Source organism: Benincasa hispida, chromosome 12 (assembly GCF_009727055.1).
Source record: "Benincasa hispida cultivar B227 chromosome 12, ASM972705v1, whole genome shotgun sequence".
Lineage (NCBI taxonomy): Eukaryota > Viridiplantae > Streptophyta > Magnoliopsida > Cucurbitales > Cucurbitaceae > Benincasa > Benincasa hispida.
Genome location: NC_052360.1, coordinates 32,834,251 through 32,904,033, shown reverse-complemented (window position 1 = coordinate 32,904,033; position 69,783 = coordinate 32,834,251). Strand labels below are relative to the sequence as shown.

Below are 69,783 nucleotides of genomic sequence, written 5' to 3'. Positions count from 1 at the left end.
GGCGGGGATCTGGCAGATTCGTACTAAGACTTACCTTTTGGCCTTGTCTCTTCTCTTCCCGGATTTCTTCCGATCAGTACTCAGCTCAACCTCTCTCTAAATAATCCAGCATTAATTAGCCCTCGTATAAGATCTCCGTATCAAGTATATCTTCTCTCAATTCTATGGGGGTATTTGTAGGTGAAAATCTTTGACTCTTGGCTTGTGGACCCCACTTCTTGTTATGAAAATTTCGAAGATGAAGGAATAAATATTCCTTCTGTTATGCAATCAGACCATTAAATCTGCACAACGGTTAGTTGTACACGTGTCACAATCCTCCGTGTTTGCGTTGCTTAGCTGCATCTTTCGATCGGTTGCTCATATACGGTATTGTTTTTATTACCACATGCGGTTGAAATTCAGCTCTGAATCGATTGTCGCATTGTGCCGTCATTACATTAATCGTCTCTTTGTTGTTAATTGACGAGCGCAATGTGACAGAGATGTGTTGTTCAGTTTCTCGTTGAGTCTCGATCGCAAGTGGTGACTTGGTTTCCTGCAAAACAGAGTAAAAATATCCTCTTCTACCATCTTGACGATGTTAGTGGATGTAATTGTGATAATTTATAATTATTGTATTTCTGAGCTCATTTTTCATACAATCAACACATATTCTTTCTCTTTGGCCACAATATCTAGATAAGGCAGCATAAATAACTTATATATCTACAAGTTATCACACCCCCAAATTTAGATATATGCTCCTCAAGCATATCTTCTATTAAGGCAATAAAGTTAAATTTCTCACTATATTTTTGTGTCGATTGGCTACTTCGAATGTTACACTTAAGCACATTTCTTAACAACACAATTTTCTTCTATCCTTGCTAATTCTTAACAAAGCCCTACTTTATTCTTTTATATAACAAAATTATGCTCAAAGATGCCTTTCTAGTTTTTAAAATAGAATGTTTATCTCTTCTTTGTCAAAACAACTTGATATATCTACATACGGTAGTTAAACTTTGCGTTATTTATTAGAGGCTGTTGGTCATGGTTACACTCTTCGTTTTGGTTTGTTCCTACAGGTGTCATGCGAACATCCAACTATAGTTGTGTGTCAACTTCAACTTTAACTCATGATATTCAGAGGAGTTGTCTCTTATACTCTTTTATTTTTTTTTTTTACATATTGCGTTGTTCTTGGAAACTCACCTTCGTTTTGGCTTGCTCCTACGAGTGTCATATGAACATCCAACTACGAGTAGGCTCCTTTCAAGACTAAACTCTTATCAGGTTGGGACATTTTTGAAGTTTTCCCTTGCACTGACATTGAAGTTTGGCAATTGATTTTTTTTTTTTTTTTGTAATATGAAAATGAACACATTTTCTTGAAGATCGCATATTCTTGATCTTATCTGCTCAGACCTTCACCATCCCCAAATTTAAAGATAAGCAAAGTTCTCATTGCATTGTCTGGATAGACTATACAAACACTTAGAATAAAAATTTCAAAAAGAAGGTTTGAGTAGAACTTTGAAAGATAAAAGGTAAAGTACTGCTAAACTAAGAATTAACTAAGTCTTAGTCAGAATTTACAAAGTATAGGAAATGTTTCTAAGTATAAACATATATTACATCATGGCAGCACAATGAATAATGCAAAAGTAAAAGATCAAAACATCGCAAATATTGACAAAGGACGATAAAGAAAAAGGCACAGGCGAAAAGGAGTGAATATGTACTCATTTGTATTGAATATTAACAAAGTATACAAATAATTAAAAATTAACACAATACAAAAATTGTTGCCTGTACAAAGAATCAAAGAATTTCATTGTTATCTTTTTAAATTTGATTCAGATGGGTGCACGCTAAAAATTAAAATCACGCTTCTAATAACGCAAATACATTTTTTCTGAGGACGGACAACAACACATGCACCCCCGCAACACAGCCCTTAACTAATACATTTCTGGAGGATACCTCAACATAGTGCATTTAGCTAAGGACGGCAAAGGACATATACGCGTGCAACACACCCCTCAACGCAATGTATTTGGGTGTAATGGATGCAAGGTGTCTCTTGTTAACTCACAATGCACCCACCATCGTATTACATACCAATTTTTCTTCTTTTTACGTCATAAAAAATGCAAGTCGAAAAGACTTTGCGGTGCCTCATGTTTCATCCAATCATTCACAGAAATTAAAGAACAACGCTACTAATGTATACAAATTAAAGGAATCTAAACATGACATGAAAATTTAAATTGAAGAGAATTACAGAAAGCATTAAATGCTACTCCTAAAAAACAATAAATAACGAGATTAGAAAGAAGTAAAAGAAAACTGTAAAGAAAGCACGTAAACATAGATAGGGATGCTGATTGAAAGAAGTTCTCAGAATTACCGCAATCGCTTGTCCAAGTCAATGATGTCCATGCGTCGCTCGAAGTCGCCTCCGTAGTACGGTTTAATTCATTGACCATTGCCTTTAAACGCATTGTTCCCATCTAAAGTTGTTAGTTCCACTGTGCCGTGTGGAAAGATAGTCTTAATTTTGAACGGTCCAGACCAGCGAGATTTCAACTTTCCTGGGAACAACCGCAAACGAGTGTTAAATAATAATACCTTTTGTCCTTCGGTGAATTTTCGGTCATTTATGCGGTCATCATGCCACTTCTTGATTTTCTCCTTATAGATCTTGGCATTTTCATAGGCGTCCCTTCGCCATTCGACCAACTGATTCAATTGTAGCTTTCAGACTTTCCCTGCACTTGCTAAATCAAACTTAAACTTCTTGCATGCCCACATCGCCTTATGTTCCAACTCGAGTGGCAGATGACAAGCTTTTTCAAAGACCAGGGCATACGGGGACATGCCAATTAGTATTTTATAGGCAGTCCTGTATGCCCACAGTACTTCCTCAAGCTTGGGTGACCAATCCCTCCTGGAAGTATTGACTACCTTCTCCAAAATAGTTTTGATCTCTCGGTTAGAAATCTCTGCCTGCCCATTAGTCTGTGGGTGATAAGCAGTTGCAACTCGATGACTGACGTTAAATTTAGTCAACAGGTTAGCAATTATGCGGTTAATAAAATGAGAGCCCTCATTGCTGATTAAGGTGAAAATATTCTTCTTAAGAAACTTTGCCACGGTGGCCGCATCATTCTTGGCACATCCGATAGCCTCAACCCATTTTGATACATAATCAACCATAACCAGGATATAGTGATGATCTTCTGATGGTGGAAATGGGCCCATGAAGTCAATTCCCCAAACATCAAATAATTCCACTTCTAAGATGGATGTCAATGGCATTTCATTTCTCTTTGACATATTCCTCGTTCTCTAACATCTGTCGCATTGTACAACGTGGGCTTGGGCATCCTTAAACAGTGTGGGCCAGAAATAACCACATTGTAGAACCTTTGCGGCAGTCTACTGCCCCCTAAAGTGTCCTCCGTAAGGGGATTCAAGACACATCTCAAGAATGTGCTTGACTTCATGATCAAGAATGCATCGACGTAATATATGATCAGGACCGAGTCGGTATAGAAATGGGTTGTCCCAAAAATAAAATTTGACATCATGTCTTAGCTTCTTCCTCTACTGATAAGTATAGTCATCTGGTATTTAACCGCAAACAATCAAACTCACGATGTCCGCATACCAGGGAACACTAATGCCTACTGACATCAGTAGCTCATCAGGGAATCTTTCTTCAATATCTTTTTCTTTACCTTGAACCTCGCAATTCTCCAATCTTAACAAATGATCCGCGACCTGGTTCTCGGTGCCCTTCCAGTTTTTGATCTCTAGGTCAAACTCTTGCAGTAGCAACACCCACTGTATAAGCCTTGGTTTTGCATCTTTCTTTGTCATCAAATACTTGATTGCAAAGTGATCCGTATATACCACAACATTTGTTCCGATTAAGTATAGTCCGAATTTTTCCAGTGCAAATACCACTGCGAGCATTTCCTTCTCTATAGTTGTATAGTTCTTCTGTGCATCATTCAATGTTTTACTCGCATAATAAATAAGATGCAATACCTTGTCCTTTTGCTGACTTAATACTACGCCCACAATGTATCCGCTAGCATCACACATCAACGCAAATGGTTGCATCTAGTCTGGCGCCACTAGAATGGGTGCGGTGATGGGCGCATCTTTCAATGTGTTGAATGCTTTGGTACACGCATCATCAAAATTATATTCTCGGTTAGCTTCAAGGAGCACACTTAGGGGCCTTGGGATCTAGGAGAAGTTGCAAATAAATCTTCTATAAAACCCAGCGTGTCCCAAAAAGCTCCTAAGTGTTTTCACGTTCACCGGTGGGGGTAACTTGGAAATTGCATCAATTTTTGCCTGATCAACTTGCAATCTTGCTTTAGAGATTTTGTGACCTAGAACTATTTCTTCTTCTACCATAAAGTGGCATTTTTCCCAGTTCAAAACAAGATTTGTTACCACGGATCTCTTCAAGACCTTTTCAAGGTTAAATAGACAGGAGTCGTAATTATTGCCGAAGACTAAAAAATCATCCATGAGAGTCACCGAAGAAAAAGTAAAAGCCAGTAGTGGAGCCCCTTCATACACCGGGTGAAGAATCCCTTACTTGTTCGGCTGGCGGATGCAGTATACCTCGACTGACTCCTCCAAGTAATCTAAGAATATTGTCATCATGCATCGTTGGAAAGTGCCTGGCGCATTGCAGAGTCCAAATGGCATGCATCGAAATGCAAACGTACCAAATGGGCACGTGAATGTTGTCTTTTCCTGATCTTCCGGCACAATTGCTATTTAATTGTACTCTGAATAGCCGTCAAGAAAACAGAAGAATTCGTTCCCCACAAGTCTGTCTAGCATCTGATCAATAAATGGGAGTGGAAAGTGGTCCTTTTTAGTGGCCAAATTGAACTTGCGATAATCCATGCAAATTCTCCACCCCATAGTCATTCTTGTCATTAGTGACAACTGTCATCCCCTCTTTCTTTGGAACACACTGCACTGGGCTCACCCAGCTGCTATCAGATATCGGGTAGATGACTCATGTGTCTAACCACTTCACTATTTCCTTCTTTACGACCTCCCTCATAATCGGGTTCAAGCGGCGTTGCCTTTCTACCGATCCTATCTTTTCTTCTTCCAGACGAATCTTATGCATACAATATGAGGGACTAATTCCTCGAATGTCTGCCAAGGTCCACCCTAAGGCTTTTGCGTTATTTCTTAGGATCTGTATGAGAGCATCTTCTTTCTCTTTACTCAGCGATGCAGAAATGATAACTGGCAACGTGTTATTACTTCCTAAGTAAGCATACTTAAGGTGCATGTGCAACAACTTTAACTCTAGCACAGGTGGCTCTTCCAAAGATGGCTTAATGCGTTGTGAGGTCCGTTCAGATAACTTGAGCGGTTCAAAATTTGATTCAGTATGAATTGCGGCGCAGTCCTCCTCCAATATTGCCCCAATTTCAAGATCTTCTTCCTCCAGCTCCTTCAAGGGTTCGTGCCAATGTTCTTCCCATAGTTCCTCAATATATTGGCAGTTTTCCATGTCACCTAGGTACTTTAACGCATTGAACACATTGAATTTTACTTTTTGGTCGTCGACCCTGATGGTCAATTCCCCTTTTTGCACATCGATCAGTGCTCGCCCTATTGCGAGAAATGGGCGACCCAATATGATAGGGACTTCTCTTTCAGCTTCGTAATCCAATATGACAAAATCTTCCGAAAAGATAAACTTGTCCACTTGCACGAGTACATCCTCTATCTTGCCCTCAGGATGCTTCATTGATCTATCGGCCAACTGTAATGTGATCGTAGTTGGTCTTGCGTTTTCGATATCCAACTTCTTAAAAATCGACAAGGGCATTAGATTTATGCTTACCCCTAAATCGTACAGTGCGTTCCCGACCATCTTTCCTTCTATCGTGTAGGGTAATGTAAACTCCCAGGGTCCATTTTAGTGGGGATATTGTTTTGAAACAATGCGCTGCATTCATATGTTAGCGCAACTGTTTCATTTTTCCCGATCTTTCTTTTATTGGCAAGGATATCCTTGAGAAATTTTACATAACTCGGCATCTGCTCTAGTGCTTCTATTAAGGAAATGTTAATGTGAAGCTGTCGGAGAACGTCCAAGAACCTCTGAAATTGCTTACTATCATCTTTCTTCTTCAACCTGGACGGGAAAGGTGGAGGATCCCGCCTTTCTTCTTGTTGCGTTGGTTGTTTGCTGAGTTTTGTTCTTGTTGTATTCCATTATTTGGAGCTTGCATCGATTGAGAATTCAAAGCTTAAGGAGCTTTATTTTTTGTAGGTGAACTTGCTTCTGAACTGGTAATTTTTCTACTATTAGTTGATTAATCATCATCAACAGTCAAATCTACTGGTGTTATTGTCGCATATGGTACTGATGGCATAGGGGTTGTTGTTTTGCCACTTCTCAATGTCACTGCGTGACATTATTTTTTACCTCGCTGCCCCGATGCTCCTAGGTTGCTGTGCCGCGTACCAGGCACTTTCTTCTTTAATTCCCTCGTAAGCTGATCGATCTGCTCTTCTAATTCTTTAAGGGAGTCAGCTTGTGATTGTCACATGGTTGCAGGGTGGTATAGCTTGAGAATTACCTGGGTTACATTGCGGAGTAATGAAGACCAAAGGGTTGCCTCTATCCTCATTTAGTAAAACTAATCTATTGATGAAGAACAAAACTTTATGGCCCCCACTGGTCATGTGGTTGCTAATATATTTCAACCTAGGTATACACATAACTCAGGTTGTGATGGATACCTCCAATCACAAACCTTTTGCGAAGATTAGATGTATGATTGGAGTTTGCCTAAACAATTACTAGACAGAATATACGGTATTTCTGGATTCCAATTATGGTGCAGCACCCTTATACATACTGATACGAGTGTCCCTCTTCCACGCTTTCGAACACCTAAGTATTCATTCGCGACTATTGTACCTACAATTTGCATTTACTACTTGCTGGTCTGTCCTTGAGAGAGAGTTCTCTGTTGGTTAGCCACCGTCTTGAAAGTAGAGCAATATGGTCATATTGATCGACCAGTGCGCTCATGTGATCATTGTTGAGGACATCTGCACTTTCTACTCTTTCTTGCTCTAGACCTCTTACCTCAAGCCATGATTTCAATTCACTTATCAGCATTGTCGCGAGATGCGATTACAAAATTCTCTTGCGTTACGTCTATAGATCTATTCATTAATCCTCCTTCTGCGAGAGTTATCGGAAATTGCTTGCCTTGATTGTCTCAAGCCATTGTAAAAAGTCCATCCATCAGTACTATCGGAATCCTGATATGCGAACAGCTCTTTACTAACTGTCGGAATCGCACCCATAGTGGTGCTCAAAGGTTTCAAAACCCTTTTGCTCAAAATTTAGCACATCCCTCCGCCTCCTTGCGTTGACGGCTGGAGGGAAGAATCTATTCATGAACGTATCAACCAACTGTTCCCATGCTTTAATCTCAATCGGCTCTAATGACTGAGCCCACCTCTTTGCTTCATCCCGCAGTGTGTACGGGAAAAAATATAACCTAATTCTTTCTTGAGTCACATCAGGCATGGAGAATACGCTGCACATGTCTACAAAATTCGTCAAATGCGCATGTGGGTCTTCTCCTTGTTAATCCTCCAAATTGACCCATATTCTGAATCATCTGCAGCATAATTGGTTTTAATTCAACGCTTACATTCTCCTTAACCGTTTGTCTTGCGATTCTTGGTAAGAAGTTATAGATCTGGCGCTGCATAGTCTCTCATTGGGACATCATGATCAGCAGAAAGAAATATGGAGCCTTACACTGGCCCATTTTTCCTTTGATTCCCTACAGGAGCCTCGATATTATTAGCCATGCTTCTTCACCACTTAATTCAGCCCTAATGAACTCTTGCGCGAATAATACATTTGATCTCTGGGTCCACTTAGAATTTGTTGATCACTCCAGCACTCCTAAGCCGTCAGACTGCTCTTCACATTGAACAGCCAGTAAAAAGAGATCTGTCCTGCAAAATACCACAAACATGCTCAAACAATAAACCGTTAACCACTCCCCGCCAACGGTGCCATGAACTTGTAATGCAGGATTATGTAATGCAATGCAAGCCCATGCCATAAACTCATTGTGACATAGATTTTATGCAATGATATATGATACTACTTCTAGATATGCTTTATTAACAAATGTTCTTGTAGTATGTTATGTGTTGTCACAAGTTTCCTTGCGTTGAAACCAAGTATAATTTCACCGCAAGTTTCTCGGTATGATCCAAGGTCGAACACAAGGGCTGTTTTAGGTTATTGCGTTGTGCTTGTGATATATGTGACCAGGGGTTTTTCAATTTATAAAAGAAATTATGTACAAGTAATTAAACATGCGATCAAGTAAAGTAAAGTAGTAAAAATGCAATAATAACATAAATTGCGTTAAAGTAAAATGCGATAAAGTAAATCTAAGCTAAGATGATACAAGATACAGGACTTATGATACAAGATACTGAGGTCAAGGCTGGCTGTGAAGATTATGCAAAGATCGTGTAATGCGGTGACAAATCTTATGTACGAAGCAGAAACAGAAAAAATAACTAATATAAACAGTGCAAGTTCTTTAATTGCGTTAAAGATATAAGTATTGTTCCGCTTTTTCTTTGGCGTACACCTCTCTGTGATCGGCCACGTTCCCACATCTCTGTGGTGAAATAGGGATGAACGTAATGAACGCAAGGTTGCTTCCATCTCTGGAAGTACTACTCGCTTTAGTTAACACATTTTTCTAACATTCTCTCGATAGATCAGAATGACATCTTCACTTCTGCTCTCACAGGTGAAGATGTCGTCTAGCATGCCTTAGCTAAACGCATTTATCTCTTTAGCACAGTTTAAGTTACTCGTTTAATCCATAATAATTACCAAGGTATTAAGAAAGCTTCATGGAGAAAATGATTAATGGAGGAACAGAAATAGACAGAGAAGTGGTAATGAAAGTGATCGAGACATTCAATAAAACTATTTAGCATCTGATACATGATTTGTGAATGAAGAGATTAAGAAGATGAAATACACTTGATGAAATAGAGTTAGAAACAAATACAAATAAGTGCCAACGTCTTAGCGCCGATCTGGATGGAGATTTGTTTGCCAGCGTGGATGAAGTGAACAGAAGGATGAACTTCCCTCTCAGGCTTGCTCAACCGGTAGCAGAGATATAAGCACAGAGCTTCATGGCGGGGATCTGGCAGATTCGTACTGAGACTCACCTCTCGGCCTTGTCTCTTCTCTTCCTAGATTTCTTCCGATCAGTACTCAGCTCAGCCTCTCTCTCAGTAATCCAGTATTAATTAGCCCTCGTATCAATTATACCCATATCAAGTATATCTTCTCTGAATTCTATGGGGGTATTTATAGATGAAAAGCTTTGACTCTTGGCTTGTGGACCCCACTTCTTGTTATGGAAATTTCAAAGATGGAGGAATAAATATTCCTTCTGTTATGCAATCAGACCGTCAAATCTACACAATGGTTAGTTGTACACGTGTCACATTCCTCCACGTTTGCTTTGCTCAGCTGCATCTTTCGATCGGTTTCTCGCATGCGATGTTTTTATTACCGCATGCGGTTGAAATTCAGCTCTGAATCGACTGTCGCATTGCATCGTCATTGCGTTAATCATCTATTCATTGTTGATTGACGAGCGCAATGTGACAGAGATGCATTGTTCAATTTCTCGTTGAGCCTCGATCGCAAACGGTGACTTGATTTCCTGCAAAACGGAATAAAAATATCATCTTCTACCATCTTGACAATGTTAGTGGGTGTAATTGCGACAATTTATAATTATTGTATTTCTGAGCTCCTTTTTCATACAATCGATGCATATTCCTTCTCTTTGGCCACAATATCTAGATAAGGCAGCATAAATAACTTTTATTTCTACAAGTTATCAGCGACATGCTTCGATAGCCAACTCTGATAGCCAACTTTGGCAGCCACCTCCGGAGCCCAACTCTGGCAACAACCATTATTGCATAACTATTGCCACCTCAATCCAATGAAATGTGCTTAGATGACCACCTCTGATAGTCAAACTCCGATGGTGAACACTTTCGTTGACTACCTTCGATGAAGATTATGTTAGATGTTAGAACGAACAGTCCCTAGGTGCATGTATAGATTACCAACAAGTAATATAAAATGGATAAGTCAATGTATCGAATTTCAAGGGAATAGAGTATAAGCAATCCATTTTGAACAAAGGAAAGTCTCCTCACAGTTTACAATTGATGGTAATCAAGAAAATTTATTTGATTGTGAAAAGATATGATAAAAGTATGAGATTCAAAATAAATTTGCAACCTGCAAATTGGACATTACGTCGATTATACGCTTGCATATATTCTGCTCAACTAGATCCAGATACTACTTGGCATGTGATCAAGATGCACCCCATCTAAGAAGGATTAAGTTGTATAGGAAGATATTGCACTTGTAATCTACCCCAATCAACACACTTAGCCACGTAAATCGTTCAACTCCATTCTCCTTTGAAGAATCACCTTTAGAAGACTAAGCAATCAGACACATATTTTTATGGCTAATTCAAACTTAGATAATTAACCATGCAATCTAAATGATTCTATAGACATTACCCTATGTTTAGGGGTCAAATGAAATCCCGTGTAAACTTTTCTCCGATATTACTTTTATGAAAACCGTTTGTTATCTATCTCTTTCAATATTAGACTCAACATTGTATGCTAACTTAGGTGATCAATAATCCAAGTTAACAATTTACATTAAATCAATAAAAGCAAATGTGAACTCAGTGTTGAGCAAGTAAAAGGGGGACACACATGGAGCTTTTATTTCATCCTTGGGGTATCCACATCTTTGAATCCCAAAAGAATATTTAACTCATAATGAAAAGTGAAGAGCACAAAGTGTAAAGAATGTAATAAGTCATGTTACTAAATGAATGGAAACGAATACAAACTTGTTTAAATGTAAAAGAATATAAAAAAATAGCAAAAATGATGTAAACTACACTGTTGTAAGAATTCAAAAGTATACTAAAATGGAAAGGAAATACGATAGAGCTTTTCAACTTACCTTTCAATCTAGCTAAGCCCTCCCTTTCGAGATGACTACTAGTCTTTGTGCTTGTTCAACCCAAACACCCAAAAAAGATTTAGAAAGATGAAGAAGAACGAAAACAACAATCCATTGGGTGTATTATGGAAAATAAAAGATAGAAAAACTCTAAAGTTCCTTGGTGGCTTGAGCTTGTTGAACAATTGATCAAAGAGAACAAATGACGCTTTTTATAGACTTCAAATGGTTAGGGTTTCCTTAGAATGCACTGTAGCTCTTTTCTAATCAGTTTGGACAGAATAAACTATGCAGACTTGATCTGATTTGGATTGAATTTGAGAAGAATTTATAATGTTCAAAAAAATTAAAGAAAGAAATATGGAAAATTTTTTGTTTCTGGCAGGTCGTAGTTGCAATCTAATCGCAACTTGAGTGCAATTTGGCTCTTCTCTGTAACTCAACATTCTATCACCTAAAGCCTTGTGATCGTAATTCAATCACAATTTTGACATTTTCTTACCCATGACATAAAAACACAAGAATTACTCAATATTCGACTCTTTTTAGACATATTTTTACATTATTTCAAAAATCAATGCTAAAGCACGACTTGTTTTTGCATAAATCACTCATAAAACTTATAAACCATTGAACACTGAAAAATCATTTCTCTAAAAGTTGGTTTTAAGTGTTTATCATAAACCAACTTATTTTAAACTCATTTTTTGAAAATCTATTTTGGGTGGTTGCCAAACACATGAATTTTTTTTTTTTCAAAATAACTTTTTTCTTTTAGTTTAATCACTTAGAAAGGTACTCTAAACACACCCTTAGTTTTCTTTCCATATATACCCATGATCATCTCCTATTTAGGAGATGTAGGACTTTAGTCACATTCCCAATGCCAACATATATGCATAATAAGCCTTAACCTACAATTTGACATAAGATGCCATAAAATGACTTATACCCCTTGATGGAATACTTTTAAAATTATGTTCATATTACACTCATACATTGTACTAATGTGAAAGACTGAAATTATATTATAATTTTGTGGTTTGTATGAAATAAGAGTATTTTGTCTACCTCAAGTACAATCCTTATTATACAAAAGTACAAAATATACATAAAGGTTTAAGTTGACAGTTTTAAGAATTTAGAAAAATATATGTATAATTGAAGTGTTATGCAAAAAATTAAAGCAAATAAAAATAATTACCAGAAAGTTATATTTTTTAATAAAAAAAACTAAACTAAATACCTCTAACTTATTAATTCAACTCATGCACTCTAAACACAAATTTTTTAATCCCACACACTTATTGACTCCAAACTTCAAGACTCGGTTAAGCGGCTTTAAGCCTTAAAGGAAGAAAATTCATGTGAGAGAATTCTACCGGCAATTATGTTATATATAATTGGCCATGTTTCATGGGAGCAATTTGAAAAAGTTAAAACCACATTTAATCACTAATCAAAATCAATTAAGTGCTTGATTTTACACAATAAAATGTGATCTACGTCTATATTATATTAAAATGGGCTATAAGGTGAGATTCACGTAGTAGTTCTCACGTACCTTTGAAAAGACATGATTATTTGGATTTAATGATGATGAGACACAACTCTTCCATTGTAAGTATATGAGTGTGTGATAGTACCTATACAAATAAAGAAATTGATGCCCAGTACATTCATTATCATAACAAATTTGAGATTCCATGAAACATTGAGAAACAAAATCTTTCACTATAATTTTTTGTTCTTCAAAGGAAAAAATGTTACTAAGTCAATGAGGAAGTACTTTTATCCATCTTTTTTTCTTTCTTTGTTTATTTATTTTTAAAAAAATTATTTCCACCATAAATTGTGTTTTGAAGAAGTTTTTGAAGTGAAAGGTTTGCCTTCAAGATGTTATTACATTAGAAGAAACTATTTGAATGAAAAATAATTGCTAAAGAAATTGAATAAGTATTTCACAACCGTATTAGTCATCCGTCCATTCCCAAGGTGAGGAACAAGTAAAATTTTGCAACATGATGAAATCATTCAACAAATAAAAAGTTACCTCGAATAAACATTATTCTAAGTTCATGACTAATTTTTCTTGAAATAATGATTGAAATCAGAAAGCAAAATGGGATTTAATCGATTGGTGATGATAATTTTGTAGTTATATGTTTGCTTTTTATATAAATAGATCCTTTTAGAGACTAAAGGATATGGTGAGAGGGGTTAGAAATTTAAGGGAATATCATATAGTAATTGATTTGATTCTTTTAATTTTAATTTCATAATTCTCAATTTTAAATTCTATCTCCTTCTTAAGGGAAATATAAATGTGAAATTAGAATTATGAAGATTTTGGGGGAAAAAAATATATTTAATGTTTTACTTTAAAAATTATAAATACAGTATCTATTTTACCTTCTTTTAAAAATATATCTATTTTACATTTTAAATATAAAACAATATCAAAATTGTTGTAAAAGTTTTGATAATGACAAAAAAATTCTTTTCAAAAGCTTAGCGTGATTCATTTTTGTTTTCATGTTTTCAAAAACAAAAAATAAGGAAAACAATAAAAACGTATTTGGTATACTTATTTTTTAAAAAAATAAAAAATAAAAAACAGCCATTAAAATAGCCTATTTTCAAAAACAATAAATTGTATTTTTCTTTGTTTTCAAAATTTATTTTAAAAAAATTGTGAATACAAAATACACTTAAAACATTCAAATTACAAATTAAATATTATAAACTTTATCTTAAGAGTCAAGAAGTCTGCTTCTTTCTACTAATTGTATCTTTTATCAATTTTTAGTTAAAAATTTTAGGAAAGCAAGCTTAAACAAAATAGAAGATGAAAAACATCATACTAAGCATGTATTATGAAGGAGAAACAAATGGGTGAATGATTTTTACCTTCGTAGATTCCCAACCCTTTCAAAATTTCTCTTGTTCTTCACATGAACATCTTCTCAACGATCACCAACACTACGACAAGAATAACCTTGTGATTCTCTAGGATTTCAAGAGTTGGATTAGTGATTTACAACACTTGGAAGATGAAGAGGTAGAGAGTCTGTAAGGAGAGTGTAGAGAGGAAATTTTTTGGAGGCTAGCTATCTTTTTTGTACAAATAATGCTTGGCCTAAATGGGCTAATAGGACGAATTTATATGGGAAGGGGTTTAACCTTTGTATTTTCTTTTTCACCCTTGACGTCAATTAATTAAATAATTCATTATTTAATTAATTGACACATTAATTAAATAACCATATATTAAATCTAATTTAATATAGTTAACTAATTAATATACATAAACATCACATGTTTATATTCTTCCACCTCTTTATCATTATAATTATTTAATTCTTCATGAATCTAATTCACATGATTAAATGTTTGAATCTCATTCAAATATTTCTCTCTAACATAATTTGAATTATAGATTACATCTATAATTAATTATATATTAATCACGTTAATACACAATTTCCTCATTTGAATTCAACAATTCAAATCATTCCTCATTAATACCCTTTAGTGAGCTAACAAAAGGATTTTATGGGCCTACAGATCAGAAGCTCCAACGATATGAGATTAATGGGCTAAACTCATTAACCAAATTAATCAATATTCATTACATGTGGGTACACTTCACTAAAGACTCACAGTTGCACTCTTCTCACTGCAGATATATTTCTGTGTCCACGGATATAGATCAATAATAGCAAGTTAGTCCTTCACGAGTGTTTGTAACACCAACTAGATCAAGTTACCGTTTTACCCTTGTATTACCTCTGTATCTTTTACCAATACTTCTCTTAAACAGTCTGTTTATGGTTCAACCATTAAACAGAAACCCTTCTCAAGCCAGTGAGAGGGTAGGGTCTTTTGTTAAGTCCTGGAGACACCACATAAGGGAACACTTATCTACTTACCCTAAACTTAGGAATGAATAAATTTCATCTTGTATTATTATGTCCTTAGCTCTTTAATCGGTCTTGTCCCAAAATGGTAGGCTTATTGAGTCAAAAAACTGGCTACTCTTACCCATACAAATCAAAGAAAAATTCCTCGTAAATAGGAATTCATAATACACTCAGGATTAAGATTATGTGGCTTTGGTCATCCTATTGAAATAGAAACCTAACTAGTCAACAGTGTTACATCTAGTGGTTACTATTTCGCGGTCCGGTCTTATACAAACTCATTGCATAGGATACCCTCACTCACATATCACCTACACGAATGAGTTGGATCATTGTGTTTGTGTCAAATACAAAGTGAGTCGTATTTATAGTGTCACTAGGATAAGGTACCAAACCTTATCCCTATAGACCCTTTAGCCTATATCTTGAACGTTGATCCCTGTATTTCTCTATATACAGTTCAAGACTCATAAAACAGGCTTGGATATTAGTTTATTAGATTTAGAATTAATAAGACAAAATAGAATACAACACAATTAATAATATTTATTGAAATAATATCGATAACTCTTTATCGATGACAGTAAATTATTTACATTTACCATTTACACATAAAACCCAACACTTCCTTTTTTATAAAAGTTTTTTTTTTTTTTTTACTTTATCTTGATGGAAACTATTTATATTATTTTCTCATAAATAATTTTTTATTCTCTTACACATTTTATCACTTGTATTTTTATGATTCAGAAAACTTTTCTCCATCATGTAATTCTCTCCACTATTTTTCTTTTCTTTATTAACGATAAAAAATTCATTACAATAACAAAATATTGTATTAAATTATTATTTTTAATTATCTAGAATAATAAATTTTATCAAATACAAATTATATCTTATCTCGCATTTCAAATTCACAACCAAACACAGATTTTGACTTTTGAATTCAAATTTAAAAATTTGAATTTGGAACCAAAAGTGTTTTTGGATATTGCATGAAAGAAGAATTCAGTTTTGTTTTTTTAATAATTCTTTGTTTTCGTAAACAAATTTTCTGATCACAATTCAAATGGGGTCTCAATTTTGTTGGGGTGTGTTTTTAACATATAAAACCTATTGAATTTAAAAAAAAAAAAACAAAACATAAAACAAAAACAAAATCTTTGAAACGAAAATAATAAAAATAATAATAACTAGCCTAATAATCATTTTTTTAGTACGCCCGATAATTTATCTGCATAATTTTAATAACTATATCCTAATATGCTAAAATGATTGATTCCATTTGATTTTAAAAGTTAATTTTTTTTATGAACAAACTATAATATAATTTTAAAATTAGGATTTCATTAGTAGCAACAAACACGTAAATAATTTTACATAATTTATATCTTTCAAACTACATAATTATAAAAATGATTTTTTAGTTAAATTTGTGGTCAATAAAAATTTTTGCCAAGATAAATTAACATGATTCAATTTTAAAAAAAAAAAAAAAATTGAATTTTCAATATTCACTACAAAATTCGCAATGCACGTGATTCCTTACTAGTACAATGAAATTTGATTTTGAATGATTAAATACATATTTGGGAGTATATATCAATCGAATATGATAAAAATAATTTTAACCGTTTTAAAATCTCTTCCAAACATGCTATTAGTATGATTCCCTTTCGTTTATCCATAGTTTTCTAATTCTTTTGTTTGTTTATCTTTATTATTATTATTATTTTGTTTGGATGGTCACATTTAATCTTGTTGAATGTTACCGTAAAGTTTGCAAGTACACAAAAGACGAATTTATTATCAAAGCAATAAAGACGAAGAAGAACGGTACACCAAAATTTGTGAGAAGAGAAACTTTTGAACAAATAATGTGATTTTGAATTGTGGAGGAAAAAGAAGATAGCGAAAGCCATTGATGATCTTAAAAACGACATCAAAATGGAGGAATGCGAAGGACAAAGAATCAAATAGTTGATGTTGGGGATAACGTTCAAAATTATCGATCTAGATCTTGTTAAATACGTGTTGCCACGAATCTAATAATCTACCATATATAAAAGGATAAAGTAGAGAGAATCTTTATATTCCATCTTTGCTCCTCATTTTTAAGCATATGATTATTATACTCTTGGCCACCAATGGAACCATGTAGGGGAAGGGTGGCACATGTTCCCCTCAACTTATCGTTATTTTTAATATAAAATTTAAGTAATATTAAACTATATATATATATATATATATAACAAAAAAACCAATATTCTTGAAATCTAAAAGTGGTGTAGTGATAATGGGAACAAATGTGAAGGTGCAAGTCATGGGTTTAAATTCTTTCGAAATAATTTTTGAAATTTAATTTATTTTAAAAAATCGATTTATTGTAGCATAATAATAAGGATAATATTTTTTAAAAAAAGAAAAAGAAAAATGCTATATAAATTATAGAAATAGGATTTCATATGATTTGAAGAAAAACAAGTTTCATGTATTTATTTGTTAAGTAATCTATAAATAAAAAATTATTCTACGATTTTAAATATAATACATAATGTATCTATTAAATGATGTTTAAATAACATCTATTTGTGACATAAATAAATTTTAAACAAACAAAAAAATTTAATTACTTTAATTAAACCTAGAAGATTTTATGTATACCTTCTTTTTCTTTGAACATAACTTTCGAAGACTCAAACAGGGTTATGAAGAAAAATTCATTTTTCCCATTTTTCCTTAAACTTTTATACATTTTTCTCTTTGTTGTTCCTTCACATGAAAGAATTTAAAATAAAATTCATCATTTTATGTAGGAGAGTAACTGCTTTAAAAGTAAATATATGAAAAAAAACATTTAAATAAAAAAAGGTTGCATTATCAATATTACGATACCAAATTTCATAATATATATATTTATTTATTTATTTGATAATTTAATTTAATTACAAACACAATTTGTTACTAGTACTATATATTGTGTATATATAAAGATGATAATATGAAAACACTAAAAAAAAAAACTATATACTTTTTATTACATCTTAAAAAATTTCATATATTTTAAAATTTTTAATAAAAATTAGGAGATTTCACGTGCATTACATGTGTTCCTAAACTAGTGAAAATAAATACTCGGATCATTAAGATTAAATCAAAATTTTTACTCTTTTTTTAGTTCAATAACATGTGAGGTGAAAAATTTGAACTTCTTATCCCTTAAATTATGCTAAATCATATCAAAATTAAATTGAAACTATAACAAAACTATAAAATTGCTAAAAAACTTAATTTATTATATTAAACAAATATATGTTTTGATCTCTAATATTTTCTTGAGCTTTCAATTCATCATAAATATTTTAAAAGTTTCAATTTCAGTTAAAATATAATGGAAAGGATTCAGTTAAGTCTTTATCATCGCCAAAGGTTAAAATTGTTGACAAAATAATGCTATGCGATGTGAAAATATATTTGTTGAACTAATTAGTTCAACTGATTAAGATAGTCTAAGGATATGTTTGGAATATATTTTCAAGTATTTAATTCAAAAAATAGATTACTTTGGAAGAAATTAAAGTGTTTGATAACCATTTAAAGTGTATTTTAATCCGTTTTTATCAAAAGTATTTAAATATTAAATTTTTTAAAAATATTTGTTCCTCAAATCAATTTAAATGGGCCTTAAGTTAAAAGGTTTGAATCTCGTAACCCTATCTGTTGTTAAACTAAGAAGAAAATGTCACAACAAATTTAAAATTTTATAGGGTTAAAAGTTATTTTATATTTTAATTCAATGAAACATATACATAATACTCACTCATAAAATTAAAAAATCACTCGTTTGAAATGACGTTGGTACAATAGTAACTTCCAATAAAAAAGAAAAAGTATATATATATATATATATATATTTTATAAACACCACATTCACTTGTAGATTTCTTTAGTTTTATTCTCCATTTTCTACCATATTTTTTTTTAAATCAAGCTAAATTCTAAAAACTAAAATAATAGTTTTAGAAATTTATTGTTATTTTTAAAATTTGATTGAGAATACAAATATTTTTTTTAAAAAAAATATCATATTGGTTCTTGTACTTTATGATTCGTTCAATTTTAGTCATTTTGCTTTTAAATATCAAATATTAGGTCACATACTTCAATAAAGCTTAAATTTAGTCTGTGCTTGTAGTTTAATGTTGATTTTCTCATTGATATTTTATTATTTATTAGCATTTGCACTATAAATTTTGGAAATGTATTCACATATTGTATTTTCTTATACAAAATATTATTATTTAACCAATTTCGATAAAAATTAACTTTGAAAGACTAAAGTTAAGATTTGTTGAAAGTGTATGAACTAAAATTGAACATTTAAATGTGTATAAACTAAATCGAACAAACTCCAAAACATATGGATGAAAATAATATGTTAACCATTTTTTAACGAAAGGCAAAAACTATAGTAAGAAAATTGGAAAAAGAAACGAAGCATAAATTTTAAAAACAAAAAAACGAAGGCCCATTTGATAATCATTTTGGTCTCGATTAATAATCTTTTGGTTTTTTGTTCTTAAAAAAGAAAAATTATCCATATTTTGTTACTGTTTCTGGTTTTCAAAAACTTGTTTGACAATTATTTTTTATTTTATTTTATTAAGCTAAAAAAACATGTTTGATAGTTTTTTTTCATTTTTTAAAAATCAAAATAAGTTTTTTATGACTTTTTTGTTTTATATATTTTTTATTAAAAAAAATCAAGTTTTTTTTTTTAATTGTGTCTAATATACATAGCTATAAACTTTTATATGTGTTGAAGGATAAAATTTTGGACCAATCACAAGTCACCACACCGTTTGCTAAATTAATGACAGGATTTCTAAATCATAAAATTTGGGTCCAATTAGAAGTTGACACACGTCCCGAATTGAGTTGAAGGCAAGTTTCGATAACGTCACATGGTTGAATCAGATGAGATTAAATTGGCCCAATTTGATATTATTATTTGGGTTTAAAGTCCAAAAAAATTGAATTGGATCCAAATTTCAGATCAGGCCTAAAACCAACTAATTGGGCCCAAGGGCTAGGCCCATGGACCAACCAAGCCCACGAAGCCCCCCTGAGAACTCTATAAATAAAGAAGTTCTCTTCATTTGTAGGGCAACTTTTTCTACATTTAGAGAGCCCAGAGAGAATTCATCAACAAGCAGAAGACTCCCAACACTTCTGAAGCTGCACTCCTATAAGATAGAAGAAGACTCTTCCAAGACTTCAACTCCACGATCATCACGCGCTTCGCTTCCTCAAATCAAGCGTACGCATTCAACTGAAAGAATCAGAGGATCAAGTCTAGAGATCGAACCACATCGCATCAAATCAACCTCAACATCAACACTAACTTAAGTTCAACTTCACGAAACAAGTTTCTCTGGAAGCCTTGTGCAAACACTAATCCTCCAAGAGGATCAACAAGCCCAAAGGCCGATCTTCCAAGAAAATCAACAAGTCCAAAAACAGATCATCAAGAAGATTAACAAGCCCAAAGGCCGATCATCCAAGAAAATCAATAAGTCCAAAGACCGATCCTCTAAGAAGATCAACAAGCCTAAAGATCGATCATCCAAGAAGATCATCAAGCCCAAAGGCCGATCACTCAAGAAGATCAACAAGCCCAAAAGCCGATCACCCAAGAAGATCAACAAGCCCAAAAGTCGATCACCCAAAAAGATCAATTCAAGAAGATCAACTAGCTTAAAGTTTATAGTTTATTTTGAAAACATCAAAATATTGTGTATTAAAGATTGTACTCACTTTCCACAAAATTAATACAAATACAAAGTTCAAGTTCCACGAAATAAATTTCTCTTGAAAACTTGTGCAAACAAATTGGCACGCCCGGTGGGACATCTCTACCTCTCATCTCTCTCTCGTCATCCAAGTCTAACAAATCTACAAATGGAACCAGAGAAAGTTGCATCTAAAGCTACCATTGCAAGCAACATTTACATAAGCTCTGTCATCACGGAGGAAATCTGGGACCAGTTGACGGAATCTCCTAAAGGCGGGATCGTCATTAGAAAAAATTCCTTGTTCGACAACTATGCTTCTGCTACTGATCTATCAAAGAAAGAATCACATTTCGAGGTAGTGTCTGTCATGATGACTGACGTAACAACTGAGTCGATCATGGCAGAGATGGAGATAAAGATAAATCTCCTAATAAAGGTTGTAGAGGAGCGAGATCATGAAATCGCTGCTTTAAAAGATCAAATATAGGCTCAAGATACTGCTAAATCAAGTCAATCCCCAGCTACAAAAGCCAATAACAAAGGAAAGACTGTCTTGCAGAAAAGTCAGCCACCACAATCCACCTCTGTTGCCTCTCTGTCAGTTCAACAACTCTAGGATATGATCACAAACTCTATAAGAGCTCAATACGGAGGATCGTTGCAAACTTCCTTTATGTACTCGATGCCATACACCAAGAGAATCGACAACCTGAGAACGCTAGCTAGGTAACAATCTCCAAAGTTTCAGCAGTTCAATGGAAAAGGCAATCCAAAACAACATGTTGCATACTTCATTGAAACCTGCGAAAATGCAAGAACCAGAGGAAACCAGCTAGTCAAACAGTTCATCCGTACCTTGAAAGGAAATGTTTTCGATTGGTATACTAATTTGGAGCCATAAGTGATTGACAGTTGGGAACAGCTAAAAAGGGAGTTCTTGAACCGCTTCTACAGTATAAGGCGCACTGTTAGCATGATGAAGTTGACAAATACCAAACAGTGGAAGGGAGAGACAATCGTCGATTACATCAATCGATGGAGAGCTTTAAGTCTGGATTGCAAAGATAGACTTACTGAATTATCTGCAGTGGAGATGTGCACTCAAGGCATGCACTGGGAGCTTCTCTACATCCTACAAGGGATAAAACCTCGTACGTTTGAGGAGCTGGAAACACGCGCTCATTATATGGAGCTGAGCATTGCCAACAGGGGAACTAAAGATTTCTTAGTCTCTAAAGGGAAAAAATACAAAAATGATGCCAAGGGCACTGAAAAGATCGTGGGTAGTGCCACAAAAGAATCTATGGTCGTTCATGCGACCCCGCTGAAATTTTCCTCCAAAGGAAAACAAACAAAATTTGAAAGAAGGCACAATGAGGGCGAGAAGCGTCATCCAACTCTTAAAGAACGACAAGAGAAGGTTTATCCATTCCCTGACTCTGATATGACAGATATGTTGGAGCAACTACTAGAGAATCAACTTATTCAGCTACCGGAATGCAAGCGGCCGGAACAAGAAGGAAAAATAGATGATCCTAACTACTGCAAATATCATCGGGTCATTAGTCACCAAGTTGAAAGGTGTTTCGTGCTGAATGAACGAATTATGAAGTTGGCTAGTGAAAAGAAGATTGAGCTAGCTTTGGATGAAGTAGCTCAGACAAATCACGCTACAGTAGCAGCGACTTCAAATGTTCCAATACTGTCTGTGTCTCATGCTCAAAGACAAAGCCCGATCCAGTTTGGAGAATTTGAGCCTATAGTTGTTCGGTTCCAACAAGAGATTCAAACAGCAAATTTCGAAAAGAAAGATGAGCTTGTTGAAGATGACAACGAAGGGTGGATAGTAGTGACTCATCGAAAGAGAAGACAACCAAACTCCACCCAAAAAGAGTCACGTTTCTATCGAAGCTATAGAAGAATAAACAAAACTCATAAAAAGAAAGGCAAAAAGATGACACGGAAGCCTAAGCCTGCTAAGAAAGAAGACAAGGACTTCCCTCAATTCCGACGGTCGGAAACTTCGACAGAATTTCTCCCAAAAAGCTTTCTCAATAATCATCCAGAGAAAGTATCAGAATTTATTGCATGTCACACTGTCGGCATAGTGGAAGTCGACAACAATCATGTTACTGCTGAAGAAGTCAACGACTCAGAAGAAATGAAGCAAAGAACTTCTGTCTTCGATCGTATTAAGCCTTTAAGTGCTCGATCTTCGGTCTTTCAAAGATTGAGTACGGCCACGATAAGAGAAGAAGACCAATGTTCAACGACTACTTCTGCTCGAACTTCAGCCTTCAAAAGGCTCCCCTCTTTCCATCTTTCTTTTAAGAGTTTACCACTCTTCATAGAAAGTATATCCACATCAAAGAAAGCTCAACCTTCAACAAATGCTTTTGATCGTCTCAAAACAACAAGCAACCAACGTAAAGGAAGGATGAAAATCTTGAAGCCAACGTCATTCCACGAAGAAAACAACGACGAAAAGATTCACAGTCGTGTACCTTCACGAATGAAGAGGAAATTTTTTGTTGACATAAGTACAGAAGGTTCCTTGATAGTGAAGCCAACACTCATCATATTGACGAACCCTACAAATGAAGAGGATAATCAAAACCATGATGAAATAAGAGCTTCTGATGTTTAAATGAAAAATTTCCTCATCGCAAGAGCCTAAACTGCATAATGCTCCTAGATCACATGAGCTTAAAATGTGAACGGCCCAAAAAAATTTGTACAAACTATGTTACGACTTGATCCCTGTCATTATAAAGGGTACGTAGGCAACTTAAAGAAATTTAAGTTCAGTCGCGCATAAAAAAAAAAAAAAAATCTTTTCGAACTACATTATGACTTGATCCCTATCATTAAGAAGGGTATGTAGGCAACTTGAAAGAAACTTCAAGTTCAGTCCAATTAAAAAAAAAAAAAAAATTGAACTACGTCATGATTTGATCCTTTTCTTTAAAGGTACGAAGGAAACTTAAAGAAATTTAAGTTTAATCCATCAAAAAATGTACCACAACCACCTAAGTATAATACTACAAGATTGATGTTGATAATCCCCGTTAAAGAATGACACTCCAGATTGAAGATGTTCATCCCTATTGGGGGCAATACAATGGATTGAAGATGTTCATCCCTCATAAGGAGCCAGCACAGTAAATAAAAGGCACACACTTGGAATACGCTTCGCTTCCTCTTTAAAATCAAACTTAGATGCTCCTCCATTTTAAAGTTCAGAGGCTTCGTTGATGCTCTTCAATCTTCAAGTTCAGAGACTTCATCGATGCTCCTCCATCTTCAAGTTTAGAGGTTTCATTGATGCTTCAATGCTCAAGTCTAGAGGTTTTGCGATGCCATCTTCATGTTCAAAGTCACAAAGTCAAGCCTATTGCCAAAGATTCATTGATGCTTCATCAAACTCAAATGCGGAAGATTCGCCGATATTTCAAACTTAAATGCGAAGGATTCGCCGATACTTCAAGCTCAAGTGCAAAGGATTGGCCGATGCTTTGTCAAGCTTAGATGTCGATTATTTATCGATGCTTTATCAAACTCAAATGAGAAGCATTTGCTGATGTTTCGTCAAACTCAAATGCGAAGAATTTGCTGATGTTTTGTTAAACTTAAGTGCGAAGGTCTCGTCAATGCTTCTCCATCTTTAATTTCAAAGGCTCCGTCGATACTCATCCATCTTTAAGTTCAGAGGCTTCGTTGATGCCGCTCTATCTTTAAGTTCAAGATTGGCATGCATGGCCCCACTTCCATCTTCAAGTTCAAGGTCGGTGTGCATGACTCCACTCCAACTTCAAGTTCAAGGTCGATGTGCATGGCTTGACTCCATCTTCAATGACTCGATCTATAAAATCAAGACGCAGCTTCGTTTCATCTCCAAAGTCTGGTGTGGTTCGCTTCATCTCCAAACTGATGACGTGGCTTTATTTCATCTCCAAACTGATAGTGTGGCTTCGCTTCATCTCCAAAATGTTGGCACAGTTTCGCTTTATCTCCAAAGTCTGGCGTGGTTTGCTTTATCTCCAAAGTTGTGGCGTGGCTTTGCTTCATCTTCAAACTAATGACGCGACTTCGCTTCATCTCCAAAGTCGTGGTGCGGGTTCGTTTCCTCTCCAAAATGTTGGCACGTCTTCGTTCATATCTAAAGTCGTGGCATGGCTTCGTTTCATCTCTGAACTGATGGCGCGGTTTCACTTCATCTCCAAACTGATGGCGCGACTTCACTCCATCTTCAAAGTCGTGGTGCGGGTTCGTTTCCTCTCCAAAATGTTGGCACGTCTTCGTTCATATCTAAAGTCGTGGCATGGCTTCGTTTCATCTCTGAACTGATGGCGCGGTTTCACTTCATCTCCAAACTGATGGCGCGACTTCACTCCATCTTCAAAGTCGTGGTGCGGTTTCATTTCCTCTCCAAAATATTAGTACAACTTCACCTCTTCTCCAAAATTAGTGTAGCTTTGTTTCCTCTCCAAAAATGTGGGTGTGGTTCCACCTCATATGCGAGATCAAGTTTGGTTTGCCTAGTTCTACCTCATATGCGAGGACGACTCTGGTCCATCCAGCTCCACCTTATATGCGAGGATAACTCTGGTCTGTCTGGCTCCGCCTTGTACGCGAGATCGACTCTAGCCAATCTGACTCCGCTCAAAAGCTTAATGGCACATTTTTTTCATCTTCAAGGTTTGATGGCATATCCTCCTCATCTTCAATACTTGATGGCATATTTCCCTTATCTTCAAATTTTGATCAATGAGTAACATAATGAGGTAGACCTTATCGGGATCCTCCCTAAGGTAAAAGCATGGGAGAGTTGTAAGCCTTGCAGGGTCCTTCCCATAAGGATCAGGATATGCGAACGACGCTATAAAGCAGACCTTTGAATCCTCTCTAGGGTGATCGAACGAGAGAGTTGTAAGCTTTGCACCTTATCAGGATCCTCCTTAGGGTGAAAACATAAAAGAGTTGTAAGCCTTGCAGGGCCCTTCCCATGACGACCTAGATGCATGAGCAGTGCATAAGGCAGACCTTTCCAGGATCCGTCCTAGGGTGACCGAATGGAAGAGTTGTATGCCTTTGCGGGGCCCCTCTCATGACGATCAAGATGCATGAACGGTGCCACGAGGCGAACCTTTCAAGGATCCTCCCTAGGGTGATTGAATGAGAGAGTTGTAAGCCTTTTCGAGGCCCCTTCCATGACGATCAGGATACATGAACGGTGCTACGAGACAAACCTTTCGAGGATCTTCCCTAGGGTGATCGAATGGGAGAGTTGTAAAGCCTTTGCGGGGCCCCTCCCATGACGATTAGGATACATGAAGGGTGCTATGAGGCAAACCTTTCGAGGATCCTCCATAGGGTGATCGAATGGGAGGAATTGTAAGCCTTTGCGTGGCCCCTCCAATGACGATTAGGAGCATGAACGGTGCTACGAGGCAAATCTTTTGAGGATCCTCCTAGGGTGATCAAATGGGAGAGTTGTAAGCCTTTGCAGGGCCCCCTCCCATGACGATCAGGATGCATGAACAATTGCTACGAGGCAAACCTTTTTGAGGATCCTCCCTAGGGTGATCGAATGGGAGAGTTGTAAGCCTTTGCGGGCCCTTCCCACGACAATCAGGATGCACAAATACGAGGAAGAACATGTACACCAAGGAGTCGATCACACGGACGTGAGAGAAAAAAACCCACCCTGATTACTGACGACCGACAAGATTTTTTAAAAAATAGTTATGCTCTCTTAAGTTACGCTTCAACTCCTATAAAAAGCAAGGGGGGCCAGTTAGTAGGAAAAAAAAAAGCATATTTAAAAAAAGAAAAAAAGAAAAAAGAAAAGAAAAAGAGATCATGAAATAAAAAAAATTAAAAAAAGGAAAATAAGATAGTAAAAAAAAAAGAATAAAAAAATAAAAGAAGAAAGAAAGAAAAGAAAGGGAAATTGTAAAAAAAAACGCAAAACAAAAAAAATAGAAAGAAACGTAAGGAAAGAAAAACAAAAGAAAAAAAAGAAAAAATATATATATATAAAAACAAAAAGAAGAGAAACCCTAATTTCCCATCTTTTTTTTTCCTTCTCACTTACAGCCTCCTACGGCAGTTCTGAACAGACGACCGTCTCCCCACAACAATCCAAGTCTGATTTGCAACAGCGTGCAAACTGCAAAGGATGTAAGAACAAAAAAAATCACACTTCAAGATGAAGAAAACCATGTGTCCTGCCATTATATATATAGTTAAGTTCGGATGGGATTTTCTACTAATCAGTTGAAATTTGATAAGATCACGGGTTATCTGAACTGAATATTGGTTGTTGGGTTTTAGAATCCCGATTTTAGCCGAAATTGGTTAAGATTAAAAAAAATCACACTCGATTGGATGCTGGTTATTGGGTTTCGGAATGCTGGTTGCTGGTTGTATCACACTCGATTGGATGCTGGTTGCTGGTTTTGGAATCCCGATTTTAGCCGAAATTTGATAAGTTCAGACTCGGTGCATCTTCAACAACATTGGCAGTAGGTGGATCAAGAGTTTTCTGCAGTAAGACAGTTGGATCATTAATTGCTTTGGATTTTGTCGAGCAAATTAAAAATACTTGCTGCCTCAATGATAACCTTAGGATATCCGGTCGTTCAAAATCTTCAAAGTTGTGGTAAAATGAATTACAAAACGTTTTTAGTTAAAAAAAATTTGAGGCAGCTGGTTGAATTGGGGGCAACGATGAAGTTTTGAATCTCCAGATTAAACGGCAGGAAATTTTGAGCTTAAATTTCAAGAGAATCTGTGCATAAGCAGACAACTGGTTGGGAAAAACAAGCAAACAGCTCATATGGAGAAGGAAATCTAACTAGAAATTGGGCTGGTATCGCTGGTAAGTGGCATCGCTGTTAAGTGAATATCGTTGGTATCGCTGGTAAGTGGTATCGTTGGCATCACTGGTAAGTGAGTATCGTTGGCATCGCTGGTAAGTGAGTATCGCTAGCATTGCTGGTATCACTGGTAAGTGAGTATCGCTAGGAAAGTTTGATCTCGCTCATGAGAGTCTTGCTCATGGAGGAGAATCTCGCTAGTAAGGCTATCTTACAATACTTTGGCTCTCCAAAATTTCTTCCATTTAAGTTCAAATTCATATTCCATTCAAATTGGAATTAAATTCAAATATTATTCCAAATTTCAGTCTAAAGTTTGAGGAGATTCTAATTCAAATTTTATTCTAAATTTAAGCCAGCCAAATCGGGTGGTGAGATAGATGTCAAATTCGTCCCAAATTAAAATTTGGCCATATCCCAAATTTTATTAAAATTCAAATGGTTAACTTTGATATTGAATTATGAATAAAATGTCAAGTTAAAATTTGGCTATATTCCAAATTTTATCCCAAATTCAAGTTAAACTTATGTACTGAATTCATAGTTTGACTAACACATCAGTTGAGGTCAAATTCAAGAATAAATATATTTGAATTTCGCTCACAACTTCATTTTTTTTTCGAGATTCACCCACCCGTAAGCGTACATAAATCTCGAAAGGGGGCATTTGTTGAAGGACAAAATTTTGGACCAATCACAAGTCACCACGCCGTTTGTTAAATTAATGACGAATTTTCTAAATCATAAAATTTGGGTCCAATTAGAAGTTGACACATGTCCCAAATTGAGTTGAAGACAAGTTTCGATGACGTCATACGGTTGAATCAGATGAGATTAAATTGGCTCAATTTGATATTATTATTTGGGTTTAAAATCCAAACTACAAAAAAAAAAATGAATTGGATCCAAATTTCAGATCAAGCCCAAAACCAACTAATTGGGCCCAAGGGCCAGGCCCATGGACCAACCAAGCCCACGAAGCCCGCCTAAGAATTCTATAAATAGAGAAGTTCTCTTCATTTGTAGGGGCAGCTTTTTCTACATTTAGAGAGCCCAGAGAGAATTCATCAAGGATCAAAGACTTCTGAAGCTGAGAGAGAATAGAGGATAAGTACTAGAGATCGAACCACATCGCATCAAATCAACTTCAACATTAACACCAACTTAAGTTCAACTCCACGAAACAAGTTTCTTGACCGATATCAACAAGCCCAAAGGCCGATCATCCAAGAAAATCAACAAGTTTAAAGATCGATCCTCCAAGAAGATCATCAAGCCCAAAGGCCGATTATGCAAGAAAATCATCAAGCCCAAAGGCCGATTATCCAAGAAGATCAACCAAAGGCCGATTATCCAAGAAGATCAACAAGCCCAAAGGTCGATCACCCAAAAAGATCAACAAGCCCAGCCCAAAAGTCGATCACCCAAAAAAAGGTCGATCGTTCAAGAAGATCAACTAGCTTAAAGTTTATAGTTTATTTTGAAAGCATCAAAATATTGTATATTAGAGATTGTACTCACTTTTCACAAAATTAATACAAATACAAAATTCAAGTTCCACGAAATAAATTTCTCTTGGTACGAACAATATGTATTAAAAAAATCCATGCTGATAAAAAAAAATTATCAATATTTTAAATGTACAGACTAATCACAAACAAGAGAAATAACCAAAATAAACATATTGATAAAATATAAGAAAATAATAACAATTTTAATTTATCCGTATCCTTCCAAGAAAACATATCTTTTCCATCATTGTTGGGTCATTTTTCAGAAAACATACTCTCTCAAAGATTTTTAGTTTTCTAAATTAAACTAACAATAATGAAAATTTTAAGAGAATAATACATTTTTTATCCTTAAGCTCTGACTTTAATTTTTATTTGGTCTCTATATTTTAAAATGTAACATATTTAGTTTTTATGTTTAGAGTTTTGTTTCAATTTAGTCCATAAATTTCAAAATGTAACAATTTTACTTTTGAGATTTGAGTTTTGTTTCAATTTGATCTCTAGGATTCAAGATTTTACATTTTTAACCTCAATTTTTCATTAAATATTCACTTTCAATAATTGCCGTCAATTTCTATTAATCGAGTAAAAATAATTGTGAGGTGGAATTTTAAAAGCGATAAAAATAGTAAAATCTAATTAATTATAATTTTTTAACGATTTTTAATTTTTTAACATAAATTAACTTTAAAGACGGGAAATGAGTATTTAGTTAAAAATTGAGATTAAAAATGTAAATCTTGAAACATAATGACCATGAAATAAAACTCAAATGTCAAGAATAAAATTATAACATCTAGAAATTTATGGACTAAATTGAAACAAAATTTAAAACTTAAGGACTACATGTGTAAAATTTTGAAATCTAAGAAGTAAATATAAACTAAACCCAATATATAGGGACCAAAAATTATTTTTTTCAAATTACAATTTTATTCATATTTTCCAACTATTTAACTTTGAATTTTGAAATGGTTAAAAAAAACTTCAAGATAGACTTGTTAAACGAAAAATGAGAATTGACGTGGAATTATAGTATACAACAAAAAAATATTTTAAATATTGTTTACCATTATTTCTATATGAAAATATAAATTATTATTATAAAATAAAAGTAGAAGTAAAAAAATATAAATTTTGGGAATTGAACTCAAGACCATATATGTCAACCATTAGACCACAGGGGAATTTTAACAACCATCTTTAAAAACGACCTTCTAAAAAAAATGTTTTTAAAAAATTTGTAAGACATTTTTAGAATTAAAAGAAAAAAAAAAACATAAAACTCAATTAGATACCTTCTGAAAAACTAAAAACCAATTATATCCGTCACTTAGTCTTTTATTTTTTATTTTTAAAAACTAAGCCTAAAAATATTATTAGAAAGGTTATGCCTATAAACATTATTAAAAATATTATTTTCAAATATAGGAAAATCGGTTAACTTATTCCCAAATATAATAAAATATATGTTTATCACTAATTGACAAGATTTTACTATGTATGGAAATATTTCCAATAGTTTTGTCCATTAAAACAATTACTCTTATTTTAATATATCGTTTTCTATGTTTTATTATTAAAATAAGAGTAATTGTTTTAATGGACAAAACTATTGGAAATATTTCCATACATAGTAAAATCTTGTCAATTAGTGATAAACATATATTTTATTATGTTTGTGAATAAGTTAACCGATTTTCCTATATTTGAAAATAATATTTTTAATAATGTTTATAGACATAACCTTTCTAATAATATTTTTAGGCTTAGTTTTTAAAAGAAATATTTCCAATAGTTTTGTCCATTAAAACAAATCAAAATACTCTTAATATATCTATATTTTAGGAGAGTTTATCAAATCAAAATGAAAATTTTAAAAGTCGAAAAGAAGTAATTTTTAAAAAATGGTTTTTGTGTTTAGAAATTAGTTAAGATCTCTAACGTAAAAAATATAGAAACATAAGAAATTGGGTGAAAATAAGTATAATCTTAAAAAATAAGGAAAAAAACAAAATAATTACAGGAATAAAATGGTTAGAAAGTTTTGTTAATATAAACTAAATCCCAACAAAATCTTCTCGATACGGAAACATCTCTAGATTCTGCTAAAATCGTAGGATATACGCTAGTGGTAATTGTTGAGAGTGTGAGGTTGAAAAGATAAAATTGGAAATTTACGTAGCAAGATGGATCCTACACATCATGTTTTGGTCATAAATCATACAATTAAAAAACCATCCGATTTTTCAATTGAATATTTGTTTTGGCCATTTACACAATTTCTCACTTACAAATTAATTTGTAAATGTATGGTCCAATAATATTGATATAAAAGCCCTATTCTATTTTCGAACGGAGCCCAATACTTTGGGCCCATTATCTATAAATTGGATATAATCCCTTTAACAAAAATTCTTTTAAGCTCTGAAACCCTAATTTCACCACCAGAAACCCTAATCTTCAAATCTCTTCCATGGCGTGCACCATCGACTTTCGCCGCCTGGACGAGGGTTTTGGTGGAAAGACCTACAAGCGAAAGCGTGAAGAAGCCGAAAAAAGCCTCAACATCACTGAATCTGAAAATGCCGACACCTCCATGGAGATCGACGACTCACTTCCTCCGCCTTCCAAACGATCTGCAATTCCTTCGTCGGAAAATCCTGACAAACCGACCTTCGAAAACCCTACATACGACGGCGTGATTGCCGGAAAAGTCTCCGGACGTAAGTGGAAACAGCCGCGGAAGCACAGGACGTCCGCTATGCAGGTGAGCCGAAAAGGCACCACGTTCGAGGAGAGGGAGAGGCAGAAGAAGATTAAGGCGGCGTTTAGAGAACGGAAGGAGGAATTGAAGGAGCAGATTAGGTTAAACAAGGTGGAGAAGAGGAAGAAGAGAGAAGAGAGAGAGAAGAAGAAGAAGGAGAACATTTTGAGATCTGGAACTAAGCTACAGAAGATTACAAATCCCAAGACGCTGAAGAAGATTGCTAAGTCTAAGCAGAAGAAGCTCCTTAAGGTTGTTCCTGAGGATTATATCAAAAAATAGGTCCGTTGCTTCTGTTCTAAGGTCATCTTGAGTGTTCCTCCGCCATCTTTTTAGTAATATAGATAGATTTATCTATTTTTCCCCTTAAAATCTTGGAATTTTGGCTGAATTTTCTGTATGATTTGTTCGAAATGCATAAAAGTTAAGGAAATCTAAGCATATAATTGCGTCTCTTAATGTTTATATTTATAACAATATTGGAAATTTTGATTAACCATCTGATTCTGATCACAATTAGACAAGGCATTTCACGTACCGTGTAGACAATTTTTTTTTTACAGAGATCATGACCGAGATGCTAGACAATTGTAGTGCTGATGTTTTTGTGTTGAAAAAACAAATGAAAACCATGGAAATTCATATTATCGTATGGATTAAGTAATGGGATATATCAAAGTTTGAACACAAACATTTTAACATTTATGAATGAGAGTTCCTAAGTTGTAAGATAACATAGCTCCTTTTCAAAAAGAAAAAAGAAAGAAAAGATAGCTCATGACATCTTGGAGGTTCAAATCTCCAAATAGCACTTGTTAGACTATGGGAAAAAACATATTGATTAGTTGTGTGATTAAATGGGAACCTTGGACTTCTCGGACTTCGTGGCTTTGTAGTATAATCTAATGCCAATTGAGTTATACTCGATTTCAAGATGGTATAAGTTCAAACTAGGTTCAAACTAAACGATAATCACTAGATATTCTTTTTAGCAATATGTGGGGCCGGGACTGAAAAAATCAAAGTACAAGCACTATGCTTGTATTTTTTATTGGTTAGTACAAGTTCTTACTAAAATAATTTCCCTTTTCTTTTCTTCGTCTTAAAATTTTTAAATTTATAGCATAAGTGGTTAATTTAATAGTTTTTTTAAAAAAATTAATTTGAATATTTATCCTTGTTATCATTATTATTTTGATGTTTATGAGTGTTTAGATTACTTCACTAATAATATTTTGTGCCAAGAAAATGAATATTTATTACCTGAAAACTCAACCACATAATGGTAGGAGTTAGTTTAGTAAATGTTCAAAGCGACCTCGAGTACAAATTGACCATTTTTTATTTGGATTTTTTTTTTCAAATTGACTCCAACGGAGTCCCTCCTCTCCTCCAATTAATTGCTTTTGGTTGGTCAGAAAAAGACGAGGGAAAAGATTAATCATCCCTTTGCCTCTGCCATCATCGATCAGTGTTGCTTGATTAAAAACTAAATACTCAACTTTAAAAATTGTGCTCAATTCTATAGATAAATCATAGCATTATTATTTGTTTTTTTAAAAATAAAAATTAAAAAAAATGGTACATTATAGTTCTAATTTACTAACATATAAAGGCATTGCAGTCTCTTCAAAAACAAAAACAAAAGAAAAAAATGCAGCAATGCAGTAATTGGATCCGAAAATGTTGACATAGAAGTCAACATTGCGGGAATATTAATATTTCTAACCATTGTTATCAACTTTTGATATAAACTGAGTGATATTATGTCAAAATATTTTAGGTCACTTAAGTCCTAGTTAATTACTGTCTGATGTTGTTTATAAATATTTTGCAATCGCAATAAACAGTGAGTCCCAATTATAAAATCCATAATCCAATTCTCTTCGAATAGGTCTTCGATCAGAATATCTTTAATTATTATGTGGAACTATATCATACCTTCTCTAGATTCATAATCAATATCAATAATTTGCATCAATAACCTATATCGATATTCAAAGTTAGCATTTTTTTTCTTTTATCTATTATTTTTGTTGAGTCATATTTATGAAAACAGTATTTAAGTTAGCATTTTTGTTTCTATGCCTTTTTTTTTTTGGCTAGTTTTTGACACGTCTGCGTAAATAATCTTTTCTCTCCTATATACGATTTTTGAATTATTTTGTTACAAAATGTATTTTAAAAACAAATTAAATAATGTCATCTTAAATCAAATAGTTATAGATTTTGTTTGAAAATTGTTATTTTCTAAAATGTATTTATATGAACATTATTTATCTTCTTTAAAAAAAAATTGTGCTTTTCTAAATTGAAAGTTGACTACTGTTTTATTTTTTTTTTTTAAAAAAAATGCATTTTTAATTTTAATTTAAGTATTAATTTTTTAAAATATAAAAATTTGTACAAGTAAATAAAGACGGCGTTTCAATTCTTATAACATATTATTTAGGTACTATGTTTTAAATAATTAGAAATATTAATGATATTATGGTAATCTATGTTTCATTATGTTTCCATATAGAAGTAAATACTACCTATCAATTTTTTATTAGGTTTGCATCAATTTATGATAAACACTGTCAAAAGAATCTCATTCTTTTTGAGGCTCATTACAAATAATATATGAATGAGAATCTAATTATAGATTAGTAAATATAACCTCAGTGTGAACAAAGATAGAGAGTATTAAAGAGAATATATATATATATATACCCCTAAAGTTTAATAGATTGTTCTGTTTGAAAAAGCCTAACGTGAAACTTATAATTGTATTAATTAAGTCTCTAAACTTAATAAATTTAGACTCTTAGACAAAATATTCTTTGAAAATTACATTTACCTTAATTGTCCAATGTGTAAAATCAACATTTGTAGATGTTAAAAATCAATGCATAGATAAATTTTTTTAAAAAAAAAATTATAATGAAATATCTAAATTGATCGACTTATAAAAATTTAATAATTTAATTAATTCAAATTATAAATTTGGTCAATGATAGTCTAAATTGTTCAAAATTTTAACTAATATAACCCTCAAAATTAAGTATAAATTGATATTTGCTTAAAAAAAAGTTGTATATCATTAAATAAGAAGTATTCGAATTCTCACCCCTACATGATTGAATAACTTAAAAAAAACAATCATGGGCTTGGGCTGTTTTCCACTTCATTTATATTGATGTTGGTTGTTACTCTGATAAAATTCATTTATAACGTTTATCGAGAACAAGTTAAATACAACCTAAGAACAATTTTTTAATAAATAAGAATAAAATATCAGTTTCTACTATTTTAAAGATTTGATATTTAGTTTACTTCTCTTGGGTGAAAAATAAGGAATCTTCTTCCCCAAAGTCATCTCTTTAACTGATAAGAGCAATTCTTTTCACAACTACTACAAAGGATTGAACTGTAACTCCCTAAACTTGCAATTAATCATCAAAAAGTTCTATATGTATCAGTTACAGGACTGAAGCATTGAACAGATTACATTCTCTCCTCATGATCATGAACATGAAGTCTAGCATACAATAAAGGTTAGCCTCTCAAATTATTTATAATTTTTTTTCTTCCATTCAATAGGAGGAAACTGAAAGGCTAACCCCAATTATCAGAGAATAGACGAGGAGCTTACTTGAGAATATTAGGCATCAAAAAGCAGTTTGCGGCTGAGTTTCTCACCCAAGTCGATGAGAAAGGTTCGAATTTCCATAGGAGCAAGTTCCACCACTAACTTTTTAGGGTCTACAGAGCCTCCTCTCTTAGCTTTAACTTCATTTGAACCATTCTCTACCTTCCACACCTTTCGTTTCTTCTCCATATCTGTCCTTTTTTGATTTGCAGACAAGTTCATTTCTGTTACCTTTTTGATCTGAAATGGAGGGGAGAATTAGAAGTTATGGAAAGAAGCCAAATGATTAGCAGCTAGTTTTGAAGAATTTGTTGCTCTTACCTCCTTTCCTAGAAATAGCTTCTTTAGTTCTACTCTGGTAATCACTGAATATTCCTTGTCCTCTCCAGTCTTTGCAATTTTGATAAGCCAAAAGAATAGCATATTAGTACTTTGGATAAAACAACAGCGAGCATTATGGATTGATCGTTTGAAGAAGATTGTAACATACAGCAGGTTTTTCTTTAACTTTGCAGCCCAGATAAAAGATCATAACGTTTACATGCTTTCTCTTAATAGTATGATACTTTCAACAGTACTAATAAATGAACTTTGACATGATAATCTGGATGCAATGGTTTTACCACTGGGTCAAGCACTGATAACGATGGAGACGTTGGCAGGAGAATTATAACTGATATATATGTATATGTATAATCTGTTTCTGCACTAGTCCTTTCCTTTCTAAAATTCCATCCAGAAAATAGAGACGAAATATTGCAACCAAGGATTATTAATATACAAAATATCAGCATACATAGCCATGGAGAGTCAATTGAATATACTCAAGCTCTTAAATAAATCATAAATATTTGCATGTCATTCTAACGCAAGATCATAACTAACTCAAGCAAAACTAGAGAGTATTTGATCGAGTGAAAGTGAAACTATTTCTTGAGCATGGATAGATTAGCACCTCATACAAATGAGCCAATCGAAGTAGAATGTTTCCATCGTGAAGTTCCTGTTTAAAATTAGAGAAATGATTAAAGAAAAAGTCACATATGGAAAAAGAAAAAGAAAAAAAAAAAAAAAAAGTTCCAAGAAACTGAAGAAACTTGATGAGGATGATTGTTAAAATTCAACAGTCTACAGGTTGAGATGCAAGGGACCAAAACCAACAAAAAAAAAATTGATTGGTACCTGTAAAGTTAAAACAGCAACATTTTTGGGTAAACTGTACGAGGAATCAATTCCAGAGAAAGTAAGTTTATGAGAATTTGCCCAGTTATCTCCATCCTGCACGATAATTGCCTGGTAAGGTTAATATGATCACATTATAATATACAACTTCTCCTTTGCCCTTCCTCCAATATTCACCTGTTCAGCAAAGGCTAGGAGAAGGGGAGAATAAATCTCCTGACCAAAAGAACGTCGCCATTTTGCACCTTCTCCTAAAGGGTCAATTCTGTAAAATAATCTTCCTTGAATCTGCATGCCATAATGTAAAATGTGAGTACGAGAACACAAAGCAGAGAGGAAGAACGGACAGAGGCAAAATGAATACGAGAAGAAGATATGAGATAGAGATTGTGGGTGAGGGAGAAAAGGAATAATTATGACCCACTTGATAACTAATTGGTTTTTGGTTTTCTGCTTACCAAAATCCATTAGACCATCGAGAGGGGTAGGAGAGAAAAATGAAGTACAGAGTAATCATCTATTGTTACAAAGAAAAATCATAAATTTTAATTTCTTATTTTACATCAAAATCTTGAGGAAAAGGGTCAGTATAAGAAATCAAAAGTTCAACATAGAAATAAAAATGTGAGTTCAAACCAACTAAGCGCATGCCGAGAATATCTTGTTCAGTTTTCCTTTAGATATTCTTATTTCGTGCAATTGATTCCTCCTTAAGAAACAATTAAACAGTTTCATGATCACAATAAATTAGCAAGCCTGATCAATCACATAAATTTCTATAATCCACATGAACTAACTACTATTTCCAAGCAAAGTTGAGCTGTACAGAAACTGCAGACCCCAACCTCAGCTTCAATTCCATATATAGGAGGATAAAGAAGAAAAGAAATAGAAAACAAAGGTATAAGTGCCATATGTTTTGAAGAGTTAGGTGCAGGCACTTACGATTAGTCCTCTGCATTCATTATTAACACAAACTGTTTCATTTAAAGCCTCTCCAACACCTCTGGAATCATCTAGTAACAGCCTCCTATATATTGAAAAAAGTTAATAAGTTAGGTCGGACAACATATGCATAAAGAAAAACATTCGCCAGTGCAAATTAGCTATCTTGTGAGTTTTGATTATATCAACAACTGCCAAGTATACTATCGAACTGCATAGGCAAACCTCCAGCAGCTCTTAGCACGTGAAAAAAGGAGCAGAAGGAACTACACTCTTTTTCAAAAACGAATATATATATATAACCATGCACCTGTGAAGCATCAACTCTATCTGCCCATCAACTAGGCTGGACCCCCCAACAGCACGATCCACCAAAACCGAAAATTCTTTCTCATCATCTTGTGTATAGATCCCAAGATTTATCTGAAATGACAATTCCACATAATTAAACAATTATAGAGTGCAATGTTAATGTGGGACTACAGAGCAACAGGGATAAGATCAGAAATCATATTCATCTACAAGAGTGAAATTTACAGATTATTTCCAAGCAATTACTGTATCTTACTCGTACACATTCATTTTCTAGTACAAAATATAAGGGGGTAGAGATTCAAGCCTTTGACATTTTTGTGGAGGTTATAAGTTAAGTTATGTTCAGGTTGGCTACTCATTCATTAGCACATATTGGCAATGCTCCCCTTGGGATGGTGGCCACCCTCAGAAGTGATGATCCATCTTTCAAACCCTTATCTTGCTTGGAAGATAAAGAGTTAATGGTTTGAAAAAATATTCTAACAAAGAGTGAGGGATGTTTCAGAGAAAACACTCATTGTTTTTCACTTTTTCCATTCACTAGAGCCGTATAAATGGAGAACATGATGTAGTTGGGAGTCCTAAAGGGTATAATTGTTACAGTAAATAATACTTTACAATGGATGGAGCTGTTACGGTAAATATTGCTATAAAATGGATAGAGTTGTTACAGAAGAAAATGCTCCAAAAGCCCACAGGGACCTAAATGCACTTACTGGATAATAATTTCCTGCAACAGGCTGGTTCACTTCCAGGTTCCAGTCTGCTCTATAGTCTCGAATCTGCAAAATTTAATTATCAAATGACATAGCAGTCAAGGAATCAGAGGTTCATATCAACTCAACTAAGACAATTATCACTTCCAGATGATGAACAAGTAATTACAATGCGGATGAAAACTCTATCATTGAGCCAACGTCAACTCTGAAGTGTCATAAAGTGAAAAAGAAATAAGCTGACGTCATACCCTTTTGATAAAATCTCTGCCGTTGGAATCTGTATAAAATGTTTTTTTGGTTTTCATAGTAGTTGTTATTTGAGTTGTTACATCTTTGCCAACTCCATCATCAATAGGTATGGGCCCAACCTGCAGAAATTTACCAAGTCAGGGGTGTTTGTTTGGGGGGTTTCAGGAATAAGATAAATTATGGAAACAAATACGAGAAGTGTCTGCATATCTAAATGCACCTTGATTTTATCATAAGTTTTTTTTTCTTTTTCTTTATTTTCACGGGGGGTGGCAGCGGCATTCGAGATAACTAAAACTGACATTGACATTCAATGATTAACATATTATATATTTATTTTCTACATTATGAATACTTCTATAATGTTCATACAGTATTGTACTTAATTAAATTTTGATGAGATAATTGGTCTGTGAATAATTTACTTTAATTGAATTAACAAGTTTTAACAATTAAATAATACTAATAAATATTTCAAATAATATTAAATTGTAATTACAAGCTACAATTAATGGCGCACAGACTTTGCAGCATATGTTTGGTCATTGCTCCTTTCAATCTATAGTATCAGAGTAGCATATGCAGAACAAATTAGGCACTCGGTTATGAACTTTTATCTTATGTTCGCTACTTTACTTGCTTGCTCAAAATAAGAGTATCCGAGATAGTGTGGGAAGCTTACAGTAAATTCTACTTCAACGTGCTCTTTTCCCTTTAGAAGTCTGGTTACCTGCAAATGTCAAAATGGCAATAACTGAAAATATTAATCATCGGGTATACTAAACATATGACGACTTAAGGTCCACAGCTTCAATTTTACAACAAGGAGATAATGACCCAAGAGAACAACTCAGTTGTCCAATTCTTAAAACATTTGACCAAAACAATAATTCCAACAAAACAACAAAGTCTTCTGGTACCTTTCACAACTCTCATATCTCATTTGTCCTTTTGGCTCTCGAGTCTAGAGATATACTTTGTTAATTATATTCTCTTTTAGCTCCATTGAATAATTGGAGTTTTTTTTTTTTTTTTTTTTTTTTTTTTTTTTTTTTTTGTGTAACTCGGGGTCATATGTTCATTATTCCTTTTCATGAAATTCAGTATATTATTTAATTTAACAAAATTAAAAGCCACCAGGATTTGGAAAAATACAAGAAGAAAATACTAACCATGACAATTAACCAACCAATCCCATATCAGATCTTGCCAAAACGAATACTTGTCAGCTTAATTTTATGAAAAAGAACAATATTGCATTTATTTCTACAAGTGAAGGTAAATAGTAACAGTAATACAAAGGCCACCTATATAATAGAAGTATCATAAAATAAGAAAAACAAAAACTGAAACAACATGATTTTATTATTATCATCAACATGGGCAACTAAAATTCACAACTAATATGAAGAATATTACCTGACTTTTGTTTCTTTTTAAAATTTAAAAGCAAAAAAAAAAAAAGAAAAAAAATGGAAAGAATACAAGGGCATTAAAAAAAAAAAAAGTTTAAGCCCACAAAAGAGAGCAATCTGAAGGGACTTCAATCAAGCAAAATAAGACCTAAAAAATAATTACAAAAAGAATTTGTCACCCACAAACCAAAAAGAGTATCTCACAATGGGCCAAACATAAAAAATCTCCCTTTCCACCCCTTTGAAAATTCTGTTATTTCGCCAAAGCCCACAATAAAAAATATTACCTGAGATATCCAGGGATTTATCTGTTGATGTACTTCTTCGATCAAAGGTCCTTGCATAACTGTCAAGGGAACCTGAAAATTTGACGAAAAGGTTTTTTTTTCATGACACTTGTGGCTAATGCTAAAGCCCATATTTTCGGTGAGAAAATATACCTGCTTATTGGGCGCTATGGGAAATGTCCCATTTGGACGGAATAAATAAGCCCCATCGTTCTGAAAACGTTAAAATTTGTATAACAAATAACAATTTTCAAGTTAGAACATAAACAACTGAAATAAACATTTTCAAATAACAGTATCTACCTCTGGAGCTTTGTCATGTCTTCCATCATATCCTGAATAGTAGCTGTATGATTGATCAACCAATTCATCAACCTTCAATGATTAAAAACAGGTATGTCAGCCACACAAACTCACAGGTCCTTCATTTTTTTCTTCTGTTCTTTTAAAGAAGAGGGCCGAAAATGAAAAAACAGTTTGGTGTGTTGCATAAGATTATTATAAAAAATGAACTTCTATAGTTGCCAAAAAAACATTTAGGCTCGTCTTTAATGAAGAAAAGATGACAAGGATGGATTGATGCTTTCTGAATTTTGTGATACAAGCTCTTGAGGAGCAGCAGTTCAAGGAGAAAGCTAAATCTCTTTGGTCCAAAATGGTCAGTGAAATTTTGGCCAAAGAGAAATTGATACTTTTTAGAATATGCATAGAAGTTTTAGACAATTTAGTGGATATACTTAAATCTTTTATTTAGCATTTTGATGGTGTACATAGTCTAAATGATTTTATTAGAAGTCAACTAGAAAAGTTTCTAGCAATTTAAGTCTCGCAGTAGGATCAAACAGTTGTAATTCGATTCAAGAGAAAAATAAAGAAAGAAAGAAAAACTCCTCTCTATTTACGAGTTTGTTTCCAACTGAAAAACCTGCTATTTGGTCACACATTTCCCGGCTAAAAATAAAGAATTCAAGATTTCAGCATTAAATAACAGTGAGAATTTACCGTTGGTTAGATTACATACCAAACTCTTGCTGTTGCCATAAATAATTTTTCCTTGATCTGAAAAAAATTTAAGCTGAAGGTTTCCGTTACCGACTTGAAAAGTGGATATTTCAGCACTTGGAAATGTATGAATAGAAGATTTTATTGCATTAACGCCTGCATCAAAGAAGCCACAATGACATGAAATAAGTTCCAATGGTGTTCCAACTTCCACCTTCAATTTAGTTCAAACATGAAACAACCCTCTATAAGATGACCTGCCCTCCTGGAGGTTGAGATAATATATGTGCTGAAGCCCAACGGTGGAACTGAAACTGGAAACGCAAGCCAAAATTTTGGAGTTGCAGTAGGAATGTAGCCTAAGTAGGCCTTTACATGATAATTTCTCAAGCGCATGCTTGCATCAGCAAGAGGAAGGATCTGTGATTCGATTACTTTCCCTTCAGAATCTTTAACTGCAACATCTTCACTGATAACCTGTAGCCATTTACAATTAGCAACTTAACAATTTTTAGAATGTGCCAATAAACTGGTGATGTAATATATTATATCGGAAAAGAAATTGGGTGGTGCAACTGCTAGACAAGGTGCAGGTGCAGGTCTTGTAGAATAAAAGGCTATATTGTCACAAGGCAAGTATTCATATTCAAGGGATTATGAGAGAGAATAAATGCCAAGAAAGATCGAAGGACATCAAGATATGGATAAAACATTTTATGATAAAAGAAGATATTAAGCATATACAGAAAGTTTACATGATCATTATAACTATAACATAATGAACCCTACTTAATCTTGAACTCTTGCAAAAGTGTTATTACACAGAAAAAATTCAAAAACAGAGATATATTATCATTCAAGAACATGTTCCAATGATAAAATCCCACTCATATTTGTGAAGTGACAGATGGTGACATTTGCAGAAAACATCATGTATCATCTTCTATAATTCTATAATTCGTCCATTACTTCACTATTCAAGAATGGACCATAAATACAACCAATAATATGCATATAGAGCCAACTATCAGCCATTACTTCCGTGCCAGGTATCCAATTCAATGGTCCATTGACATATCCAAAGCACAAAACAACAGAAAATGAATGGCTTATGACATGCATAAAAACCTTCGGGTGAGGTGTAGTCCCTTGTTAAATTCCACCTATCTTTCGGCCTCCATGTGTAAGACATTTTGTAACTACCCTTTTTTTTATTTTTTTTGTATTCCCCTAGCTTGGTTTTTCATTTTTTTTTTTTTTAAAATGTTCGAGTAGGATAAAAAATTATTGCACTCAAATGAGAAATTTGGTGGCACTCACCGGTATACGTATGATATCATTCCTACTCCATCCAAGAGGGTTGTAGATAACAACAACCTAAACATGATTAAAAACACAAAAATAGATTAGATTGTGCATTAAATATCAGATAGGGTTTTTTCTTTTCAAGGGAAACACTAGGATATGGAATTTTAACAAGTCCCATACCAAATCTTTTCCCTGAGATAGATCAAGTTCTGATGGAGGACAATAGCTTACATTCAGAAGGGGGCACTAGAAAGCCAGAGAAAGAAACAAGCTCAGTTAACAAGTCAAACAACTTTAACATGACTAATGATGCAACTCGATCTACTAAATAGAGATGAACTTGAGAACTAGAATGACTACTAATTTGTGATATGATAGGGTTAATATTTAACAGTAACACCTTCAATTTAATTCTACACAAATACTTCAGTGAAAAGTTCTTCAATCGTACTAATAACTAACTGAAGGGATCTATGAACAGTTGAAATCAGTTGAAAATTATTGATGAAAAACAAATTATCAATTTCATTATTGGAACACTTATGGAAGAGCCTTCATAATTTGAACAACCCTTTTAGCTACCATTAAGAATTTATTACTTTTCTTTTTATTTAATGTACTGCAAATTTTGACCTCTGTACATAGGGCTTAGAGCAAAATTCTTATCCTTCCTCTGTATCTCTTTCTCACTCTCTACTTTTTCTAGATGCCAGATTTTCTTTCTCAATAGTCGTTTTTCTCTCCCTTTCATGCATAATCATTTACGTTTCTGAACCCACAGCTAGAAGCTATCATAACTTTCAAACAACAAAATAAGGTTCCTAAGGTGTTTTTGATCATTGCCTGCTGGAACTTTGTGGTCGGGTTACCACATTCAGAATATGGAGTTGACTCCACTAAGCAAGAAAGTGCAGATGCCACTAAATTCTCCGCCTGCAGAAATACAGTTGAGTAGATCGGTTGATAAAAAAAATAAGCTCAAAAGTCTGAAGTATTTCTGGAACAAAATCAACAATGCACCTCCTTATAGCCTATCCACAGTCGTTTTGCATAATCATTTGCCACATGTTGCTGTTCTGTACCAGTAACAGCATCATGATGTTGAGCAATTGCTACGGCATCGGCCAAATAATCTGTATTTGAGCCTGTGCTACTCCTTCCGATGAAAAACTCCAGTTGTCTTGCTGCCTGATGGCCCAACAGAACGTTATGGTCAAAACTTATGTTAAACCTGAAGATTTGTAGTAAACATAGGCAAAGCTACATTGCAGATACCAGATAATAACCACTCATCATTCTGACAAAGTACTTGATGGATGGCCTACTTGTGAAATATCCTGTCCAGTAAGCATTTACACGATCTGCATAGCTGATATAGAAAATCTTCAACTTTAAGAGATTGAATTTGAGAACATAGACTCCCCATATTTTAATTTCAATCAAACTTACGGAAAAAAGTCATCAGTCTTGACTGGCCAAGAACTATTTGTAGCATATTTTGCAGAAGTGTAAACAGACGGAGTAGAATACAATGCATTTACACGTCCATCCTGGAGTTGTACAATATGAAATCAGCAATAGGCTAAAAAGATACTCAAAATGGATATATATTTCCATAACAATACTTAAAGCACTTACACACTCGCCATGGAACCATACAAATATGAAATCAGTATAAGAATAATGCTCTTTGAACTCAAGGGCATAGTTGTACAACCTATATAACAAATCTTATTCAAGTAAAGTCGTATCCCAAAACAATGCCCAACACACTGTTAACAATTGCCAAATTTCTCACAAACAAGCTTTATTTCCATTCCATTTTATGAACTTTTTATGGGAAACAAGGAAAAATATCATTGAATGAAGAAGAATAGAAAAGAGAGGATAGATAAGGCATCACCCAGAACGGCTCAAAGAGTTTACAATAAGGTCTGTGAATTGGTATTAATCTAAAAAGGAAAATCTTAGTTACAAAATTCATTGAACAAAATACACCAATTTAGAAGTAAATATTCCATGTTTTCCTCCTCCCTATCACCAGCTTCTTCTCTCCTAATAGCTGTTCTACCCTCTTTGACAACTCTCCAGCCCCAACAAGAAAATGGGCCCACAACACTTATTCCTACTATCTCCAGTCATATGGCAAAGACCCCTTGTTCTCTGGATATTGAGCCTCGCAAACTAGAAAACAGGTGCACAATACTCATTGCCCACCACTAGCATCTCCAATCCCATGGTACAAACCCTCGTTCTCTGTAAACCAACCACAACCAGAGTCTTTGGGAACTATTTAGCTCATTGAGGCACCCACTAATGGAGACATACCATTGAGTGCCCCCAATCCCCTCTGAGTTTGGCCTCTACATTTCATAGTCCCATTTCATCACAAGTACCAAAAAAGGAACGACAAGGCAGCTAAAATATCACATAGGAGAACCCAATTGCTTAGAAACCTCCTTTCTTCCTTAACTTTTGTAACTTCTTGTCAAGCTTTTAGGGATGGCTCTTCTGGCCATTGAAGAAATCCTTCCCTCTGTTCAAGGTCTTCATTCAAAAGGAGAACTTGAATTTTGTAAGCCTTCCAGAAACAAAGCTAAGTAGCATTGAAAATTTCTTAATAAATCTGTTAAGAACTCCTCTTGCATTGAACGAGCCTCTTTAGGTGTTATTAGTTCAACCGACAGTATTTTTTATTTGTCAAGGAGTCCATCATATTTTACCAACGATGTGATAAAAGGCACTCCATCTGTCCATTAATATCTCATTAGATGATGATTTTTCCTTCTGACTTTCTGGTATCTATAGAACAACTAGGTCATTTTATGAATTTTCTTTTTGACAAGAAATTTGGGAATTGTCGAGTGTTCCAATTGGCCAATTACATCATTGGAGGTGACTTCAACCTGACTAGATATTCGTGGGAGAATCATGCACACCTCAGAGTCATTTCGTTCAATTGAAGGAAACAGGTTCCCTATCCTTGGAGGAGCATGGAAATTCTAGCGTGAGAATACAAGTATACAACTATTAATGGAAATTTGTAAACATCCATTCTCTGATGATTCAATTGCTTTAGCAAAGCTAGATAGGATGACAACACATTCTTCAGAAGAGAAGTAACTAATAAAGACTTTAAAGAGGTTGTTAATCAATCTGATAGTAACTCGGTTATGTATTCACTGTTTTGGCTCAGAATAGCCTAGGAAGCCGAGACCTCCTCCCTTTACAGCTTACAAGCTTAATTCTAAGATGAAAATTCGATATCTATCCCTCCCCCTACCTCATATTTTTATACTATATCAGTCACCCACAAATAACAGATTAATAACAGATTTCTTCCTCTCCCACAGTGGTCCCATCTCTAACTACTTTTATTCTCTTCCCATTTACATTTGTACCCCCTTCCTATTCTTTTTGTTAATTGTCCTTTCATATTTTCTAAATATGGGGGGTCTATCATTACCCTCCCCCAAAGCACCACCTTGTCCTTAAAGTGAAAGTCCGGGAATTGGTCAACTATTTGTGCTCCTCCTTCCATGTTGCATCTTCGATTGGTAAGTCTTCCCACTGGATGAGTACTTCGAAATCATTAGGTGATGATATGGTCGAGCCAATCTTTCGGACCCCCAAAACCGACACTGGTTTGAGCTGCTTCCCGAATAGTCCAACTGTTGGTGATGTGAATCTTGGCAGTAAGGTCCCCTCGGCTTTTCTCAATTGTGAAACATGTACTACGATATGTATGCTTATATCGGGGGGTAGGTCAAGTTTGTATGCTACTGATTCAATCCTTTGGGTTATTTGAAAAGGGCCAATGTAGCATGGAGCTAATTTGGGATGCTTGTGCACCAGTAAAGAGCTTTGGCGGTATGACTTCAGCTTGATGTATACCCAATCTTTTCAAAGTTCACTTCTCGTCGTTTAGAGTCTGCTAGGGCCTTCATTCGTTGTTTGGTTGCTTCTAATATTTTCTTCAATTGTTTGAGCATGTCATCTCTATTTTTTAGTAACACATCTACTTCCCCAACTATTGCATTCCCATTCCCCTGTTCATAATAGATTAGTGGAGGTGCTAGTCTTCCATATAATACTTCATAAGGTGTCCGCTTGATGGCTGTGTGGTAGGACGTGTTGTAATTGTACTCAGCCCATGCTAGCCATTTATGCCACTGTGATGGTGTCTCCATGGTGAAGCATCGGAGGTATGCTTCTAATCCCCGATTGACTACTTCCGTTTGTCCATCCGTTTGTGGATGGTAGGATGTGCTTCTCTTAAGTTGTGTCCCCATTTGTTTGAACAACTCTTCCCAAAATAGGCTAGTGAACACCTTATCTCTATCCGATATGATGCTCCTCGGTACTCCATGCAATCGTCCAACTTCTTTTAAGAATAGACCAGCCACGGTTGTTGCGGTATATGGGTGGCGGAGGGCAATGAAGTGCGCATATTTAGATAGCCGATCAACCACCACCAAAACTGAGTTATAGCCCTCGAATTTTAGCAGGCCATCCACGAAGTCCATACTGATATCTTGCCAAGTGAGCTCGGGAATAGGCAGTGGTTGTAGCAGTCCGGCAGGGGCTAGTGCTAGATACTTGGCTTGTTGACAAACCGAGCAGTCTCCCACGAAAGCCTTCACCCTTGCTTTCATGCCTGTCCAAAAAAATTCCTTTTTCAATTGCTGATACATCTTAACTACCCCGCTGTGTCCTCTGATTGGATTATTGTGGAACTCTTGTAGGAGCAATGGTATGGTGGGTGACTGTGGTGGCAGAGCAATGCGCTGCTTATATAGTAGAAGGCCTCCTTGTAGTGTATACCCTTGGGGGTGCGGCTGCCCTGCTCGAATATTATCCCAAATAGCTCTTAGTTCCGGGTCTTGTTCGATTTGGCTAGAGAATATCACCGGATTGAGTGAACTCATCATGCTGAGCATCGACATCTCCACCATGGTAGGTAATCTAGACAGTGCATCGGCTGTCGAGTTCTCTAACCCCCTCTTGTATTCAATATCAAATTCGTATCCAATCAACTTGGCCACCCACTTTTGGTATTCCCCTGCTATAATACGTTGCTCCAACAGAAATTTGAGGCTCTTTTGATCTGTCCGCACGGTGAACTACCTTCCCAACAGATAGGGCCGCCATTTCTGCACTGCCATGACTATGGCAATCAGCTCTCGTTCGTATGCAGCCTTAAGGTGATGCGTTAGTGGGAGAGCCTTGCTGAAGTAGGCTACCGGTCGCCCTTCTTGCATCAATACCGCTCCAACTCCTACCCCTAATGCGTCTGTCTCTACTATAAAAACTTAGTTGAAATCAGGGAGCTTGAGGGTAGGGAGCTAGGCCATTCTTTGCTTCAAGATCTCGAAGGCCTCCTGAGCTTCCTTATCCCATTGTAACTTGTCTTTCTTGAGCGGCTGCGTTAATGGAAAAGCAATGGAGCCATAATGAACTAAAAATTTGCGGTAGTATCCGGTCAGCCCCAAAAATCCCCTTAGTTGCTTTACTGTGGTCGAGGTTGGCCACTGTAGCATAGCCTCCACCTTCAATGGGTCTGCAGCCACGCCGTCCTCTGATATTATATGACCCAAGTAATCGATCTGATTTGCCGCAAAGGTACACTTGTTAAGATTGGCCATGAAATGGTTATCCTCCAATGCTTGCAATACCAAGGATAAATGATGCACATGATCATACAATGAAGAGTTGTAGATTAGGATATCATCGAAGAACACTAATACAAATTTTCGTAAGTATGGATGTAAAAGATCGTTCATTACCGATTGAAACGTTGACGGGGCATTTCTTAATCCGAATGGCATGACTAGAAACTCGTAATGGCCTTCATGAGTGCGAAATGCCGTTTTGTGGACGTCTGAAGGGGCCACACGAATTTGATGGTAGTCGGATTTCAAGTCGATTTTGGAAAAGACTCATGCTCTAGCTAATTCATCTAGGAGTTCGTCGACCATTGGAATAGGAAAATTATCCGATACCGTGATTTGGTTCAAAGCTCTGTAGTAAACACAAAATCGCCAGCTCCCATCCTTCTTCTTGACTAATAATACAGGGATGGAAAAGGGACATACACTCGAACGAATAATCCTGACAGTGAGCATCTCTTCGACCAATTTCTCAATCTCATCCTTTTGGAACTGTGGATACCTATACAGCCTGACATTCACCGGTCCTACTCCCGGCTTAAGCTCAATATGATGTTCATGGTTTCGTACTGGAGGTAGCCCCTCTACTGCTTGAAAGACTGATTGATACTTTCTTAGAATTTCCCGGATTTCTGGTCGGTGTTCTTCCTCCAATCGGCCTCCGTCCTCCCTCTCAATGGTCAAAAGAGAATTCAACTCGAGTAATATACCTTGGCCCTCTTCTCTGACCAGTTTCATCATCGATTTCAGAGAGATTTGGGCTTTCATCAGACCGCGATCTCCCTTCAAGTGCACCCGCCAATCTCCGATTTGAAACTCCATCTCCGACGTTCCCCAATCACACTCTACCCGTCCTAAAGTCATTAGCCATTATACTCCCAACACTACATCAGCGCTGCCCAGAGGTAAAGGGAAGAAGTCATTGATAATTGTGAGGTTAGGGAGATTAAGAATTACCCCTTTACAGATGCCCGTCGTCCTCATTGAAGTCCCTGTCCCCAACATGATCCTGTAGCTTGTCGTGTGCGTCTGTGGTAATTTTAGGGTTGATACCAGCTCCTTATCGATGAAATTGTGGGATGCTCCGTCGTTGATGAGAACGACCACATCCCTGTCCCCGATAGCTCCTCTGACCTTAATTGTTCAAGGCGAGTCAATTCCTGCCAGCGAGTTGAGGGAAAGTTCTGTCACTTCGTGATCGATAGTCTCAACCACCATAGATTCTAACATAGTGGTCGTCAGGACTTCAACTTCGCCTGACTCCTCCTCTGCTTCGTCTGTTCCTTTTTCCTCATCGTGGAATAGCAGGATACTCAATTCTTTTCTTTTGCATTGGTGCCCCAACGTATATTTCTCTTCGCATTGATAGCATAGCCCCTTGTCCCTCCGATTCTGCATTTCACTGTCGGACAGCCGTTTGAATGCGCCGACCGTGAATGATCTCCCATTTACGTCTTTTAGTGTGATTGAGTTAGAAGACATACCTCCACCGCGGGTCGGGTTGAGAGAAATTGTTCGGGTGGTCAACTGTGTGCTTTGGTTCGGGGTAGGGCCAAGTTGACCCGTGGTTGTATTGAGCCCCGAGTTCGAAGACGCCCTCATGGACTTCGATGGATTTGGGTCGCCTCCGCCCCATTTCTTCCTTCAGGCTTCCTTCGTGTCTTCGATGATCTGGGTCATCCTCATCTTCTCCTTCAGCCCAATTAACTTAAACATTCTCATCTCGATTTGGATATCATCTTTCAGTCCACTGACAAACTTACTTTCCAACGTTTCATCCAAAAGATCCTTCAATGGTCTCAAAAGTTGCTCGAACCGCCGTCGGTATGCACGAACGCTGCCGTCCTGCTTCAGAGTAAGGAACTGGGCTCTCCGATCTTCTTTTTTGACTGGTAAGAAGCGCAGCAAGAGCTGCTTCTTAAACTTTGCTCAGGTATTCAACGGTGTTCTCTCTTCCTCCCACTGATGCCATTCCAACGCTTCTCCTTCCAAACACAGAATCGCGGCTTCGATCTTATCCTTCTCCGATAAACGATTAACTATGAAATACCTTTCTACTCTGTGAAACCAACCCATCGGATCTTCTCCTATCTCCCCTTTGAATATCGGAATTTCCAGTTTTCGCAATCTCATATTGAACAACGGTACTTCTCTTCTCTCGCCGGTCTCCTCCCTCACCAGTTGTTTCCCTCTGTCCGTCACCATTTTCTCCAATGACCCTGATTCCCCTTCCTTGAGTATTTCCGATTTCTTCGACCATACTTCCAACGCACGAATCATTTTCTGTTCCAGAGTTTCTCCCAAGGCTTCGATCTTTGCTGTCATCATGCTCTTTGTGATTTGTTGCATCTCCCCAAACCGCTGATCCATCCTATTTTCCATTCCAACTTGTAGCAAGGTGAGTTGCTCTTCCACAGCTGATAATCTTGCTTCCATCTTCTTCACCATACCCTTCCCAAGAACGAACGGCTCTGATACCAAATTGATAGTAACTCGGTTATGTATTCACTGTTTTGGCTCAAAATAGCCTAGGAAGTCGAGACCTCCTCCCATTACAGCTTACAAGTTTAATTCTAAGATGAAAATTCGATATCTATCCCTCCCCCTACCTCATATTTTTATACTAAATCAGTCACCCACAAATAACAGATTGATAACAGATTTCTTCCTCCTCCCATAGTGGTCCCATCTCTAACTACTTTTATTCGCTTCCTCATTTACATTTGTACCCCCTTCCTATTCTTTTTGTTAATTCTCCTTTCATATTTTCTAAATATGGGGGTCTATTACAATCTTCCCTTCTTAAAAGAAAATTTGGTTTATTCGAGAAAGATGTTTAGATCTTTTTGTATGACTCCTATTCAGACTTTGATGCTATCAGAAGGGACTCTTTCACTTCTCAAAGACAGATGATTTACTTGGAGGTTTTTTTCCCTTTTTTTTTTGCTTTTTAATCCATTCACTGGGTTTCATGATTGTTGGCCTACTTAAAGTATGTTGGTTCTCAGTTAGAATTTAATGGGGAGAGCTTGAATGTTCTTTTGTGTTGTTGTAGGGCTTTTAGGGGATGCCAAATAGTCCCACAAGGGGGGCTATAGGTTTTCTTGCTTGTAAGTTGTAACCTTCACAATTTCCAAAAAAAAAAAAAAAAAGGAATATATGTATATATATCACTCACAACTCATTGCCATGACTGTGAATGGAATGATTATTGAAAAAAAAAAAAAAAAAAGGCAAACTGTTCAGGAAGAAATAGATCTGCTTTTGATGTCACTGTGAGCACCCAAGAAGTGAGTTCCTAATTGCTTGGACTGAACTCTTATAGGGAAAAAAGCAGCCACTTTGGAAGTCCATTTTCTTGGGGATAAAACTAATGTAGGTCTCATTGATCACAAGAATCTCAAGAAAGTTCAGCAGACCTTAAGGAGGTCCATTTTGATACTATATTCCAACAAATCTTTTAGCAATTCTGCAAAATAACCATCTGGCCCAAGACTTATAGAGGGCCAATTAGTAATAATTGTTCAGATCTCCAACTGAGAAGGCCTTTCAAATTGAAGCATATTTTGATCACAAAAACAATACATAAATGTCCTCTGCTTTGACCAAGCTTTTTCCCTCCCTGCTTTGGATCTCTTAAATCAGATTTTTAATCCCAGCATGGAACATTTTGTGGAGAAGTAAAGAAAAAGGTCTAAACATTGTCATGTTTGTCCCATTAACTGTGCGACAAGGCGAAACTTCCAAAAGCCCTCTGCTTTGACCATGCTTTTCCCCTCCCTACTTTGGATCTCTTAAATCAGATTTTTAATCCTAGCATGGAACATTTTGTGGAGAAGTAAAAAATAAAAGGTCTAAACATTGTCATGTTTGTCCCATGAACTGTGCGACAAGGCAAAACTTCCAAAAGCAAGCAACCAATAATTACCAAGTAGGGAAGACATGCCACAAGAACATAAGACAACCATATAAGCACAAGGTTTAAGTTTAGTAAGGGTGGCCCTATGATTCAAAATTGCAACTTATAATAGCATATAATCTAATTAAAAGATGTTTCAATACAACTCATACTACCTTGTTCACGTAGTGAATGAGCTTGTCCAACTGCTTGAACCAGGTGTGTGCATATTGATATTTGAAATCAGTTCCCATTGTCCACATTATATGATTTGTTCGAGTTATGTTTGCCTGAGAATCCAGAATGGTCACCATCAATTAATAAGACCTCATTAAACAAAAAGGATTACAGCTTCTTGCTTGCATGCACCTCAAACAAACAAATTCTTGAAGGTGTACTCAAGTGAGAGAAAGTACGACAGATTTTAAGTTTGAATTAACATCAAAATTCCTACAATTCATATTTAGAAGTTGCACACCTACTCAAGACAGCAGGAATTGAAGATCACCGACAATCTATGGATCTCATTCTACGTGCCAGTGCTCAAGAAAGAGAACCTTTCAAGTTCCAACTATATAATATAACTTACAACAAATGAGTAATCATACATGATAACAGAATTATATTAAAGTGTCTACGTGGGATACAACTCTTCCCCGTCAACTTTTAACTCCACGATACTTTGAGCTTGAACTTCTCATTCAAACACTATTTTTGAGCTAGCAAGAAAACAGTTAATTCAATCATCTTCTGGATAACATGTATCCTCCAAACTTCATGGCAAATGCGAAGTGGAACTCACTCATAGTTAAACCTTTTTTAAAATAAACCAAACTTTCACTGAGATAGATGAAAGGATATATATATAAGGGCATATAAAAAAGTAAGCCCAAGAACAAAAGCAACATGCCCAAGAAAAATCATATTAACAAACGCCACATATAGGAATTAAATCTAATCGTTCTCGAAAGCTTCTTCCAGACCACTCCACCCCACAAAAAATTCTACTATTCCTCTCAAGCAAGATGCCCAACAACGTTTAAAAACAACAAAAACAAAAACAAAACTACCATAGAACCCTTCCTTTTTCACTAGAAGGAGGGTTCAAGAGCACCTATTCAAACATTGAACAACACCCTACTTTGAGCCAACACAATTCCAGAAGTTCAAAAGAACCAGTTTCACAAGGAACTAACAAATGAAAATCCCAAAGAAAATGGTCAAGCAAGATCCTCTTCCTAGCTCCTATAAAGAACACGAGGCCGCAACACCAAGGACAAAAGCCTATGAAGACTGTCCTTAGTATTCACTTTCCCATGCAAAACTTGTCAGACAAAGAATTTCACTTAGGACTTTTAACTTTCCAGAGAGGAGAAAATGTTGGCGTTCCATGAAGGGGAGAAGGGGTGCAAAATATCTAGATAGGGAAAAAAGACAAAAGCCCTACTAAAAAAGCACTCAGAAGCCCTCAAAACTCAAGACCTGGAATCCCTTCTCCCATGACGGGTGGCATGTCACAATCAGTAAGGGGGTGATGAAAACCCTGAGAAAGAAAGGGAAAGGACCCTTTCCACAAGAAATGCCTCATTAAATTTCAATCTTCATACTAACCGAGACGGGCATCCTTAAAAGAGAGAGGTAGCATATGGGAATTTCAATCAACAGAGATTGAATCATTGACAACCATTTCTGAACTTTCTCTACCATTGAGCTCCAAAAACACACTGATATCGGGTCATCTCCCAAGGGAAGACTAATGTAAGATGTTGAAGCTAACTCACTTTGCGCTCCACTAAAGAGGGCCCCAGAACGTCAATTTAAAAGGCTTGCAGTTCACTCAATAAATGGAACTTTTCTTGTAGTTAATTCTTAGGATTGAAATAACTTCAAAGAAGAAAGGAAAATCATTGAAATTTCTAAAGAAAATTTTCTTCCTTGAGAAAAAAGAGTGTCATCAGCAAATTGAAGGCATGACAAATGCACTCCATCAGGAACCCAAAACCTCCCCCACCCCTCCTCCACACGGCATACACTAACCAAAATAGGGCGTTCACCAACAGATTAAACAGAAAATGCAAAATAGGAGCACCTCACTTAAGACCTCTCATAGAATAATCCTACCCCTTGGCCTTCGATTGACAAAGATGAAGTAGTTCGTCGATCTTATGCAATTCCAAATTCAAGCACTCCGTTTGTACCCAAAACCTTTTTTGCACAGGACTTTGTCAAGGAAATCCCAGTCCACATGGTCATTATGGCATATCTTTACTGAACATGTGTGTTTGTTTTTAGTTATTAATTAATTCTTATACTAATTTTTACTATTATTTGACTCTGTCAAATTCTTTCATTAAATTTATTTTTATAATTTAAGCAGATAAATTTTCATTCAATGCAATGTGCAGTATATGCATGGTTCATTAATTAGTTGCATATGAGAAAACATACAATTCAAAGCTACTGTGATACATGGGGAGTTACAGCAGAATACAATTAGTTTAAAACATATTAAAAAGTAGAATGACATCAAAAGCAGAAATTACCACATTGTTGGGGGTATTTTTGAATTCTTGAAATAAAAAATGTTTAGATTCAATTACAATTTTCAATATTATATACTTTATTTCCTTTAAAAAAAATGAAAAACCTCTTCGAACAAAAATACAAAGGAAGAGCGCACCAAAAAGCACCTCAACTCTTGCTAACATTAGCTCGTAGCTCGTAATAATTAATCTACTGTGATAGTTTGAGTGAACATTTAAGAAAAACAAAATGAACAAACGCTAAAAGTAGTGAAATGTGTTCACAGTTACATGCCTTTCTACATTTATAAAAAAAATCAATGACATCTAAAGTTGCATTTATTAAACTATATTTCTCATTATTTTTTTTAGATAATATATTTTCCATTATTATTTCGTTGAACTTTTATATTTAAATTAATGGCATTAAGAAAAGCTTCATAGGATTTGAAGTAAAATTAGAAGCTACACAATAAAGAATTTGGTTTCCTTATGGGTCAATAAAATATTGCATGTACACGTGAATATTTGTAAATATGAACATATTACATGAAAGAGTGTGTACTTAATAATTGAGATTTAACAATCAACATAAATCAAAAGAGAATATTACAATATATTTAATGACATATTAGCGTTCAACGTGTACTGAAGGGGCACTTTACATTAATACAACAAAATTGTAAGAAAAAAGTACTAAATCTTCATTCAAACTGTAATCATGATTTTTAATTCAAATGTAATGTCTACAACAATCGTAAGATTTGTAACATACATGATAGTAGATACTTTGCTAATATATGCAAAGAAAAACGAGAAGATATGAAGCAGTTGCTTTTTCATAGTATAAAGAGTTAATTTTACATAATCTAAATAAAGAAGTTAATCCAAATATACAGAGTTGACTTTAATTGGTTACCTGTGCTACTGCAGCAGCAACAAAATCATTCACTCGATCTTGAACATTGTAATCAAACAAGTTAATATTGTCCTTCATATCAGAGATGGAATTAGTATCACGATTATCAACTATTATAATAAATATATAATTAACCAATTATGGAAATTAAGTGGAATAAAGATAAAAGATTACTTGAACTATTGGGGAAGCATCATTAACTTCAAAGTAAAAACCAGATGGAGGTTCATAGTTCTCAGGGAAAGCACCAGCAAAAATCTGCGACAATCAAAAAGGTAATCACAAAGATAAAGCAACCAGACATGCCTCAAATGAATTTTAAAGAAAATAAAAGAAAATATAAAACCACATCGTGAACAGTAGTAAATTCTCATCATATTTGTACAGTTAGAGACACGTCCAAAGTAGCCTTTGCCTGTTTATATGCTGGCTGCTATCAAAATTTTACCTGAGCAGATGAACCAAGGCTTTTAGAACCCTGCCAAACAACTTCAAGACTCTTCTCAATTTTACGCTTGGCTCTGTCTTGGTAATCTATCCGACCGAAGAAAAGTGAATCAAATCCAACCTAAAGTTACAGCAACTTGTCAATAGTTCATAGAGTACTTATTGAAGCTCCCCCTTGAAAAGTGTCTCTAATTGTGCTGTGATTAATTTTTTTTTGCTGCGCCAAAAAGAATTTCTAGATATAAAAGTGTAGCTTACTTCTGCTCCCAATAGGTAAGCCTGCACGGCAGAATGGCCAAATGGATCGATTTGCCAACCAACCGTGGGAGTAACACCAAATTCCTCCTTAATAAATCTATGCCCAAGCGTTGTTTGATCAATCATATCAATGTAGTGGGTTGCTGCCTCATCATGCATACACATGCCCCCATTACTACATTGGGAAAATTAAGTTTAAGACTTCAAACTGGAATGATAATATCGAATATTTACAAAAAAAAAAAAAAAATGTAGTAGAAAGTATCAACAATAAGCTCGTGAGATTCAAATATGGACACAAAAAGCAACAATTATACATGAATTCTAATTGACCCGAGCAAACTAGTTTCCTGACAACATCCTGAACAATCTCACTCTGATCTCTCCACCATCTTTGGAAAAATGCCTGCAGTAACAAGATGAGTAAAAGTGTAAATATTAGCAAGCAGAAGATGGAATGTAACAAAAATATGAACAATATTTTTAAAAATTTCCCAGAAGAAGAAACTTGAGTTTATCGTGTATTTTAGAAAATCGTCCAATAACTGCCACTTTGCCAGTCTTGATAATAACGGCCATCAGTTTGACTTGTGACATAAGACTTGATTAGAAAGGTACTCGAATACCTAGTACCCCCAACTCCTATTTGCAGGCAATAACGCATTTCAGCAATCCCTTACAAGTTGTGGACTAGGGAAGAAATAATAACCCTTACAACCTACAAATTTTCCCATCTACATTAAACATTGAAATTCATCCTGTAGCACCAGTAATCAAAGAAAAGACAAGCAATAAAAAAGAATGCCACCAAACAATGCGTTACTTTTCAATGGCTAAAAGAAAATGTCTTAATCTCATCCAATTTCTTTCTTATTGTTGTTTCTTTCCAATGTCACGGATTATTTCCTCAGGACCCCAAAAGAATATCACATCGATAATAATTTAAAGAACTGGAACAAAGAAGAAACGACGCGCCTGCTCGACATATATAAATTTTCGATTCTTGTCGGCCAGTAATGCAGTAACCATAGAATCCAACACATTCTGTACGCAAGCTCCCTGCGTTGAAAAAAGGGGTCGGGGGTCAAATTTCAAAAAGAAAAAGCAAAACCCATTTCACGATCATTTCAAAAGAAGAGTCGGAAAAGAAATAAACCTGGATGGAGTTGTTAGAGCCAACATAATACTGATCAACCGTCTTCAACCATCCAACATCATCATGCGTATGCGCGACCAAGTGAACATTAAGCTTCCCAGGATCAACAGTCTGGGAGGTATTATACACCATGAACTTCGATTCAGCGCCAAAAAGCACCGATAGAAGAATCCCACCGAAAAACAACCAAAGTTTCGTGGCCATTGAAACCGAAACTAAACAGGATGAAGATTTCAAGCTCAATTCAAATTTCAAACAGAAAGAAGATCTCGCAAGTGATGTTCTCAGTTAAATTGAAGAAACGGCGGCATCGAAGCTCGATTTTAACTGCATTGTCAGAGGGCTATCCCTTGGAAAGCGAGTAAAAATGGCGGAAGTTGAGTGGAGCTTGCTTTGGAGTAGAGGTTCAGATTGTCTCAATGACGACCTCGATGGAGAGGGGGCCCGAAGAGATGATTGAGACTGAATTAAATACTATATAAGTAAAAAAGATTATCCATTTTCAAAATAAAATATTTTCTTTATATAACAAAAATAAAACTTTTCAGATAATTATTTCAATTTAAAGTGACACGTCATCGTTATGAATTATTTTACTTTTTTTCTTTTTATCCTTTTTAGAAACATCTTTTCAGATAATATTCGGTATCGGATATACATTAGAACCTTGCACAGTTGTAATTACGGAAAAAGCTTTTATTTCCTTAAATTTTTATGAAAATAATAATTATTGTTTTAAGTTGAAATAAATTTGTTGGTAACAAATTCATTTTTCTGTTTTTAGAAAATTGTTATTTAATTTGTGAAGAAAAGGTAAAAACGGAATTTTTTTCGTTCATTTTAGTAACTTTTTTATTTTCGAATTTTAAATTTTAAAATTAAACGTAAAAACATTCATTTTCCTACTAAATTTCTTATTTTCGTTATCAAACTTTTTATCCATATTTTAGAAAACTAACCCAAGTTTTAAAAACTAAAAAAATAGTTTGAAACTTATTTTTTTTCTGGAATCTAACTTAAAATTTAACTCTTATGTTTACCAAAAAAAAAAAGAAATACATTTCATTTTAAAAAATAAAGACACTAAAGCTTCATTTAGTCACCATTTGTTTTTTTTATTTTTTTAAATCAAACATATTTTCTCTCAATTTCTTACTATGATCTTTCTATTTTTAAATAAAATAGTTGAATTCTTAACCAAATTTTAGAAAAAAACAAAATTTTCAAACTATTTTTTCTAGTATTCAAAATTTTGGCTTGATTTTTTAAAACATTGGTAAGAAGTAGATAACAAAACGATAAATTTAAAGTTGAGACGGGTGTTTATAAGCTTCATTTTAAAAAATTAAAAATCAAATTGTTACCTAACAAAATTTGTTGTTTTTATTTATTTTGTTATTATTATTATTATTATTATTTTAGATGGGTGTGGGTGCATCAGCATTTTAGAAAGTGCAGATGTTCTTAACATCTTACTTTTGAAGTCTATTTGCTTAACATCTTACTTTTCAAATCTATTTGCTATTTGTTGTATGCTTTATATGTCTTGCTATTTTAGAAAAATAATTGTTTTAAATGATAAAATTATTATCAATATTTTAAAATATAGCAAAAATGTTTGATAAACGTGATATTGTACTATTTTCATAAGTAAGCTGACTTATTTTACCATATTTGAAAACAACATTTTTTTTATAATATAGAAATTTAATTTGTATGATACTAAAAATGTTATGTGCTCTAGTTTGTATATAAAATATGATGTTGAGTTGAGTTATGCCCTCGTGGTATTGAGCATGTTGGGTGCTCAACAATTTTGGGTTGCTTTGAATTGGATTCAAATCTTAAAACTTCATTTTGAGGCCGGTGTAAAATATTTTCTTTATTTTATTATTCAAACCTTAAAACTTAGAACTGAAACATTCCACGTAACATTTCATTGTAATATAAAGTTTAGGGATTTGATTGGGATGTGAATTTAGTTCACTTGTTATGTTAAATTACAGCATTTTGTTCTAATTTAGCTTCTCCTATCACTCTATCACCTAATTATCTGACACAGTTAGTAAGCAAACACGAATTTGGTATGCTAGACAAGTTTCAAAGATTAAGGTGAAGTTTCTATCGTGATCATATATATTGGTTTTTTAGTCCTTAATCTTAAATTAATTAATTAATTTTTGATGATAACAAACTTGCTTTTATTTACTAATAATTTTAGTGTTTGGAAGAGCCCATTGTGTAGACTCAAATTGGAACTCAAACGAAGAAAATATAACTAAAACAAGCTTAACAAGAAAATGCTTGCATTGATGGCATGGTAGCCAAATCATCAAAGTTAACTAATTGAAAGGAAAATTGACATGTAGAGTAATAGAAGTGTGACACATGATAGATTTTGCTTGGTTTAAAAAGAATAATGAATTTTAAAAGACAAATTTTCACAAATAGAAAAACTGTCTAACTATTTAAAAAAAAAAATTGATATATAGTGATAGACTTGTATCAATTCCCATCACTATAGTATCAATGATGGATTTCTATCCGTTTCTATATAAACACTGATGAACTTCTACCGGCCTCTATTAGTGATAAACTTCTTTCAGTTTCTATCACTGATATATATTGATAGACTTATATCAACATCTATTACTGATGAATAAAAGAGGAAAAGGAACATGAGGATTAAATTTTACTATTTTGTGTAAATAATTATATATATAAATTAAAATTTGTTTGGGTTAAAAAGAGAAGAAAAATGAATAAAAAAAATATATTCTATTTATGTGTGTGCATCCCAATAGTAACATATTTGATTAATCTTCTTTGATAGAGTTTAATCTCTTTTGGTAAAGGCTGATATAAGTGTCTATCAATGATAAAAATGCACGCACATGCATGCTCACACATATCGCACACACACTTTTAATCTTCTTTGGTAGAGACTAATATAAATTTCAATCAGTGATAAAAATGCACCCACACACACTGCACACGCACACGCACACACTTTAAAATACCATATTTAATTATAATAAAAAGGCTGGTAATGAATATAGAAAATTTAAAAATACCAATCAAAACAAATTAATATGAACAATTAATCTAAAGAACCAATATTGCAATTAATTTAATGTAATAAACAATAACAAATTTAGTATAGGGATAGAGAAATTGATACCGATAATTTTATAATGGTTCGACACAACCAATCTACATCTACTTTCCAAGCTCCTCTTGGGTATGTCACTATAAACTTGGCTCTTTTCACGACTCAGAGTCGAACCGCTACAACGTTTGAGCACAAAAACAAATCTGATCCTTTCCACTGATTGATGATCAAACTGTTACCATGACTCTTTTTCCGGGATCAAGAGCAACCCTTACCATAGATTAGAAAAATAAAGAGCACACTTGACAAACTCTCTATAATAGTGGATTTACAAATTTTAGCACCCAATGAATCAATCCTCACAACACAAAATATCTCTCTAAAAAAGATGAAAAGCAGAAAATTGAAGCTCGAAAAGATAGCAACAATGGTGGCTTAATGAGTTATAGAGGATTGAAAATAATAAAAGTTGTTGTCACGATTTAGAGAAGGAGACGAGTTTAAATAGAGAGGAAAAATTATTGAAAATCACATTTAATTTGGACCATTTGATCTTGGAAATGAAAAATCAATGGTGAAGGTTTTAGAAAAATGAAATCTAAAGTAGTGTATGATATAAAATATAAACTTGAAACACAATCAACACACATTACACAAATTCAATCCACTTAAAAACAATGATTATTTCAATAATAACATATTCTAATTTTTCTTACTATCTCCCCCTTTTGGAATCAATCAAAAAATGACAATTAACAAAAATAAACAAAGACATAAAAGCTTCTTATAAAATCACAAGCACATACTTTGTATTTCTTTTCATATCGATGTGTCTTCTAAGAAAATATAACAAACAATATCTTAAATTCAAAAGGCAACAAATCTCAAGCTTAATTCTATTTAGGACCAAATTTCACAAAATTCTCCCTATTTGGAAATCAGTTGAACACTCACCCTTAATAAGAGACAAAAAGACATTTAATATATAATTCAACTTAAGGGTAGAAATATCAAACAAATTTTCAAATAAAAATTTTTATTCCAAAGACAATTACTTCCTAAAAGAATAAGCAATATGCATAAGAGGATCACACTACAATAAAGGGATATGGGAAATTAATATCATCAAACATGAAATTCATATATATAAAAGAGTATAACTCCCTCTAAAACCAAACACTCTCTTTCTAATAAGAAATATCAATTAAAACTAAGGAGATAAAATCATTCAAGTAAAATGTAGATACCAATATATAAAACATTATGATATAAATACCAATTGTTGAAAAACAAATAATAGCAAAGTCAAATTAGCAAAAATATAAACATGGTAACAATCCAAGCAAGAATTATATCAATTTTGAGCAAATCACTAAAGAGGATCAAGAAAGTAAATAAATTAAAATACTCCCCGCATGAAAAGGAATTTAACAACCCTTCCAAACAACATGCTCAAAATTATTTTCCATAGAGATACCAAGAGAATATTTATCTCAATAATTAAAAATAAATAAAAGTTACCAAATAGGCAATTTTCTTCGATGGATTTAAGCAAGCCATAAGAGTTGCTCCAATTTAAAATAATTTCTCATTTGAAGTTTAAGCAACAATTGCTTCTTGAATAATACCTACAAGGAAAACTCAAATAGAAGATTTTGGTACCCATTTCTTGGGTCCTTCATTAGTGAGCAAAGACTTTGGAACTCACTTAAAATTAGTTCTAAAATTATGGCATTCTTCCTTTGGGAAACAACAAGTATGGTATTTATGACCAATTTTACCACAAGAATAACAAGTAACATTAGGCAAGAATTTCTTTTTAAATAATTTATTTTTCACAATATTTTCTCAAAGAAATTCTTTTTTGGGCATTTTTCAATTTAAAACAGTTTGGTCTACAAATTTTGACTTCACACAAATATCTCTAGCATTTTCGGGGCGTTTGGGGTAAGGAGTGGAATAGTGAAGAGTAAGGAGTTATGAAGTTTAGGGAGTTAAACTCCTAGTATAAGAAGTTGATAAGATATAAAATTGATGTTTTTTAGTATCGCCCATAAATTCCTTGGACTCAAAGGAGTGGAGTTCACAAATCCCTACTTCCCTACTCCTTGGACCAAACACACATTTCATGTCTAGACACAAACTTAGCACTATTCATGCAAAGTAGTTTTGGCATGGGAATGTTTAGATACAAACTTTAATTTTTCAAGCATAGGCCTAACTTTTTCATGCTCATTCACAAAATTCACATTATAGGCACATTTTGATCTAGCATGAAATAGTTTAATTACAAATTTTGAATTTTCATGGGCATGTCTAACTTTTTCGTGCTTTGGCACAAATTTAGTTCAACAAAATTAAGCACATTAGGTAAAATATTTTTAGACATAGAAGAGGTGACCTTAACAAAAGTAGTCTTAGAACTATAAGAACAATTTTCATTCACATAACCTAGTCTCTTTTTGTCATTGCAAGGTTTACCTTTATCTAATTTTTTAGCACCTATAGTCAATTTTACTTTCTTTAGTACATTTAAACTCATTCATAAAATTTGACTCTTTTTCTCTTAGAGCTCTACAAGTTCATTTCTATCCAAGATATCATGTTCAAGAAATTTAATTTTATCCATAAGAGAAACTTTTTCTTTTTCTAAAGAAGTGTTGCTACTTTTCAACTCAAAAACTTTATTTTTCAAACTAGCAATTTCATCTTTTAGCTCTGAAGAACAAGATCTAATTTTCTCATTTTCATCTCTCAAATCATTCAATTCAATTTTCAAATCACATGATAAAGATTTGAGTTCATCATTATCTTTTTCAAGTAAAACAATTCTATCATTCAATGTATTTTTCTTAACGCAACAAACATAACGTTATTATGCAACAATATATCATTAGCTCCATTTTTCAAGCAAACATTTTCATCCATCAAACTTTTATTCTGAATAATCAAGACCTTATATTTCTTTGATAACTTTAAATATTTAGAGCTAACTTTTTCAAGATCACATTGCATGCTTTCAAATACATCATATAATTCATCAAAGTTTGAGATTTTTGAATAACTCATTTTTGTCAATTTCATCTCTGGAATCATTATCCGAATGAGCCATTAAGCACAAGAAGATCCATCACGTTTTTCTTTCACTACTTTATGAATTTTTCCTTGATTTTGAAAATTTTTATTCTCTTTCACATAAAATAAATAGTTAATAGTACAAGGAGAATTTTCTATACTAAACATATTATCTAGAAAGTTCCAAATATCATATGCATAATCAAGATATAAAATTTTATCACATATTTGTCTATCCAATGCACAATATATGATATTCATGGCTTTGGTATTAAAGGTAAGCAACTCGTTACTTAATTCCAATTTTGACAAATTATGCTCATAAACATACAAAATATTAAAATCTAAAGAAGCATAAAAGTTTTCATTTTATTTCTCCAAACATCATAATTTCTAATACCATCAAAGAAATGAGGTCTATCAACACAATCACCATTTGTCATAGCTTTAGTAATTAAGCTTTTCAAATAATTTTTCAAAAAAATAATAAGATATTTCAAGTACCAAAACAATATTTCAAAAATAATTTTAGCAAAAGAGCAACCTCTTTAATACCAATTGTTAGAGTAAATAACTCAACAATAGGTGTTAAATGAAATAGCTCTTAATAAGAATTTTGATTAAAAACAAGAGCGACTTCGCTCTGATACCAATTGTAGGAGTGAGAAACTCAAACAACGGGTATCAATAAAAAATAATTAATGAAAATGTTACCACAAACAAGAGAGCACCCAACTCTAATAACAATTTTAGGATCGGTATAGCAACTCTAGAGGGATAAATAGAGTTTATTGAAACTATTAAAAACTTTTTACTATTGTAGGCCCAATTAAACAAATGATTACAATTTTAGATAATAACAATAAATTCATTGAAATAATTTCACTTTGAATTAAACAAGAAAATAAGAATCACATTTTAAAGCATCATATTTAATTATAATAAAAAGATTGATAATGAATATAGAAAATTTAAAACTACCAATCAAAACAAATCAATATGAACAATTAATCTAAAGAACAAATATGCAGTTAATTTAATGTAATAAATAATAATAACACATTAATTGCAAAATTAAAGTAGTATAGCTAACATGAGCGTAGCTCAACTGATATAGTGCTTTTACTATTGACCTCGAAGTCAGAGCTTCGATTAGAGATAGAAAAATTGATACGGAATAATTTTTAGTGGTTCGGCACAACCGGCTTGGCCTACATCCCCTTTCCAAACTCCTCTTGGGTATGTCACTATAAAAACGTTCTTTTTCAAATACAAGAATAAACCCGATCTTTTCCACGGTTGAGGATCAAACCATTACAACAACTTTTTTTTCAAGATGAGAAAATGAAAGAAAGAAAATTGAAGTTTGGAGATGTAGGATCGGTGGGGCGGTGAATAGGGTTTAATAAAACTAATCAATACTTTTCTTCTAAGTGTGGGCCCAATTAAATAGATCAACAAACTGTTCCCTAATAATTAATTTAAATACCATGCAAATAAATTCAATTCAAAATAATCAAGAAGTTAATAATATAATAACTTCTTGATTATTTTGAATTAAAAAACAAGAGTTATTGGTATGACATGTATTGAAGCTCCTAATTTGATTCTAATAACAAGATTGATATGAGATATTTAAAAATCAATTCAACCAACCTAAATAAACATTAAACAATTAATTTAAGGAACAAATATTGCAATTAATTTCATGCTATAAAGTTAATTGCAAAACTAAAGTAGGAGAGATAGAAAAATTAACACCGAGAATTTTATAGTGGTTGGATACAACCGGCCTACATCCACTCGTTGGACCGCTATGGCAACTAGTAGGGTGAATAGGGTTTAATTAAACTTTTTTCTAAAGTGTGCTCAATTTGATCTAATTAGTTAATTTTTAAATTAAATTAACAAAATCCTAATTGATATTAAATAACAATATTGATAAAAAAAAAAGTACGTGATAATCTATTCAATTAATATCAATCAACAAGAGCAACCAATTAAAATTAAGTGCAAAAATAATTAGAAAGAGTTAGAAAAGAAGACTCCGTGATTTTTACAGTGGTTTGGTCAAACACCACCAACATCTATTTTTCCAAATGCCTCTTGGGACTTCGATTAAAAAATCTTCTTTGACTATTTACACGAATGAGAGTCTACCTTGCTCCTTCTTCGGGTTCAAAAGCAAACTCAATCCTTTCCACGGGTTAGGATCAAACTATTACAATATTTTTTAATCTAATACACACAATAAACTCTCTAAATAGAGCGTGTATACAAATTTGAGTTCACACACTTTAATCTTCACAAGACAATAGATATTTCTCTCAAGAATAAGATGAAAAGAAAGAAAAATAGAAACTTGTTAAGAGAGTAACAATGGTGGTATTTTTTTTTTTTGTTAATTTTGAGGATTGTAAAATGTAAAAAAGTTGAAATAATTTTGGAGAAGATGAAGTATAAAAAGAGAGGGAAATAGGGTAAAAAGTGAATTTTAATTTGGGTCATTAGATTGTTCAAAAAATTAAATTGAATGGTGAATATTTAAACTTAACTAATTGTTAGATACAAACAAAAAAAGTAATACAATAAAAAAACAAGAGCTCACCATTTGTCAAAAACTAGCAATTAGACATGATCATAAAATAATATTAAATTCATTTTTTATTTAAAAAATCATTTTTTTTTACAAAATCAATTTCTTTTAATTCTCTTTCTTTCAATAAAAACTAAAATTCACCAAGTGGCAATCTCTAATTGGTCCAATTTGATGATTAATTAGCCACGACACCATCTTGAATATTTTTTCCTTTACGCTTTTTTTTACTATATCTTTTTCATCCAAACTCCGTTTTGGGTGTTTCAACATGTATCAGAATTATTATTCTGAGCTCTACGCTATGAACTATTCAAAATAATAAAATTATTAGTAAACAAAACCATGTTTTTTATCATCAAAATATTAATTAATTAATTAAAATTAACTAATTTGAAATTAAACCCCAAAAAGCCAACAATCTCCCTTTTTTATGATGACAAACCATAGAAGAAAAATAACTTGAAATGCATATAACTATAGCAACACATGTGATTAGTAATTTTAATATCAAGTATACATATCACCACAAAGATCATGCTTGAAATTCATTCAAAAGAATTAATTTCTTCCCTTTAGTTAATTCTCCCCCTAAATAATACATTCAATAGAAACAATTCAAAAGAATTACCTTCTTCCCTTTAATTAATTCTCCCTCTAAATAATACATTCAATTGAAACAATTATAACTCGTTTTTCTTATACTTCTCTCCTTTTGAAATCATCAAAAAGAACAATAAACATTAAGTGCTCCCCTAAAAATATGTTATATTACAAATATTCTAATTCTCCCTCTATCAATATGCATTATATAATAGTCTAAAGTAAGATGGGAAATCAAGATGCATCCCAACGAATAATACCAAACTCAAGCCTATTTTTACAAAAACTTTCTTCATTCAAAGGCTTGGTAAAAATATCCGCTAATTGATTATTAAAGCTTACAAATTTAAGAGTAATATCACCATTTTGCACATTATCTCTAATAAAATGATGCCTAATATCAATCTGTTTAGTCCTAGAATGATGGATAGGATTCTTAGTCAAATTAATAGTACTAATATTATAACAAAATATGAGCACACTATCAAATTTTAATTTAAAATCATAAAGAGTTTGTTTCATACAAAAAAATTTGTGCACAACAACTAGCAACCACAGTATATTCCGCTTCAGTAGTGGATAAAGCAACCGAATTTTACTTTTTACTATATCAAGATACTAAGGAACTACAAAAAAATTGGCAAGTCCCACTAGTACTCTTACGGTCAAGTACTAGTGGTTGCTAGAAAACTACCGTCAAAATTCGCACCAGAATATCCAACCAAATTAAATTCAACATTTCTAGGATATCACAAGCCTACATCAATAGTTCCAAGCAAATACTTAAATATTCTTTTTAACGGCATGCAAATTTGATTCTTAGGACAAGATTAAAATCTAGCACATAGATATACACTAAACATAATATCGGGTCTACTAGTGGTCAAATAAAGTAAAGATCCGATTATACCTCGATAAGTCTTTATGTCCACACATTTACCTTTTTCATCTTTGTCAAGCTTAGTGGTAGTGCTCATAAGAGTTTTTGCAATTTTATCTTCATTCAATTTGAATCTCTTGAACAAACCCCTTGTGTATTTTTCTTGATTTATGAAGTCATTATTGAGTTGTTTAATTTGGAGTCCAAGGAAGAAACTAAGTTCTCCCATTATACTCATCTCAAATTCACTATGCAAACATTTAGAAAATTCTTCACACAAAGATGGATTAGTAGAACCAAATATAATATCATCAACATATATTTGCACTATAAGCATATCATTATCAATTAACTTTAATAAAAAGAGTAGTATCAATTTTTCCATTTTAAAGTCGTTCTCAAATAAAAAGTTGCAAGTCTATCATACCAAGCTCTTGGGGCTTGTTTTAAGCCATAAAGAGCATTTTTCAATTTATAAACATGATTTGGCAAATTAAAGCTTTCAAAACTCAGAGGTTGTTTTACATAAACTTTCTAACAATTTAAAAAGGCACTCTTCATATCCATTTGATATAAAATAAAATTCTCATAAGAGGCAAAAGAAAGAAACATTCTAATAGCTTCTAATCTAGCAACCGATGCAAAAGTTTCTTCATAATTTATATATTCTTCTTAACAATAACCTTGAGCTACAAGTCTAGATTTATTTCTAATGATATTTCTATTTTCATCCATTTTATTTCTGAATACCCATTTAGTTCCAATTATAGATGCATTAGAAGGCCTAAGGACTAATTGCCAAACTTTGTTCCTTTCAAATTGATTTAATTCTTCTTGCATAGCTAAAATAAAAAATTCATCACATTCGACATCTTTAAAACTTTTAAGTTCAATTTGAGAAACAAAAGCAAGATTACTAAATAAATTAAAAGAATAACGAGTTTTCACAGCTTGTTTGGGATCACCAAGAATCAAATCTTTGGGATGGGGTAGAGCATATCTTCACTCTCTTTAGGCATGGATGAAGAATTATCTTCCTTCTTTTAATTGATACTCACTTCTTGCATGCATGAGATAATATCTTTGCCTTTTTTACTAATAAGTAAATCTCCAAAATCTTTTTCTAAATCATCACTATAAATAGACTCATTAGAAATATTGTTACATGATTCATCAAACACAACATGCATAGATTCCTCAATAACTAAAGTTGTCTTATTGAAAACTCTATTAACTTTACTAGTAGAAGAATATCCTAGGAAAATACCAAAATCCGTCTTAGAATCAAATTTTCCAAGTTTTTCTTTATTATTCAAAATAAAACATTTGCAACCAAAAACTTTAAAATACCCAATATTTGAAATTTTTCCATGCCAAAGCTCATAAGGAGTTTTATCTAAAGATGGTCTAATTAAAACTCTATTTAAAACATAACAAGTGGTATTAATGGCTTCCGCCCAAAAATATTTAGGTAGACCATACTCATTCAACATTGACTTAGCAAATTCTTGCAAAGTACGATTTTTCCTTTCAACCACATCATTTTGTTGAGGAGTTATTGGAGACGAAAAATTGTGAGAA

The 69,783-nt window shown here is 33.8% G+C and overlaps 2 protein-coding genes and 1 long non-coding RNA gene across 8 annotated transcripts; 1 reads left to right on the top strand and 2 right to left on the bottom strand.

Moving 5' to 3' along the window:
- Positions 1–9,618: 9,618 nt before the first annotated feature.
- On the bottom strand, positions 9,619–14,261 carry LOC120092639. 5 transcript variants are annotated; one of them, XR_005486110.1, is made up of 3 exons: positions 14,042–14,261; positions 9,890–12,777; positions 9,619–9,785 (listed from the first exon to the last, which is right to left on the bottom strand). It is a non-coding gene; the product is annotated as an uncharacterized LOC120092639 (long non-coding RNA). The 5 variants fall into 5 exon arrangements; XR_005486107.1 differs by having other exon boundaries at positions 9,619–10,139; positions 10,379–12,777; XR_005486106.1 differs by having other exon boundaries at positions 9,619–10,135; positions 10,379–12,777.
- Positions 14,262–31,652: 17,391 nt separating this feature from the next.
- On the top strand, positions 31,653–32,476 carry LOC120067338 (protein PXR1). Its single transcript, XM_039018903.1, has one exon. The coding sequence runs from the start codon at positions 31,721–31,723 to the stop codon at positions 32,291–32,293; it is 573 nt and encodes a 190-aa protein (XP_038874831.1). The 5' UTR covers positions 31,653–31,720; the 3' UTR covers positions 32,294–32,476.
- A 2,872-nt stretch (positions 32,477–35,348) lies between these two features.
- On the bottom strand, positions 35,349–58,395 carry LOC120092978 (probable alpha-mannosidase At5g13980). 2 transcript variants are annotated; one of them, XM_039051254.1, is made up of 29 exons: positions 57,937–58,395; positions 57,756–57,839; positions 57,098–57,186; positions 56,781–56,955; positions 56,524–56,643; positions 56,250–56,333; positions 56,076–56,147; positions 52,811–52,924; positions 44,517–44,617; positions 44,343–44,436; positions 44,088–44,255; positions 43,911–44,000; positions 43,248–43,313; positions 43,080–43,136; positions 42,002–42,236; positions 41,779–41,915; positions 41,061–41,132; positions 40,911–40,970; positions 40,758–40,829; positions 39,738–39,785; positions 39,055–39,174; positions 38,804–38,869; positions 38,083–38,195; positions 37,773–37,857; positions 37,005–37,115; positions 36,828–36,923; positions 36,601–36,648; positions 35,967–36,035; positions 35,349–35,885 (listed from the first exon to the last, which is right to left on the bottom strand). In XM_039051254.1, exons 1-29 carry the CDS (start codon positions 58,138–58,140, stop codon positions 35,658–35,660), a joined length of 3,078 nt encoding a protein of 1,025 aa, XP_038907182.1. In that variant the 5' UTR covers positions 58,141–58,395; the 3' UTR covers positions 35,349–35,657. The 2 variants fall into 2 exon arrangements, with proteins under 2 accessions (XP_038907182.1, XP_038907183.1); XM_039051255.1 differs by having other exon boundaries at positions 42,017–42,236; positions 57,937–58,394.
- Positions 58,396–69,783: the final 11,388 nt, after the last annotated feature.

Bases quoted from the DNA above. Each gene is read 5' to 3' on its own strand.
- LOC120092978 (XM_039051254.1), bottom strand. From the start codon at position 58,140: ATGGCCACGAAACTTTGGTTGTTTTTCGGTGGGATTCTTCTATCGGTG. The intron at 41,916-42,001 runs GTTGTTTCATGT...TCTTTGATGCAG, and splicing joins GGCAGGTCATCTTATAGAGG to GCGTTAATGCAATAAAATCT. The intron at 37,116-37,772 runs GTAAGTGCCTGC...TATGGCATGCAG, and splicing joins ATGAATGCAGAGGACTAATC to ATTCAAGGAAGATTATTTTA.
- LOC120067338 (XM_039018903.1), top strand. From the start codon at position 31,721: ATGGCGTGCACCATCGACTTTCGCCGCCTGGACGAGGGTTTTGGTGGA.